The 69,575-nt window shown below is 50.6% G+C and overlaps 3 protein-coding genes across 11 annotated transcripts in view; 1 reads left to right on the top strand and 2 right to left on the bottom strand.

The window, feature by feature from the left end:
* UPP1 (uridine phosphorylase 1) overlaps window positions 1–22,875 on the bottom strand; it is a 25,623-nt gene extending 2,748 nt beyond the window's left edge. The window contains exons 1-6 of one of the 7 annotated variants that reach the window (XM_028108907.2): window positions 22,789–22,875; window positions 17,113–17,185; window positions 7,965–8,029; window positions 4,013–4,130; window positions 754–912; window positions 263–377 (exon numbers count right to left, since the gene is read on the bottom strand). In XM_028108907.2, coding sequence (XP_027964708.1) covers window positions 263–377; window positions 754–912; window positions 4,013–4,130; window positions 7,965–8,008 — 436 coding nt within the window. In that variant the 5' untranslated portion in view covers window positions 8,009–8,029; window positions 17,113–17,185; window positions 22,789–22,875. Of the gene's footprint in view, window positions 1–262; window positions 378–753; window positions 913–4,012; window positions 4,131–7,964; window positions 8,030–15,364; window positions 16,486–17,112; window positions 17,186–17,297; window positions 17,428–19,068; window positions 20,641–21,483; window positions 21,942–22,136; window positions 22,312–22,398; window positions 22,488–22,788 lie in introns of those variants that run through there. The other 6 variants (XM_028108910.2, XM_028108911.2, XM_028108912.2 and 3 more) reach the window with 6 other exon arrangements.
* A 4,754-nt stretch (window positions 22,876–27,629) lies between these two features.
* On the bottom strand, window positions 27,630–45,390 carry CUNH7orf57 (chromosome unknown C7orf57 homolog). 3 transcript variants are annotated; one of them, XM_028108938.2, is made up of 9 exons: window positions 45,275–45,390; window positions 44,718–44,884; window positions 40,665–40,850; window positions 38,815–38,923; window positions 35,727–35,880; window positions 33,238–33,335; window positions 31,368–31,585; window positions 30,115–30,129; window positions 27,630–28,336 (listed from the first exon to the last, which is right to left on the bottom strand). In XM_028108938.2, the coding sequence occupies exons 2-9, from the start codon at window positions 44,770–44,772 to the stop codon at window positions 28,290–28,292; spliced, it is 882 nt and encodes a 293-aa protein (XP_027964739.1). In that variant the 5' UTR covers window positions 44,773–44,884; window positions 45,275–45,390; the 3' UTR covers window positions 27,630–28,289. The 3 variants fall into 3 exon arrangements, with proteins under 3 accessions (XP_027964739.1, XP_027964740.1, XP_027964741.1); XM_028108939.2 differs by lacking the exon at window positions 30,115–30,129 and having other exon boundaries at window positions 27,632–28,336; XM_028108940.2 differs by lacking the exons at window positions 40,665–40,850; window positions 44,718–44,884; window positions 45,275–45,390 and adding an exon at window positions 39,410–40,065 and having other exon boundaries at window positions 27,632–28,336.
* A 5,823-nt stretch (window positions 45,391–51,213) lies between these two features.
* On the top strand, window positions 51,214–68,402 carry SUN3 (Sad1 and UNC84 domain containing 3). Its single transcript, XM_088018675.1, has 10 exons — window positions 51,214–51,335; window positions 53,331–53,392; window positions 55,439–55,542; window positions 56,824–56,864; window positions 58,023–58,188; window positions 59,395–59,479; window positions 60,074–60,189; window positions 62,623–62,790; window positions 67,335–67,427; window positions 68,283–68,402. Exons 1-10 carry the CDS (start codon window positions 51,214–51,216, stop codon window positions 68,400–68,402), a joined length of 1,077 nt encoding a protein of 358 aa, XP_087874801.1.
* Window positions 68,403–69,575: the final 1,173 nt, after the last annotated feature.

Genomic DNA, 69,575 nt, shown 5'->3' with positions numbered 1-69,575 from the left:
CCCCGAGAGGACAAGGCTCTGCAACGCCGGGCCCCGCACCTCTCCGCAACCTACTTCTGGGGGCTGGGTTGGGAGAATCGGCTGGATGAAAAGTAACAAAACGAGCTTCTTTTCATGCCTCCTGCTAATGAGCTTCCTCGGACAAAGCCGGGTAGAAGCTCCGAGTACCCAAGCCTGCCCTGCACGGGGCCTGCCCGCAGGGAGGCTCCAGGTCCTCGTGTGCGGGATGCTGGCCCCGGGCGGAGGCCTTGCGCACACTCACCGATCCCGCCAGACGTGCCGATGCGGATGACGGTGACATTCGAGCAGTGGGCGTGGTAGAGCAGCTTGATGAGCTCGTGCAGCATGATGGAGGTGGAGGGGATGCCTATGCCGTGCTGGAACCAGGGAGAAGCGCCCACATTAGGTCAGGGTGGGGGTGCCTCTGGGCACGTCAAACTGGCAGTCAGACAAGATGGACGTCCAAACATCACTTTGGGAGGTGCCAGAGTTTGCACAAAGCTCACGCACACAGCCGTGACACAGTTCGCCACCCCGAGGCTCAGTGGGGAAGCAACAACCTGCTCCCGTTATCTGGAGCTGAATACCGTCTCTGCACCCCGGAGCGCTCTGAATGGTTGCTCGCTGTGCCCACTCTGACACAGCTGTTGGACACAGGTGTTGAGGGGACCCGGGCCGTGGGTGCAGAGGGCAGGCCGGGGAGGGTGCTGGCAGAGCCCGAGGCCCGAGCCCAGCGCCAGGGCAGGTACTCACGCTGACAGACAGCACGGGGCCCACTTTGAACATGGCGTAGCGGTCGGTCCCCCTGCAGATGTTGGGATACTCTGCACCTGGGTGGTCAAGGCCCAGCTCCTTGGCCATGTATTTGGCGAAGGCCTCCATCCGGGTAGGGCTTCCCCCGACACACACGAACTGCGGCCAGAGAACAGAGCCCCGTCAGGCACAGCGCACCGTCTTCATAGCAGGGGTCCCTCCAAGGGGGGCCCCCAGCAAACATCAGCATCACCTAAATGTTGCGGGAAATGAAGGTCCCTGGCCCCAGCCCAGAGCTACTGCGCCTGGGGAGCCCTGTTATGGGTGCTTCTGTGAGTGATTCAGATTCAGACACTGGCGATTTGGATGCTCACCCAGTTTGAAAGGCACTGACTGGGTCATGGGGTCACTGCTCCATGCACGAGGCCCCTGTGTAATCCGTCCCACACAACCCAGGAAAACCCGACCCTTGCTCTCTCTCTGGGGAGGAAGTTCCAGGTTCTGTCCATCATGTGCACAGCTCGGTCGGCGCCTGGAGGGAGCCTAGGTTTGGGATAAAATGATGTGGACTCCTCGCTGTGCGAGCAGGAGCCCACAGCCCCTCTGTAAGATGGGCTTCTAACACACACCTCCCCAGCCGTCCAAGAGCCAGATGGCCGCAGTGTAGAAAGAGCCAGGGGCCCAGTGGGGGCTGGGGAATTGGGAGCTATCACAGGGGTAGGTGGCTCTCAGAGACGGAAAACCTTTCATCTGCAAAGTGCCACATACAATAACTTATTTTTCATTTTGTTTTACCCAAGAGGGAAATGTACATAAGCCAGTTTTAAGGAGTCTGATGATGAAAGAATGATTCATCTCTAAACATGACAAACAGGGGCGCCTGGGTGGCTCAGTCGTTAAGCGGCTGCCTTCGGCTCAGGTCATGGTCCCAGGGTCCTGGGATCGAGCCCCGCATCGGGCTCCCTGCTCCGCGGGAAACCTGCTTCTCCCTCTCCCACTCCCCCTGCTTGTGTTCCCTCTCTCGCTGTCCCTCTCTGTCAAATAAATAAATAAATAAAATCTTTAAAAATAAATAAATAAATAAAATAAACAGGACAAACAACATTTCCATAGCCTAGAAAAAATTTTAGGTTAAATTCTAATGCATGGAAAGCAAATAAATTAAGACCACAATGCACAGCAAAGGAAACCATCAACTCAATGACAAAGCTACTGAGTGGGAAACGATGTTTGCGTATAACATGTCTGATAGGAGTTACTACCCAAAACATAAAAAGAACTTATACAACTCAACAGAAAAAAAAAAAAAAACAGATAATCTGATTTTTAAAAATGACCTGCATAGACATTTCTCCAAAGAAGACAACCAGATGGCCAACAGACACATGAAAAGATGCTCCCTATCACTGATCATCAGGGAAATGCGGATCAAAACCACAATGAGATGCCACCTCACACCTGTCAGAATGGCTAAAATCAGCAACACAAGAAACGACAGGTGTTGGCGAGGATGCGGAGAAAGGGGAACACCCCATGCACTGTTGGTGGGAATGCAAACTGGTGCGGCCACTCTGGACAACAGTATGGAGGGTCCTGAAAAAATTAAAAATAGGACTACCTTATGACCTAGTATTTCTACTACTGGGCATGTACCCAAGGAAAATGAAAATACTAATCAGGAAGTGATATGCAGTCCTATGTTTATTGCAGCATTATTTACAACAGCCAAGATATGGAAGCAGCCCGTGTGTCCACTAATTGATGGACGGATACAGAAGATGCATGTGTGTGTGTGTGTGTGTGTGTGTGTGTGTGTGTACGCACACGCACACGCAGAGGAATATTACTCAGCCATAAAAAAAGAATGACATTTGCCATCTGCAACGACGTGGATGGAGCGAGAGGGTATAATGCTAACTGAAATAAGTCAGTCAGAGAAAGACAAACACCAGAGGATTTGGCTCACATGTGGAATTTTGGAAACAAAACTAACTAAGAAAAAAGAGACAAAGGGAAAAACAGACTCTTAAATACAGAGAACAAACTGGTGGTTGCCAGGGGCGCCTGGGTGGCTCAGTGAGTTAAGCATCTGCCTTCGGCTCAGGTCATGGTCCCAGGATCCCGGGATCGAGTCCCACATCGGGCTCCCTGCTCAGCGGGGAGTCTGCTTGTCTCTCTCCCTCCCCCGCCCCCTCACCCTGCTCCTGTTCTCTCTCTCTCTCTCTCTCTCTCTCCCCCCCCCAGACTGGTGGTTGCTAGAAGGAAAAGGGTAGATGGAAGAGCCAAAGAAATAAAGGGGATTAAGAGATACCAACTTTCAGTTGCAAAATACATGGGTCATGGAGATACCAAGTACAGCAGAGGGAGTATACTCAGTAGGATGGGAATGACATTGTTTGCTCACAGATGATGATTACATTATCCTGGTGAGCACTGAGCAATGCATGGAAGCGCTGAACCGCTATATTGTGTGCCTGAAATGAATATTAGACCGTATATTAGTTATACCTCAATTAGCAAAATGCTACGAGCTATAAGCACCCAGAGTAAATCCAAGAAGAACACATGGGCATTTGTCTCACGGTTTGAAATGAACGCGACGGCTGCTGGGACAGTCACTGGTTGTTTCGATTTTGAATCTAAACATTAGTGCATCTGTACCCACAGGGATCAGACATTTCAAAAGTCCCGTGCCAGGATAAACCAGCCCTGAGGAACTCAGGACTCTGGGGGGTGGGGGGGGAAGGACTAGAAGCAAAATAAGCCATTACAAAAAAGATAAATACACACACCTTAAATCACAAACAGACACATGTAATTACTCACTTATTATCCCTTGCTCCTCTACAGAATGTTCTGTGTCCCCTTTTTCCTTTTCTCTCAGTGGGGCATTCAGAAATTTATTGTATTGGTTCCCATCACACGCTGAATTTATAAGAGATTATTTAGGGACCAGTATGGCAGAACTTAGAGGAGTTTTCTTTCACTCATTAGTTTACATATTTTAAAAGTAACAATTTGCAAAAATCTGATGAAGATATAACTTTGTTTTTTTAAGATTTTATTTTTAAGTAATGTCCACACCCAACCTGGGGCTCGAACTCACGACCCCAAGATCAAGAGTCTCATGCCAGCCAGGTGCCCCCTTGGTGACAAGACAACTTGGTGACCTGGTCCTCTGTCGCCCAGTCTACCCATATCTTCTACGAGGAGGCTGATCTTAAGACAAAGCCCCAGGATCGAAAGCCCTGTTTTTTACCTTCACATCTCCGAACATCGCAGGGAAATCATGCGTGCTGGTGCTGAGACTGAAATGGTAGAGGACATCTTCTTGCATCGCTGCTACATTTGGGTTGGTGGGTTGTACAAGGTGGTCACTATTACAAAACAGGAAGGTGAAAGGTTTAGGGAGCACCAGCGCCCAGGGGCCACCGTAACAGAGGCGCCCGGTGTCAGCGAGATGCGTGCGGCACGTCGTGGGGTGAGACAGGCCACCCCGGCCCACAAGCGCTCCCGCTTCCCTGTCTCCATTCTGCCCCCTCCTCCTTCCCCGTGGCCCCATCTCACACCCCAGGCCCCTGTTTGGAGGCTGATCAGAAAGAGCTCAGAGGAGCACAAGAAAGTACAAAGATCAAGATGCTAAACAGAAAGAGTGTAGTAGGCTACCCAACTCCATTTCATTCGACACATGACCTTGGCTTTATTTTGAAAACAATACATCACATAGAAAATACGGACGGAAATACAAGAAAAAGAATTGCCTCTAGTTCCCCCTTCCAGAGATCACCTTTCCAGTCTGTACACCTTGCATTTAAGTATTCTTGCCTTGTTGCATTAGCCAGTGCTTCCGTGTGATGTCCAGTGGGAGGGAGATAAGACATCTTTCCATTTTGGTTTTCTCTTCAGTGGTTTTCACTTTCAACCGGAAAGTGTGTGTGGCTCCCATTATTATTTCTACTGGACAGCACACCACTGGCCTAGGGTCAGCAAACTTCTTTCCATTAAAGGCCTGAGAGTGAATATATTTGGTTTTGCAGGTCACAGGAGCCCCGTCACAACTCAACCCAGCGGTTGTCACGTGGAAGGGACCACAGACAACATGCAGGTGAGTGAGGTTGTGTTCTAATAAAACTTTATTTACACTGCACCTCCAGCTTGCCACCCTTACATGCACCTCCTTCGACATCTATGCCTGACTGACTCCCACGGGCAGCGGGGCTCCCCCAAACCCTGGCCTGCCGGGCCGCAGCGGTGCAGAGACACATATGGATCCCTGAGTCAGGGCACTCGGGACCTTCTTGTTCTTCCTTCTGAGTGTGACTTTCTGTCCAGAACCCACTGATCTGTTTCTTCTTCAATCTAACTTGAAAGAAAGAAAGAAAGAAAGAAAAAGAAAGAAAGAAAAAGAAAGAAAGAAAGAAAGAAAGAAAGAAAGAAAGAAAGAAAGAAAGAAAGAAAGAAAGAAAGAAGGAAGGAAGGAAGGAAGGAAGGAAGGAAGGAAGGAAGGAAGGAAGGAAGGAAGGAAGGAAGGAAAGAGACACAGCTCCAAGCCCCCCGTGACTTGGGAGAAAGGAGGGCACAGGACCCCCTGGGGAGATGCGTCCTGTGACTCAGGCCCCCAGGGGAGCAGCCGCTACCTTTGCAGTGGGGCGGGGGGGGGAGGCGCATTTAGAAGATGTGTCTAATATTTCAAAATCTAACTGGAAACACTTATTTCCCAACCAACCAGACGCTCTGGATAGCCATAATGCCAATTTCCTTTTTTTTTTTCTTCCCTTTTTGTATTCCTGCTCTGGGGGCGGCGACACGGGTGATCTCCCCGGAAAGCAAGCGATCCATAAACTGCCAGCAAGTCAGGCGTGAGTCCCCACGCGCCCGCGTGGAGCGCCAGCCTGGCCCCAGTCCCGGGAGACCCTGTCTGCTCCGAGGTGCTGGAAATCTGGCAGGGAAACGGCTCTAAGCTGTCACCAGAACAGCTGTAAGCCAGGGCACCCCGATGAGCACCCCGATGCTAGGACGGGGTGCTGCCGGAGCAAGCACCAGTGCCTTCCGCGAGCTGGAGGGCCGCCAAAGGACAGGCTCTGTCTTGCTCTCGGGCATCAGATCCAGCCCGGAGTCGGTTAGTGGGTTTGGGGTTCTGCTGGCACTCAGCCTCCTCATGCATTCACATACTCCCTTTGGCTGCAGGGAAAACTGACATCACACCCTCTCATGAAACCATCACTGATGTAAGGTGGTGGCTACACTCTTTCAGGATGTTCTGAGCACGGCAGGGACTGAGTAAGGGCTGACTGGCAAGAGTCAGAGCTGACAAAACAGGATGTGATTGAGACAACTTTGCCCCATATTTCAACATATTTCAACTTTTTTTTCCTCTCTCTCTGATTCCAGGTAGAGAAGGAGAAGGAAATGGGGTCAGACTGTGAAGAACAGCAATGGTTTTCGAATATATTAATTGGGCATGTGGCATCATGAAGCAGAACAGGTTCAAATGGACTTTTTGGAAGGTTTTAAAATAACATGTCAAAGGCCTTACTTGGAACGCTGGTTCTCTACTCTAGATACAGTTTCCAGTCACTTTATCTCGCTCTATTTTGTCACTTTATTCATTTAACAAATATTGCTGGAACAATATGCGAAACGAGTGAGAGTTGGCTGGTTCTAGAAGACGCCCAGGAGGCTCGGGATAGGTGCTCGGGGACTAAGGCAGGGAGTCTGGGGTAGGGAGGGAGGGAGATCTGGGTCCCACACCAACCCCGCATGGGGCCCTATGCTGGGCACAAGGAACACAGAGTAGTACCTGGGAGGCACTTGACCTTGCAGTAGAAATGACGTTATCCAGAGCTGGTGCGTAATACTGCATTTGAAGCTCGTGAGCACCACAGAAGTGGGGTCCTAGCCGCCTGCCCACCTTAGAGGCTCACTTTAAATATTAGTATATCCCTCCAAAAAAAAAAAAAAAAAAAGGAGGGGAGCCCGGGTGGTTCAGTTGGTTGAGCATCGACTCTTGGTTTCCACTCGGGTCACGATCTTAGGGTCGTGGGATCGAGCCCCACGTCCGGCTCCGTGCTCAGCGGGGAGTCTGCTGGGGATTCTCTCTTTCTCTCCCTCTGCCCCTCCCCCCGCTCTTTCTCTCTTTAAAATAAATAAATAAAATCTTTAAAAAATTAATATCTTTCACAAGAGGCTGCACCCATGAGCTGGCCTTTGAGCTCCAGACACCACACCCGCCTCTCAGCCCGGGGGGGACAGTGAGAAGCCAGTGGTTGGCAATACCAGCAGTGAGGGAGGGCAGGGTGGCCACCGGGGCGGGGCAGGGCAGCGGCGGACTCCAGCTGAGTCCCGTCCACGGCCCTTGATGCCCTGTGCCCCCTTCTCAGACCCATTTCAACCCCCACCCCCCGCCAGCGCCCGAGGGGCCTGGATAAGGACAGGGCAGTTTGGGTTGCCAGTGACTTAGAACACTTAGAACTTTATCTCCGCAGTCATGTCCACAAGACATCCTGAAGTGTGAAAACAGCCCTCCCAGCCTCCATGGAAGGAGGGAAGGACAGGTGTCCATGTGGGAGTCCAGGGAGGCCCGAGGAGGGCACGGGGAATGCCTGAGACTCCTCCCCCCGAGAGATGACCCAGGAGCCCAGCTCCAGGGCTCCCCGAGGGCGACACACACAACCCCGGGGCTGTCGAGGAGGGAGGCCAGCAGGGCCCGGAGGTCCCCTGCAGCAGGACGGGGCGTCCCTGGTAGCCCCCGCAGAGGCGGGGGGACATGGCGGCGGGGGGGGGGGGCGGCAAGGAAACCAAAATCCTGTTGGATTCAAAGCCCACGTAGGAATCAGGATGAAGGCAGGAATTCTCGCTTTGCCCTCAGTGCACAAATTCGCATATAAGAGGGGCCGGCAGGATCACAAAGTGGAGTTCTGGAAAACCGTAAAGGAAGTATTTAAGACTCAGAACCCCGGCAGAGCTGGGAGGCAGCAGGGCTGTGTTGCAAAAGAGCAGCCTGTCCGGCTGAGACCCCGAGGGGCCAAGGGCGGAGGGCAGAGCTGTTAGCCTGTCAGTCCTTGAGCCTCTGGACCTGTCCCGCCGGGCCCCAGGCTCCATCACAAGAGTCAAACATGTTCCTGTGCGACGGCTCTCGGGAAAATGTATGTCACAAAGTAATCACGATAAACCCCAAAATCCAACCCGCCCGCAGTCAGCTGGAGCCTCACCTGTGATTATCATGTTTCTTTGTTTGGGACCCCGAGGAAGCCATTCTCTCAACAGGGGCAGGACCCTAGGAGAAAACAACACAGAATATTATTTAAGAAAAAACTCAGGCATACACAAAACCTCACGAGTTTGTTTGGCAGAACTCTACTGCAACGGGGCAGTGTCGAACTGAGAGCCGGAATGCGTTAGTCAGGACCCGGGACAGATTTTTTATTTCGTTTGTTAAAGACTTTATCTATATATGTAATAGAGAGAGCTCGAGCAGGGGGAGAGGCAGAGGGAGAGCAGGGGGAGAGGCAGAGGGAGAAGCAGGCTCTCCGGTGAGCAGGGACCCCGATGCGGGGCTCAATCCCAGGACCCTGAGATCATGACCTGAGCTGAAGGCCAATGCTTAACTGAGCCACCCAGGCATCCTGCGGGTGAACTCGGTTGATAAAGCCCATGTCCTGCCATGGGGACAGGAAAGAGGAACCAGGTTAACCCAGTGACCCAGGGGTCACCAAGCCCGGGAGTGGAGTCTGCCCCATGTAGCCAGGACGGGTTCCCAACCTGCCAGCTCACCAGCCAGCGATCAAGAAACTAGAGCCCACTAACATCGCTCCCCAAAGGCCCTTTTTCGGAGAAAGGGATCGATAACCGTTATCACTGACCATTTTTAGCAAAATCTGAAACCCAGAGAAAATGAGACACTGTAACACTTCCACCCCAGCTTACTCCAATGGGCTTTAGTTCCTAATAGCCTCCCAACGGACCCCTTTCCTCCTTATAAATCGCGCCTCTCCTTGGTTTCCCGGACCTGCTGTGTCCTGAATTAGGATTTGCTTTCATTCCCGAATAAAGCCATCTGTTGCTGGTAAAGTAGCTGGCCGTGGCTATTTCTAAGGTTAACATGACTTGGTGATCGGAGATGGGAGCCAGAGAAGACTCGGGGCCGGTGAGCAGACAGGTGCATGATCCGTGAGCCGCAGGGTTGCTGGGCTCACTGCTTTCTCACCAAAGCTGGGCTTGAGGACAAGTGTTCTCCTGGATTTTGAGCCCCATGCTTTGTGCTCAAGCGCTTTACGCTTTACCCGGGATTTACCAAGGCCTTGACCTTTTTTTTCTCTCTTTTTTTTTTAAAGCATTTTTTAAGGATTTTTTTAAAGCATCTTTTAAACATTTTTTAAGCATCTCTGAGAATATTCTATTGGCCTTCAGTCTGATTCAGACTGTGTTTGATGGAACCGCATTGGCCTTCGGTCTGAGTTCTGTTTGGGACGGGACCATCCTTCCAGAAACTGGGTGGCCTTTGATCCCAGCAGGAATCAGAGAAATGGGATCTCAGTCGTCAAGATGCTTTGAGGGTGCCCCCCTTCCCCCCACTACTGGGACTGTGGCCCGTTTTACGTTTAAAAATAATGGTCCCGCGGAATGCCCGTTTATAAATAAATGGACTGACTTAACCGGAAGTAATTTAGATCTAGACTTCCAATGGCCGTTATGGGGAACTTTCCATCTCCCCAGACTTAATTGTCTCAAAGCTGAACTGGACAACCACGGTCCTAAAATTGACAAAACTAAACGCAATTCCTTCTACAACTGGTATTTTGAAGCTTCCAAGCGCTGTCTGGAATCTAAAATTGCCTCTCTCCAAAATACAGTTTGTAAACTAAATGAGGCAAACAAACAATTAAAAAGGAAAAAGGGGGGGGGCGCCTGGGTGGCTCAGTCGATTAAGCAACCGACTCTTGATTTCAGCTCAGGTCATGATCTCAGGGTCGGGATATCGAGCCCCGGGGTCGGGTTCTGCACTCAGCCTGGAGTCTGCTTGTCTCTCTCCCTCTGCTCCTCCCCTCCAACTCTCTCTCACTCAAATAAACAAATAAAATCTTTAAATAATTAAATAAATGGGAAAAAGGGGGGGCTTCTGAGGCCTCTTCCCCGCCCCTCTTTCGCCATCCAGAGAGGCGAGGCCGCCATCTTGCGCTCAGACGCTGCCGCCATCTTGTGCTCAGACGCTCTGCCCCATCTTCACCCCGGCCTGGTCATCCTTCTCTCATGGTCATCCTTCTCTCAGACCCTCTTTTCTTCTGATGCTCCCTCTGCTCCCTCGTCTCCTGAACCTATTAAAACCCTTGCTCCTTCAAAGTTGAGTCTTCTGGGGATCTAAATAGACCCCAGGTTTCCTAAGTTCCCCGGACTAAGGCTGAACTTTGAGCCAGAGGTAAAGGGGGTCCCCTAAGTGGCTGAGGACCCCCACAGGTTTGCTGGAGAATTTAACAGAGTTACTCACACTTAGCAACCTGGTTTCTGGGATTTGTAATAGTTGGGCCACAGGCTTGTGGCTGAGGGCTAGTCCAAGCATTGGATAAAACCAGCCCAATGGGAACATCCTGAGCAGGATTTAGAGACACAGACCCCCCGAATTTTGGCAAGATGCTAGACCACTCGCTGGAAATCTCCACCGAGCACTTGGAATGGCTTTTCCGAAGCCGGTTGACTGGGCCAAAATTCAGGCTTGTGCACAAAAGCCTGATGAATCTGTTCGTCATTATTATGATTGACTGCAAACTGACTTTAAAGAAAGTTCTGGTCTTCCTTTTAACTCTGTGTTTATTATTGGGCTGATCTGGGATCTTTTCCTTTTCGTTAAAAGGCCCAGGATGAAATGGGAAACTTGGTCTGCCCCCAGATTCAATTGCCCTGGCAAAACAGTTTGCTCGCACCCTAGCTGAGTCACCTGCAGGAAAGACCACTAAAATTTCCAATGTTCAACGCCATCAGACAAAGCCCCCCCCACCCCAGCAAAAAGCCTAGTTTCTGCTGATACTGCCGGAACCAGGACATTGGATAAAGGACTTTTACGGGTTTAAGCTCTCCCGGTGCTTTCAGCCCACTAGCTAAGCTCTTCTACCTCCTCCTCATTCCCAGTGCTGGGGCTCTTCCAGTCCTCCTAATCAACCCAGGGAAACCACTCCCCAGATTCGGAATGGATCTCTGTCCTTAGCGACACAGGACCTATACTCTCAGTGCCCGGCCCCACGGCTGCAGAGCAGCCCCTCGGAGCACCAAACCGGTTCAAGTGGTGGGGGTCTCCAACCAACCTCAACAGGTTCCCGCCTCTGAACCCATTCCCTTCGAGAGGTACTCACTGTTTTCTCCTCAATCCCTCTGCCCCTACTCCTTTACGGGGTTGAGATTCCCTAGAGAAGTATCGTGCCAGAATTTCTTTCTCCCCGAAGGGGAAGATAATTCCAGAATCTGATAGCAGCGATCAAAATAGCCAACCAGCGGAATTAAATGACCCTCTGATGTCTTTTGTTTGCTCTGTCTCTGGCGGGACCGTAGCTGAGTCTGGGGACACCGATCATGTAGTCCTGTTGGATCAGGTACCACCCTCTTTCTGGACAAAATCCTCAACTGCTATTGATAAAATGCACAGTGCACCTCCCAACAAGACTCAGGTAGATCCCTCAAAACCTCTCCCTAGAATTAATCAATGCCCTATAAATAAAGAAGCCCTTCAGGGCATCCAGCCCAGGATGGAGAATTTCGAGGCTCAGGGCCTCACGATCCCCTGTACTAGTCACAGCCCTACTTTACCTGGAAAGGAAACCCAACGGCCAGGACCTCTGAGCAGTAAGTAACGTCGTTACCCCTCAGGACCCTGTTGCTCCTCGCTCCCACGTGTTACTGGCACCCGTTCCCACTGAAAGTGAGGTTTCTGCGTAATTGACCTATGGGGTGCATGGTTAGTACTCCACTCGATAAGGACCGCCAGTGTCTTTCTGCCTTCACTCGGGAAGAACAGCAGGATAGCTGGGCAGTCATGCCCCAGGGTGACACAGAGGGTCCTTCAAAGGCTGATTCGGATGACACACAGTTTCCTGCAGCCTCGACTTGGTTACAACGTGTAGATGACTTGCTCTTCTGCTTCCTGCTTGGACCTCTTCACAGGAAGGCAGCCTCCCCCTGTCAAAACTTTTGGCCTGAAAGGGACCTACAGTCTCCAAAGAAACGTTGCAGCTTGCACCACGTCAGGTTCAATATTTATGGCACCTGATCTCTGAAGGAGGACTTGATGTGGATCCAGGTAGACTCAAAGGCATCCTGAATTTCCCAAAACGGAAAACCACGCACCAATTAGGAGGCTCCCTGGAGCTGGCTGGCTATTGCTGACATTGGATTCCAAACTCGTCCCTCATGGCCCAGTCTGCATGAGCTTTACTTTTAGTAAAGTCAGGACAAACCTGACCCTATTATTTAGAAGGAGGTGGATGACATGGCCTTTGAGACTTTAAAGGAAAGTCTAACAAAAGCCTCTGCCCTCAGACATCTTAATTATCAACTATCCCTCCTTGTACGTGAGAAGGAAGGGGATACCCTTGGAGCACTCACCCCAAAAACACGGGGCCCACCATTGCCCCATGGGGCATCAAAGCCGACAATTAGGCGCTGTGGCTGGGGGCCTCGGGGCCATTCTTGCCACTACCCTCTGAGTTGAGGCCCACACAGAAGGCCTCCTGAATTCTCCTGACGCTCAAGACTTTTCATCCAGGGGCGCCTGGGTGGCTCAGGCGGTTAAGCGCCACCTTCAGCTCAGGTCATGACTCCAAGGTCCTGGGATCGCGTCCCCATATCAGGCTCCCTGCTCAGTGGCGGGTCTGTTTCCCCTTTTCCCTCTCCTCCCCACTTGTGCTCTCTGTCACTATCTCCATCTCTCTCTCTCAAATAAATACAATTTAAAAAAGAAAAAGACTTTTCTGCCAGGCACCTCACCTCCTGTGACACCCTCACGGTAACTGCCCCTCACAATAATAACTCTTTCTGGTTCCAATAGCCTTAACCCTACCATCTTTCTGCCCTTCCAGGACAAAACCCTCCAGGACAGCTTCGTGTTGACAGATCACCTGTTGACCCCCGGTGACAATTTACAGGGACCTGCTCTAACCAGTGCAGATTTTTCACGGTTTCCTGATGGTTTCTTACTTAAAGGATAAAATATCATACTGGGTGGGGCGCCTGGGTGGCTCAGTCGGTTAAGCGACTGCCTTTGGCTCGGGTCATGATCCTGGGGTCCCGGGATCGAGTCCCGCATCGGGCTCCCTGCTCAGCGGGGAGTCTGCTTCTCCCTCTGACCCTCTTCCCTCTCGTGCTCCTATCTCTCATTCTCCCTCTCTCTCAAATACATAAATAAAAATCTTTAAAAAAAAAATATCATACTGGGTGTACTATTGCAAATCCCTGGGAGTCACTGAGTCAGTACCGTTACCCCTGGCTACTTGCGCCCAGCAGGCTGATTTAAACGCCCTCACCTGAGCTCGTGTTTCAGCCAAGGGCAAAACCCCAAACATTTATGCTGACAGTCAATATGCCTTCGGGGAAGGAAGCTCCAGATTTGGGAACGGAGGCAACAGGTTTTCTTACCTTCCCTGGGGATAAGATTAAAACTGGCTCCTAGGTCCAACATTAACGAGGTGCCATGCTTTTGCTGGTGGCTTGAGCTATTACTAAGGGTTTTGGGCATTCCAGCATCAACTCCCTGGAGGCCAAAGGAAACCACGTCGCTGCTATTTCCACCCAAACGCTGCTCTGAAGGAGCCCAAGAGCCAGACCTCTGTCATATTCCAAAGAGATGCTCTTCCAAATGACGATTAGAAAAAATGGACCAGAGATGCCCAACAATCGGCCCCAGAAAAGTTAACTCAGTATTGGAAATCTGATAACTGTTGGTTTGATAAGAGAGGGAAACTGGGTTTACACCAAATAACAAGCTGGCCCTATCAGAAATTTTTAAATTCCCAGTACTTACAACCGTACGCGCATTAAACCGTGGGTCACCGGGAAAATCACAGCGTTCACGAACCAACGTTGGTGGGGACCCTGCTTGTCCCACTTCTCCAAAATACAATCCTGGGAAATGTACCCATCCTGCCCAATGGACCCTTTGAGGTTTGGCCAATGGGCTTCATGCAGATCCCTCTGTGTCACGGATACAAATAGGTTTTAGTCCCGGTTTGTAAGTTTTCTTATCGGACTGAAGCCCTGCCTTGTAGACAGGCCAACACCTCTTCTCGGACTACGATCCTATGAGGAAAGATGACCCCTACCTCTTGAGCTGTGGTTCTGGGGGCGCTGTATTCTGGGTTCTGACGGGGGAGCCCATTTTACCAGGCAGGTGCTTCAACAAGCCTGTGCTGTTTGGCTGGTTTTATGACACTTTCGTTGTGCACACCAGCCTCAACCCTCAGGGTTGGAGAGGCACTAAGGGCGCTACGAAGACACAGCTGGCAACATTCGTAGGGACCCCCCCAAACACGTTGGCCAAAGGCATTGTCATTACCCGTTCTGAATCTCAACTCTGCTTCCTTGGGAACTCCTGGCCTCTCTCTGTGAGATGGTCCCGGCATGCCCAATGCTCATGGTCAACTGAAGACCCAGCGGGACAGGGGCAGACTGGAGCTTCCGAGGACATGACCTTGCCTGTAGATACAGCTCTACTCACCCAGCCCGAGGGCAAGAAGTTTTCCTCACCCCCCCCCCACCCGTTCTCCTTAAAATGCACGCCTCTCCTCTGTGCCCCGGGCTGGCCCATGATTTTGCAACAGCTTACTCGCCTAGGGTTGTAATTCTCTTTCATTCCTGAATAAACCCACCTGTTGCTGGTAAAGTGACTGGTAGGTTTTTTGTTTTTTTTTAAGATTTACTTATTGGGGCGCCTGGGGGGCTCAGTCGTTGAGCGTCTGCCTTCGGCTCAGGTCACGATCCCGGGGTCCTGGGATCGAGCCCCGCGTCGGGCTCCCTGCTCCGCGGGAAGCCTGCTTCTCCCTCTCCCGCTCCCCCTGCTTGTGTTCCTGCTCTCGCTGTCTCTCTTTCTCTGTCAAACAAATAAATAAAATCTTAAAAAACAATAAGATTTATTTATTCATTGATTTATTTGAGTAGAGAGGGGCACAAGGAGGAGACAAGCTGACTCCCCGCTGAGCATGGAGTCCCACACGGGGCTCGATCCCACAGCCCTGAGCTGAAACCAAGAGTCAGATGCTCAACCCACTAAGCCACCCAGGCGCCCCCCTCCCTGGCAGTTTAGCTTTTAAGGTTAACAGATACATACAGTTGACCCTGAACTGGGGGGGGCGGGGGAGGGCCGGCACCGGGGACGGGATGTTTCCCTGCGTAGTGGAAAACCGGCCTGGTGCTTTTGACGTTTGATTCCTCAAAAACCTAACTACTACTACGAGCCTGTTGTTGACTAAAAGCCTTCCGGGAAACAGAACTGGTCAGTGAGCACATTATTTTGTATGTTATAGGTATTAAGTACTGTACGATGAAGCTGGAGAAAAGAAAATGTTATTTAAAGCATCGTAAACAAGAGAAAATACATTTACAGCACTTTGTGTATTTATCAAAAGAAACCCACATGTAAGTGGATCTGCCCAGTTCAGACCCTTGCTGTTCGAGGGTGAACAGGCTTGGTCTTCGTCCCATTTCCGGCGTGGAGCTCCTAAAACCTTTGGCATTTCCTAAAAGTTGTGAGCAAGGGGATGTCTCTTGTTATGTTAATGACGTGATGTTTGGAAAACGCCTAAGGATGGGGGCTGGTTGCCAGGGAAACCAATCTCAGGGCGAGAGGTTGGCACTTTCAGCCCCACCCCCCACCTCTGGGGTAGGGCTGCAGGTTGAATCAATCACTAATGACCAGTGATTTCATCAGTCCTGCCCGTGTAACAAACCCCCCCATAAGATCCCAAAAGGACGGGGTCCGGAGGGCTCCCGCGTTGGCGAGCAGGTGGAGATGTGGGGACCGTGGGCCATGTGTGTGTGGGGCGGGGGCATGGGTGCCCCGGGGCCCCTCCCCAGGCCGCGCCCCGGGCAGCTCTTCTGTCTCTTCCTGCGTTAACCCTTTTATAACAAACCGGTGATCTAGGGAGTAAACCGTCTCCCTGAGTCCTGTGAGCGGCTCCAGCGGCTCCATCAAACCCAGGGAGGGGCCGTGGCGCCCTCTGGTCTGTGGCTGGTGGGTCAGAACCCAGGTGACAGCGTGCACGTGGGGCTGGCGTCGGGGAGGGCGGTGCTGGGGGACCGACCCTCGACCCTCGACCTGTGGGTCTGTGTCTCCGGGTAGATGGTGTCCCGAGTGAGTTGCATTCGGGCAGCGGTAGGAACCCACACATGCGTCAGAACTGTCGTCAGATTTTGTGATCAGAATCTTGGGTCCTAATTCCAGGCAGGCAAGCACAACTACCATCGGACAAATCCACACAGACAGCCAGGCTTCCGCCCAAGTCTGGCGTCCAGGAAATGCAACCATCAGCAGCACCCTGCGGGGACTGGCCGCTGGGGTCCACCCCTCCTGCCCTCCCCCTCAGGCTCTTACTTCTCCATGGAGATCCCGAGAGGAGGCTTGGGGTCTCACAGCTGCGTCCCCAGGGCCCCAGCGGTCCCCAGTGAGACCTGTATTGCTCACAGCAACCCCCTTCCCCCCAAACCATCAGGATCCTCCAGGATGCTCATTTCTCCTCTGTGGGTGGGGAGCCGGTGGGCTGGCAGAGAGCTCAAAAGAGGAAGAGTTAGATATGTCTTCCCGGGGGGCGGGGGGGGGGGCGGCGGGGCAGCAGACAGAATCCAAAAATGGAAACCAAGCCGCAGAGAGCATCCTGTCTGGCCTCCCCACCGAGCAAGTGCTACTGTCCTCACCTGCTTGCTTTTCTTGCCTCTGAACCAGAGAAACCATCTCCCTGCCCAGTCCCTGCCGTGCACTGCCCCACTGAGTCGGCCCGGCCCCCTTTCCTTGGCACCCTTAGCGCTCGCAGGCACCCCATCCAGACTGTGAGCCTCCCCAAAGCTGACCCCAAGACTGCCCCCGCCCTGCACTCAGTAAAAGATTGAGCCAACTTGGTGCGGAGAAAACCACAGACTTTTGCAATGCTCTGATTGGAAATGTTCCTGCTAGGCACGGAGGAGGCTTGCAGGCAGAGTGGCTCTGTGCGCGGGTTTGCATGGCCAGTCCTGGCTTAAGGTTCAGAGACACAGTTCACTCTCCAAAGGATACGTTCTACCATCGCCCCACCTGCCCGCAGAAAGGTTGAAGCCAGGAGTGGGTAAAGCAGGAGGAGAAGGGGCGGGAACCAGGAGCCCGTCCATCCTAGTGGGCAGCCACCTACTCACCTAGACTCTTCCAGTGGCCACAGGTGAAGGGGCAGTGCTGGGGAGCAGGTGTTTGCTCTTGGAAAAGAAGCCCCTGTGATAAGAAAGAAAGAGGTAATGACTATTTAGGGACACGGTGCTCGTATTTCAAAAGGGGTTTCCCAGTTGGCAAAAAAAGGAACAAAGCTACATTGTATTTCTCCAACCTTCAAAGGAATCAGGAACTCAGGCTGGTCAGCGGTGCAGTCCCCTTCGAGACGAGGCCAGATTAGCTTAGAAAAGGCGGACAAGCCGCTGCTTGCAGGGTCCACTACCCCCCAGCATCCACCCCGGTCCACTTACCTCAGGCTCACAATGTAAATCCAGACCAAAGGCCTGGAGACCCTTCCTCAGCCAGAGGAGGGAGCCCCTGTGGGAGGGCCGGGTGCTGAGTGAGGAAGGGGTGATGGGGATTTCCAAACAACCCTCTGGTGCAATTTAACCAAGAGAGGTCACTGGTGGAATTTAGGGCAGATTTCTGACAAGCGCTGCTTCAATTGTTTGGCTGATTTTAAATTATCGCACACCCCAGACATTTCCCCTTCCACAGACGAGGCAAATAATGCGTTTCCTGACGGTCCGTGCTTGATGGTATAAAACGGGTCTTGCAGTCTGGGCATCTCAGAACGAACCCTGGTGCCCATTCCACTTCCTGTCTCCCGCGTAGATGCCAACTTGCAAAATGCGGTCCCCGATTTAGCCCTCGGCTTCACTGTCCATCCATGAAAGGCTTGGGCTGACCTTCTCCCTCCTCCACCCCCACCCCCCCCCCAAGAACAAGGCTGCTAGGTGCGTGGTGGTGCTTGCGCGGTGCTTTTAGCTCACCGGGGAAAAGCTTCATCTATTTACTAGCATCCCTAGAGAAGGCATTAGCTCTCTGTAAGATGCCAGAAAGTGCTAAGCATGACCTGCATCAGTCACTGACCTTGGGGAAAGGTCAAAGGCCAAGTAAGTGCTCAGGCAGTGTGTCCATTAAATTTGAGCAGCACCTGGAAGTGACTGGGGGCCTCTGAAAGGTTGAGGTAGGGAATGACAGATTTGAGCTCCTGAAATCCCTTGTGTGCCTACAGGTAGAGCTTCCTACAAGAACTCGATTGTTAAGTATTATGTCCTTGGGAGCAACTGTAATCTCTTCTCTGAGAAAAATCCAAATAGACACTGTTACTATCCTATCTGTTTTCCTAAGAAATCATTTATCTTTCCAAAGTCCTTTGTTTCCCCAAGTGCCCTTTCTGCGTTCCCCCAGAAGCCATTTTTCTCCCAGAAGTGTCCCTCTGTGCCCCCCATGCCGTATTAAGATGGTAAATAAGCCCCCAAATTCTCACCACCTCCCGGAGCCACATTTTTGTTAACTCCCTTTGTAGACATAAATAAAAATCCGTCTTCTCTCTTGCTATTCTCTTTTGTCACTTTAATTTGCAGTCCCCCAAGACTTGCACCTAAGAGGATAAACATTTTTCTCCCCAACACATGATTCCAGCACAGTTAGAGGGACGCAGAGCCTGAGCAGAGATGTGCTAGGAACAGAAAAGTGGGGTAGGTTCTGGATCCCAGAGATGAAATCCTAAGGACTGACTGGAAGGTGGTATTAGGATGAGGCTGGCAGGGATGCCCGTGTCTAGCTAAATGACAGGGAAGAGTGTCATCCACTAGGCATGGGGCTAAGGAGGGCCGTTTCATTGGAGACGCTATGAGTCAGCACAAGGTGGTTACGGGCATCGCCCCATGGGGGAAATCAGGCTTGAGGTGTCTTCACGAAGCGGGTTTGAAAAGTGAGAGATAAGGCTCACTTGGGGAAAACAGGGCGGGTGGGAACTCGGGGTCTAAGGCAGATGCCCCCAACCAACAGTTGAGGGGAGCCCAGGACATGAGAGGGACATCAAGGGAGCAAGGGGGTGACCAGGGCCACGTCCTGTCACTGTAGAAGGAAACACTTACTCAAAGCTGTCTTTCAAAAGCCTGATCTTTGAGCACGGTCAGCACTGGCAGACGGTTGTGACACTTGGTGTCCCTTTGTCCTGAGGGATGGAGCTTCTGCGGAGAACAGGCAGCTCTCCTACAGCCCAGCCAACAGCTTGGCAGGTGAGGGTGAGGTGGGACCGGCACCCAAGGAGGACATCAGCCCGGAGGCTATTTTAAGCAGCATTCCTTCTGACATTGTACAGCGACCCTCAAACTTCACACGGAGGAAAGGGTAAGTCCGCTTCCCCAAGATGAGTCTCCTCTTACCTCCCCAGGACCCCATGTGCTTCTCTAAACAATGGGAGGGTGTCCCTAGATTCCTGCCCCGGAGGTTCAGCCTCCCAGAGAAATGTGGGCTTGGTTCTGGCTCTCAGGCTCTTAGGGAGGAGCCCTTGCTGTGAGCACCTGGGGCTCCCCATTCACCTGTTGCCCGATCCAACTTGTAAAAAACCCCATAGTTGATTGCGGTTTTCTGGGGGTTGTTTTTAGTTTTAACCCATTAAACTAAAAATCAGATAGGTGGGCTATTCAGTGTAAACAGTTTGGTGTATAAATGTTTATAAAACCTTTTTTTTTCAAAGGTTTTATTTATTTGAGAGAGAGAGAGTGTGTGTGCAGGGGGAGGGGCAGAGAGAGAAGCCGACGCCCCGTTCAGCGGGGAGCCACACATGGTTCAATGCCAGGATTTGGGCTCAATCCCAGGACGCTGGGATCATGACCTAGGCCCGAGGCAGACGCTTAACCAACTGAGCCACCCAAGTGCCCCTATAAAACTTTTTTGAATGAACATAGTTCAAAAGAAAATATGTGAGAGAGAGAGAGAGAGAGAGAGAGTGTGTGTGTGTGTGTATGGGAGAAAGAGAGGGAGGAAAATGATCAACGTTTATCTTTAGGGAGTAGGAAAAGCTGCAAGTTTCACTTGGTTTTTATATTGGTGGCTTTCTTTTTATTAAGTTTTATTTATTTAAGCAATCTCTACACCCAACGTGGGGCTTGAACCCCTGGGCCCGAGATCGAGAAGCACACTTTCCACAGACAGAGCCAGCCAGGTGCCCCGAGTTTTGATTTCTTAACAATGCATTTGTATTAATTTAATGATCAGCAAAGATAACCAACTCCTCTTGGACAAAAGCCCATGTAAAAAGCTTATTTATTATGTATAACTAAAATGTTACTTGGTGTCCACCAGGGTGGAAAGCCCTGGAGCTAAGAATGTGATTTGTGGGATCATGAAACTTACGTGAAAAGAGCCAGAAGTCTGGCCTCCAAAAGGGGGAGGAAAAGGGCAGACTGGCTGAGCCTCGGGGAGTCTGGGGCAGGCTGGAGGCGTGACTCAGAGAAAGGTGGGACCCAGGACTGCAGCCGGGAAGGGCGGGGCAGCGTGTGAAAACCTTTTTAAGGGTTTAAGGTTTAGACTTCCACTCAGTTCTCCGAAATCACTAATCCTTCAAAAGCCAAGCTCAGAGCCAATGAAAGGAACCCGAAATCTCTAGATTTAGGAGGGTCACGTAGTCAGAGGGGCAGGGCAGGGCTGGGCAGGGCGGAGGACAGACAAGGCATAAGGAAGCGCAGGGGGGAGGGCGGTGGGGGAGCGCCTGGGGAGGGGAGGACACCGCGCAACCTGAAGACTGCCTCAGTGGCCTTAAAAGTAGCCCTGCTCTCCGGAGGTTTGCGTTTCTAGGTCACTCCCCGTTGAAGGGAGCAGCCTGGTGCACGGCTGAGCTCTGGAATGGGTGACCGGTTCCAAATTGGCCAGGAAGACTGCCACCAGCGACCTTGAGTCATCTGGCAGGTCACCCGGCCAAGCCTTGACCTGGAAGGGGGACAGACCTGTGGACAGCCTCTGAGGCTGCACGACGTCCCCCCTGTGGGCGCTTCCAGGTCACTGGACAGTTTACGAGAGACACAAATTGTAAAAGGACCCACTCCCCGTGCCAATTCTATCTCTGCCCTATAACTTTTGACTGTGGTTTCTCTTCACACCCGCTGGACAAACGGATGTCAGTATTCATACTGTAACACTCGTTCAGTGTTGGTTCAATGCATGCTTTCATCCACGGGGGCTCTCAAGGTTTGAGAAAGAAAAGAAGAAAGAGGGAAAGAAGGAGAGAGAGAGAGAGAGAGAGAGAGAGAGAGAGAGAGAGAGAGAGAAAGAAAGAAAGAAAGAAAGAAAGAAAGAAAGAAAGAAAGAAAAGAAAAAATGGATTCACCTGCCCCACGACAGCAAACCGAGACTTAATATCCGTTAAATCAAAACCAAATGGGAGACCACCCTTAAAAAAATCCAAGCAGAAGATAAGTTTAGTCACAGGAAGTTTTTTTTTTTTGCAAGACTAACTTGACCCCAGCCACTTCTTCCTTACGCCTCTGGAAAATGAGAGTGAAACTTACAGTTTCGCCGAGATGGGTCTGAGGTAACCGGGGACCAATTCCCTACCATTTAAGAAGATTCTAAATTTGAAGCCAAGCCCTGTGAAGAACAGTGGGTGCCTTCCTGCTGCTTTATAACCATATATCCCTGTAAAGCCTCCCATGTTCTGGTTTGAGCGCCCCCTGTTTGCAAATTTCTGAGAGGCTAATGGGTTAGAACTGTCGGAAGTTCAGAAGGAACAGAAGGAAAGCCCCTGATTCACCAGAGTAGCAATTAATAAAAGTTTATCATGCGAGACGAGGCTAACCCATCAGCCTCTCAGAAACTTGACTTTTAACCAGTCCGTCTGCAATCACCTGCTCACGATAGTGAGATGCCCTTCCCCCAAAAGAAGATGACCTTGCCGGAACAATCCTTTCCTTTGACAGTCACTTCTGTCTGCTCCCGGCGGGTCCCTAACCCCTCACCATCAGGCTCCCTCACCCCCCACCCCTCCTTCTGCCTGTAAAAGTCTTCCCCTTGTACAGGTCCCCGCAGCTCCTTTCTGCTTGCTGGACGGGATGCTGCCGCATTGCTGAGTGACCAAATAAAGCCAATGGGATCCTCAAGCTTACTCGGTGGAATTTTGTTTTTTACGAGTAAAAATCATCCTCCGAAAAGTAACTTTACTTACCTCTCCCCCAAAGAAAAGGGGGGGTTGTTCTAGGTGTTCTCTGGTTTGGGCTGCGGAGAAGACAGTCCCCACTCTGCCCACCACCACCGGAGGTCACAGCGGCTGCGCTCGCCCGCGGCCGGGGGTCCCGGAGCGAGGCGGCTGTGACCGGGTCGGGAAGCGCATCCTTCTCCCCCCGCCCGCACCCTCTGAGCGCTCTCCCTGTGCACCCCGCTCTCAAATGCACCCCCACCCCCTCTCCCAGAGCATTCTCCCCACGCACCCTCTGAGCGCTCCCTGAGCATCCTCCGGGATGGCGCATCCTCCCCGCACGCTGCTCCTCCTCCCGCGCGCCCTGCTCCCGGCGCACCTTCCCCGGACGCCCTCGCCGTGTACTCCCCTCCCTACACCTTCCCCCACCCTCCCCGCACCCTGCTTGCCCTCCTTGCGCGCGCCCCGTTCATCCTCCTCGCGCATCCTGCTCGGCCTCCTCGAATACCCTGTTCGCAGTGCCCCCTCCCCGTGAGCCCTCCCCTCTCCGTGTATCCCCCTCCCCGCGCACCCTGCTCCCCGCACATCCTTCCCAGCCAACGGCTGAGTCACCTCCCCAGCAGGTGACACGAAAGCATGGTTCCCGAAAGCGGAACCCCGAAGCCCGGCGTGGATCACTCACCGGCGCAAAGGCACCGGCAGCGTCGATTTCGGACCTAGGTCTGCGTGCTGAGCCCGGGTCACCGCGCCGCCGCCGCCCCCTCCCCGCCCCGTTCCGGGAAGGCTGCCCCCAACTCCGCCCAAAGTTCTTTCGTCCTAGGGCCAGTGGGGTGGTGCGTCACCAGGGACATCCCTGTTACTTATTAAACCGCTCTGCCCCGCAGGAAACCTCTTGTCAACCTTAACAAGTAAATAGCAGAGGTTATGCAGCCGCAGAAGGGCTTATTCTGGAAAGAGCAGACAAACTGCCATGGTGGCAAGCCAATTCTGCGCATCGTGGACAAACCCCGCGAAACAGAGGAGAGTACCGACTTCCAGAAGAAGGGGGGAGTTGGGAAGAGCTCTGAACGAACGTTCATTGGAGGAATACTGAGCTGGAGGTGGTCTCTCATTGGCCGCAGGTGATGGTGGAGGTGGCCTTCCATTGGCTGCAGGCTGTTGCCAGGTCGAGAGGAAATCTTTTTTCCGGCTGGCCTCGGCGGGATGCAGCCGGTGGTTTTGAGTGACTGCGGTGGAGGAGCCCAGGTCTGTCCAGAGTAGCCCTACCCCCAGCTCCAGAGCCACTGGAGAGAAATAACAGGAGGAACCAGGTCCGGGAGGGGTGGGGGTGGGGGTGTCAGGAAAAGGGGGCTGGGCCATGTCTGCTGCAGTCCCTCGATCTCTCCAGCCCCTTACCTGGGGCGTTTTTTCTGGGACCCTCTGGGTACCGGGAGCTCGCTAGTAACTGGGGAAAGCCAGGAGATTCTGGCTCAGGGAGGAAAATGACTCATTCAGTCAGTCACTAGCTGAGACTGCAGGGCCTGGCCCAGCCAACACTGCAGGCTGACCCGCGCTGCCCGGCAGGTGCCCTGGACAGGCCTCCAGCACCCGCGAGCTCAGTGCTTGAGCATCTCTGGAGCAGTGCCCACCCGGGGCCTGATGATCTCGGGCAGATTAAGGACTTTTTCTTCCATTTCCAAGAGGCTGCCCATGAACTGGCAAATTGAATACCGGAGACATATTTGTCAAGGTAACACCTCATGAATGGCACAGACTGGAAGGGAGACTGGCCATTTCTACACCACATCTGAAAGCCCCGCCCACCAGCCGGCCCCCTCCAGGCGCCCCTGCTCACAACGGAAATGCCAAGGACACACAGACCTCACCACGGCCAGGCCAGTCGCAAGGGCCTGGGACTTCTGCAGACAAGGGCTCTGAGTGGCCTCACACACAAGCAAGTCACGCCACAGGGGCCGCTGAAGAATAATGACACCCATTCCTATCCGGCTCACCAGGACCAACACTAATTTCACACTATTCAAATTGTCCCAGAAGGAGCTGAGAGTACTGTAGAGCTGTTAACTGAGGCTTCCTCACTGCTTGGGCCCACACCCCAAGTCCGAGCGCCAGCCACCCTTCCCCTTCCATCTCAGCTGCTCTCCTGCGTTCTAGAGCACTCAAGACAGTGGGTAGAGACTTCAAAGAACGGACAACGGTGGTTTTCAGACAGCCAGCCGGCGGTGAAACAAGCAGCTCAAATGACTAAGATAAAGTTGGAAGGAGTAATGCAGAAGGGTGTCTTGTGCCTTTTACCCAGTTTCCCCCATGGGAACATTTTGCAGAACTGGAGTCGCGGAGGGATGCCTGGGTGGCTCAGTCGGTTAACCTCTGCCTTCCGCTCAGGTCATGATCTCAGGGTCCTGGGATGGAGCCCTGCCTTGGGCTCCCCGCTCGGCGGGGAGTCAGCTTGTCCCTCTCCCTCTGCTGCTTCCCCCACTCGTGGTCGCTCCCTCTCTCCTCTCTCCCAAATAAATAAAATCTTAAAAAAAAAAAAAAAGAACTAGAGTTGGGATTTACACCCAAGGTATGACATTAACGCAACCCACCAGTTCTCTTCAGATTACTTGTTTTCCTTATACTCGTTTTCGTGTTGTGTTTAGTTCAGTACAACTTTGTCACATGTGTGATATTGCCACAGTCAAGATATTGAGCCCTCCGTTACCAAAAGAACGCCCATGGAGCCCTATCCCCACCCCTACCCCTCATCCCCTAAACCCTAGCATCCTCTCCTTGGTCCTCAAATTCTAAAGTGTGTCATTTTTTTTTAAAGCTATTTTTTTTTGAAGTTATATACATAGAAACAAATAGTCTCTGACCTTTCCGAACTGGCTTTTTCTACTCAGCAGAATTCCCTGGAGATTCGTCTACATTGTACGTATATATGTATCCAGTAGTTGGTTCTGTGAAAATGAATGAAAGGAAATTTCATTCAGGATGGAGTCGGGAGGCCAGCAGGGGGAGCTCTCACACTCTACCACTTGCTACCCACCCAATGGGAAGAGAGGCACCTTGCGCCTGGATACTACTTTAGTTACTTACTACTTCGCTGCGCCTGTAGGAGGAAGGAGGGTCCCCCCTCCACCCCCTGCAAGAGACCAGCCAATGAGAGGCAGGCATAACACAGCCAATGAGAAGCTGTCCCTGCTCAGCCAATGAGAGACAGTCCTAGCCCAGCCAATGAGAGGCAGGCAGAATGCAGCCAATGAGAAACTGTCCCAGCTCAGCCAATGAGAAGCCTGTATATTTTGCGCTCCCAGTTTATTCCAGTAGACTTCTCGTTATGCCAATGCTCCCAAATTCCGCCTTCCTCTCGAAGAGTGGACCTCTCCTTTGTTTTAGGGATTCACCTCTCGTTTTGCCTGAACCTGGGTTGTCTCCGATTGCATTTCTCTACTCTTCCTGAATAAACCCATTTTGCTAAATAACCGGCAGTTTTATTCTTAAAGGCAGCAGGTCCTTTTGTTGCCAAGCGTTGTGCCAAGATGTGGGCGCTCCGGTTTGTTTAACCATTCGCCCGCCGAAAGACAGCCAGGCTCTATCTGCTTATGGGCTATTAGGAATGAAGCTGCTCTCAAATTTCATGTACAGGTTTTTGTGTGAACATACGTTTTCATTTCTCTGGGATAAATACCAAGAGTGCACTTGCTAGGTAGTAGGGTAGTTACACATTTAGTCTTACAAGAAACTGCCAAATTGTCTCCTGCGGGGGCTTTAAGACTTTGCATTCTGGCCAGCGATGGATGTGAAATCCAGTGTCTCCACACCCTCACCAGTACTTGATGTTATATTCTTTTAATTTTAGCCGTCTGATCATTGTGCGCTGATCTCTCGTGGCCGTTTTAATTTGCACTTCCCTGGTGGCTAAGGGTGTTGAGCACCTTTGGATGTGCTTAAGACATCTGTAAACCCTCTTTGGGGTGGAGTTTGTTCGTGTCTTTTCCTCATTTTTTTTTTTAAGGTTTTATTTATTTATTTGACAGAGACACAGCGAGAGAGAGAGAGAACACAAGCAGCGGGAGTGGGAGAGGGAGAAGCAGGCTTCCCGCAGAGCAGGGAGCCGGATGCGGGGCTCCATCCCACGACCCTGGGATCATGACCTGAGCCGAAGGCAGACGCCTTAACGACTGAGCCACCCAGGCGCCCTCTTTTCCTCATTTTTTAATTGGACCGTTTGGGGTTTTGTTGTTGTTTGGTGATTCTTGTTGGGGTTTGAGAGTACTTTGCCTATCCTAGATGCAAGTTCTTTGTTGGGTAGCTCGTTTGCCAATATTGCAAACATTTTCTCCCAGTCTGTAGCTTTTTTTGTTTTTGTTTTTGTCTGCTTCGTATGAGCTTTCACTGGGAAACATTCTTTCCGATTCTGATGAGATCAATTGATCAATTTTCTCTTTTATAGGTCATGCTTTTCTTGTCAAACCTAAAAATTATTTGCCCTGCCCTAGATCCCGAGGATTTTCCCTATGTTTTTCTTTAAAGTTTTATTGTGTTACGTTCTCCATCTAAGTTCATGATCCCTTTTTAGGTGTGATGGTTTGGTGAAGGGGGTTTCCGGATTTTTGTGCTTTTTGCCTATAAGATGTCTAATGGTTCCAGGAAGACCGTCCTTTCTCCACTGAATTTCCTTTGCCCCCTTGAGATAAGTTAGTTGAGCATATTTGTGTGGGTCCATTTCAGGATTTTGTCTTCTGTTCTAGGCTTAACCACTAACAGCCTACTGTTGACTGGAATCCTTACCAATAACATAAACAATCGATGAACACATATTTTGTATGTTCTATGGATCATATACTGTGTTCTTACAATAGAGTAAGCTCGAGAAGAGAAAATTATACTAAGAAAATCATAAGGAAGAGAGAACACATTTAGAGTGTTGTTCTATGAACTATCCACCTATCGGGGACCCGCACAGTTCAAGTCCAGGTTGTTCAAGGGTCGACTATGTAGTCTTTTCACTCAGTACAACCAGACCTCCGTCCTGTCTCACACTCACCCATTTGCCTGTGGCTCACACAGTACAGATGCTCAGCCAAGTATCTCGTTTAAAGAACCACAGTTCTTGAAAACTTCAAATTTTGGTGAGTAAGTGCATAGTAAGTTTATTCCGGGAGAGATGTTAAAATACCCAAGAACGTGGGGTGCCTGGGTGGCTCAGTCTGTTCAGTGTTGACTCTTGGTTTCCGCTCAGGTCATGATCTCAGGGTCGTGAGATTGAGCCCCACGTCGGGCTCTGCACTCAGCAGGGAGTCTGCTTGAGATGCTCTCTCTCCCTCTGTCCCTCCCCCTGCTCGTTCACTCACGCTCTCTCTCTTTCTCAAATACATTAATTAAAAAAAAAAATACTTGAGACCTTATTTGGCTTTCTGAAAATCTTCCAGCAAAAATTATTTTATTCATGAATTAAATGTACAAAATATAAAGCTACATTGTTATGCTAACTACTTATGTATAAACAGTAGCAAAATTTATAAAATAAGAAAATTCAATCTGATTACTTAAAAATTTTTGTTAAGACTACTAAATTAAAGGTTAAAATTAAACATAGTTTTACCTAAACGATACAAAATAGTAAGTGTGTAGTATTATAAATTTCAGTTTATGCAAAAAATATCAGCAAACATTTTAAACCGGCAAATGCTACCATGCTTTTACATTAAATGCTTAGAACCTTAAGGCATCATAAATCAACCTTTTTCTTAATATAAAGTATGTCACAATAATCTGGAGTTAAATTTTTTTGAAACAGAAAAAATTATTTCTACAAAGATTACAGGACCAAATAAAGGAAGACTTTGAGTTTCTTCAAGGTTGAGTCTAAATAGTTGATTTCAATCGAAATGTCACTGACGGAGACTCACAGAGGAGCAGGTGAGGTCAGATGATGGTGGGCTGGGGAGGAAGTGCTTCCAAGACACTGGGACGTCCCAGGCCAGGGGGGCACAGTGCTTCACATCCCAGGGAGACGCAGGGAGCAACGCCCAACATCTGTACCATCTATGCAACCATGATCTCAAATCGGCTCGAAGATACGCTATCTCATAAGAATCTATGTTCATAAAATAAAGCAGGAGCCCCATAAATATAGTTGTGTAGTCAGATCCTATTCAGCCATCAGAAAGCGATCCTAGGTGCGTAGTAGGCGGGGGTTTAGCTGAGCTCTCCTGGTGTAGATGCCGATGAAGATGGGGTTCCCCCTGTGAAGCCAAGGGAAGAGATGGGTTGATGGGGAAAGAAACATAAAGACGACATTTTTTACGAATTAAGAATTTTAACCTACTAATTTTAAGGGACGGAAAGCGCGTATTTCTGTCCTTATTTTTCAGGACTACTGCAGAAGTCTACCTAACAGTGAAATGCACGGCCCTACCTGCCTACCCAGTTCATACCTGGGAAACCTCCATCTCCACCTTGTGCACAGCTAGACAGGGGAGGGACCCTGACCGAATCCTGGGCTGAGCCTGCACGTGCTGGAAAGGCCCGGCGGACCCAGACATCGGTGTGCTGAGTGGAGCTGCCCCAGACATCGGTGTGCTGAGCGGAGCGGACCCAGACATCGGTGTGCTGAGCGGAGCTGCCCCAGACATCGGTGTGCTGAGCGGAGCGGACCCAGACATCGGTGTGCTGAGCGGAGCTGCCCCAGACATCGGTGTGCTGAGCGGAGCTGCCCCAGACATCGGTGTGCTGAGCGGAGCTGCCCCAGACATCGGTGTGCTGAGCGGAGCTGACAGGGAGGGGGCGGGCAGGAGGGAGAGACGGGGTCTCAGGGCCCCTGCACTTCCCCAGCCCCGGAGGGCACTGCATGGCTCCTGCCTGGGCACTGTCATCAATGTTGGCTCTAGCAAACTACAAGTCTGGGCCGGTGGCTACAGGCTAGCTTTCTGGCATATGCCAAAAACATAGAGACCAGCAGCAAAAATTGCAAAAGGGGAAAAAACAAACAAACAAACAAACAAAAAGCAATCCTGTGTCTCATGCCAGTCTCACTCATTTACTTATTTTCAAGACTTCTTTATTTTGGGGAGGGGAGGGGCAGAGGGAGAGAGAGAGAATCTCAAGCAGACTCCGCGCTGAGCATGGAGCTCAACGCAAGGCTCGATCCTGGGACCCTGGGATCACGACCTGAGCCGAAACCCAGAATCAGACGCTCAACCGACAGAGCTACCCAGGCGCCCCAAGTTTCACTAATTTAAACACATGAATTACATAACATACGCTACGATTCTTTTCCTGATAGAAAGTTTATAAACTTACACTAATGTCAAATGATAACTCCTTGATTAGATCATACATTTCGTTGGTGGTAAAGTAAATTCTCCCTGCTTCAGGCAGTGCAGAAAAATCATGCTAAGCATCCTGCAATGTTGTGGGCGGGGAGCCTCTGCGCCCACGGAGTGTGAGGTGCTGGGCTGGAGTCCGCCCGCGGTGCGGTCAGTCCTGCTCGATCACTGAAACCCGCGTCGGTCACAGTGCGCAACAGGATGCCCACCTCTGAACTAAAGCAAGGTATGTCTTATAACAGAATAAAGGAACCTTATGCTGAAGTATGCATGCTCCTTTTCTTTCTACCTCCAAATTGTGCTTCTAAGACTCTAATTTTTTTAAAAAAGGTTTTATTTATTTATTTGAGAGATAGTGAGAGAGAGCATGAGCAGGGGGAGCAACAGAGGGAGAGGGAGAAGGAGACGCCCTGCTGAGTTGGGGCCGACATGGGGCTCGATCCCAGGACCCTGGGATCATGGCCTGAGCCAAGACCAAAAGTCAGACGCTTAACCGACTGAGCCACCCTGGTGCCCCAAGACTCTAATTTTTAAAAAATTAGGTCCAGCTTGCAGTTAGAATACATGCAGTTTGGGGAAGGACGTCTTGGGCTGCCCAGCGGCTTCAGCTTCCTATTTGACTATGTCCATCGATATTTGTGTGTGTGAGACACTTTTCACATTTGGATGCAGTCAGTTTCTCTATAAATACTCACTTGGAGGAGGAGCATCTATAATAAAGAACAAATACATGAGCTGTTCAATTTAATAAAACAGAGTTGGTACTACAAGACTTAGTACTTTTGATAATTACATGAACTGACTAAAAAACTGTATCCCTTAAAACAAGAATACACAGAACACAATTAACACGGAAATGTCCACAAGTGCACTTCTTAGCGACATTGAGTGCTACCTCGTCACATATCCGTCGTGACAATGGAGACAGGACATGGACATGTCACTGACAGAGTGCAGGGCCAGTGTGGGGCCGGCGCTGAGCAGGTGCCCGGGCACCATCCCCCTCGCTGGGGTCGTTTGGGGGCTGGACGGGGAAGGCGGGCAGAGACCTCGCTGACAAACGTCAACATGCAGCGTTTCGGACGCCTGCAGAGACATAACCTCCTCCTCCCATCTTAACCAAAGAAATGAAGCCTCAGGAGAAGAAACAAGCTGCCTACAGACAAATGGCCAATAATCACTGAGCCACAGAAAGTCAACACCATAGTCGACGGGCTTTACGACGGACGTGGCCAAAAATAAGACTAAGTCCGCCTGTCACTGGGACTAGGAAAAATCAGAACGAATATAGGGTCTGTAACATCTAATGACAGGCACACTTATTTCCAAACTACTCAGAGTTTAAGAACAAAATGTAAGGAACATGGGTAATGGAATAATTTCAAGTTTGAAGTGCAAGTTCTGTTTACAGAACTGAGGGCTTTTTATGAAGCTGCCCCAGAGGGGACCAGCCGCCTACACAGAAGTTCACATATCGCAGGGGCCAGGATCCTGTAGGTCCAATGAAGTATCAAAGGTGTTGACAGTTAGAAGAAAATGGAGGGGCGCCTGGGTGGCTCAGTCGGTCGAGCGACTGCCTTCGGCTCAGGTCATGATCCTGGAGTCCCGGGATCGAGTCCCGCATCGGGCTCCCTGCTCGGCGGGGAGTCTGCTTCTCCCTCTGACCCTGCCCCTCTCATGTGCCCTCTCTCTCTCTCTCTCACATTCTCTCTCTCTCAAATAAATAAAATCTTTTTTTTAAAAAAAGAAGAAAATGGAAAGCCATGGAGATCATGACTTCTGCTATTCATGGGACTAAAGAGGAGAGCAAAACATATATGATCCTCCTGTGTCACTGTAAGCACTATACTTCCATAGGATTGTCCATGGTTTTTAGATTACTCAGTATGAGATCCAAAAGGAGACAAGAAATCTCAAGGAACAGAAGCCTCAGCAAACCGGGACTCACCTTGAACGTCCTCAGCGTCCCCGGGCACCTCCAGGTCTGGGTCCGACCCTGCCTCCTGGCTCCCTTCGGGCTCTTGCATGGACGGAGATGGGGGGGCTGCCCCGGAGGTCTGCAGAGCCCTCTTCTCTGAGTCAGCTCGCCGCTGGAGCCACTCATCCTTGTACCCATTGCTGATAAGTTTGGAGAAGTTTGTGGGTGAACTGGCTTTTTGACCAGGCCTCAAAAAGAGAGAAATGAATGTCAAACCTCAGTAGAAAGGTTAATGATAGGGCGCCTGGGTGGCTCAGCTGGTTGAGCAACTGCCTTCGGCTCAGGTCACGATCCTGGAGTCCTGGGATCGAGTCCTGCATCGGGCTCCCTGCTCAGCGGGGAGTCGGCTTCTCCCTCTGACCCTCCCCCCTCTCATGTGCTCTCTCTCTCTCATTCTCTCTCTCAAATAAACAAATAAAATCTTTGAAAAAAAAAAAAAAGGAAAGGTTAATGATAGTCCGGACCAGGTCTTAGTGGGCGTGCTGATAATAACTGAGATGCGTTATTGTCCCTTAAATCATAATGGAGCTATTTCTCTCTCTCTCTCTCTCTTGATCTCAATGTCCCTCGCTCCATTTTTTAAATTTATTTAAAAAAACTTTTTTAAAGATTTTATTTACTTATTTAAGAGCAAGAGAGCACAAGCAGGGGGAGCACAGAGGCAGAGGGAGAAGCAGACTCCCCGCTGAGCGGGGAGCCCGACGCGGGGCTCGATCCCAGGACCCCGGGATCGTGACCTGAGCCGAAGGGAGACGCTTAACTGACTGAGCCACCCAGGCGCCCCTTTCTCCATTTTTAAAAGTTTATTTTATTTATTTACTTATTGAAGTCATCTCTATACCCAACCTGGGGCTTGAACTCACAACCCCGAGATCAAGAGTCGCACACTCCTCCGATGGAGCAGCCAAGTATCACCCTTTGTCCCTCTTTCTGAGCAAAAGGAAACACACTTCCAATCACCCCTTGGCACTGGGTGGGAGCCTGCTTAGTTGTTTCTAAAACCTTTGTTCGTGACAGCCAATTAGAGGATAATGCTGCATTTCTTAGGGACGCCGTCTTCACAAAACAGCGCCCTTCCCCATGTGGCAATTGGTTGCTCGGGCTCTACCATTTCTTTACCAAATTGTCACTTTCTTGATTAGCTCTTCCTTGACATTAAAGATTATCTGCTGTGGAGGCATCTGGCTGGCTCAGTTGGTGGAGCACACAACTCTTGATCTCAGGGTCATGAGTTCGACCCCAGGCTGGGTGTAGAGACGACTTCAATAAATACACTTTTAAAAAAAGATTATCTGGGGCGCCTGGGTGGCTCAGTCGGTTAAGCGTCTGCCTTCGGCTCAGGTCATGATGCCGGGGTCCTGGGGTCGAGAACCACATCAGGCTCCCAGATCAACGGGGAGCCTGCTTCTCCCTCTGCCGCTCCCCCTGCTTGTGCTCTCTCTCTCTAATAAATAAAATCTTAAAATAAATACAAATAATAAATACATAAATACATAAAAGGCGAGCCTTGGTGAGGACGGGGTCCCCGGGGGGGGTGTCTCGGGCAGGACACAGGCTCATGGGACAGAGCAGCTGGTTGGAGAAGTTCGGTGCCCACATGGCACAGACATGGAAGGGGGACAGCTGTGCCCCATGGGGACATGACGGACACCGGGGGACAAGGCCAGGCCACGGGGGTGTGACATCAAAGTCACGGCACCGAAACGTGTTCGCGGGAAGTGGGCATCATCCGGCCGCCAGCAGCCCAGCGCCTTGCTGTCATTACTGTCCCCCAGATGGAGGACCAAAAAGCCCAAACCCAAGCCCGCCCCAGATGTGTGGGCACTGCCCGTGCACTTACATGGGAGGGAAGGAGAGTTTGCCTCCTGCAGGGTCTTTGGGGCCGAGCAGGGTCCCCACTTTGCTCGGGTACTTGGAGTTAATGGCTGGGAGCCTCACCTGTGCGAAGAAGCACACAGAACCGTGGTGGAGGGACGGACGCCCAGAAGCTGAAGGAGGACAGTCCCAGAGAGGAGACACGACACACGGGACAGGAGGACCCTGGGGCGGGGTCATGACTCTTTGGGCCAAAACCACGGGAAAACACAACTCAGCAAGCACCCCATGCGACAGTCACCCCCCAGACATGACCCGCGATTCCACGGCGGCAGTTTGGCCTGGCTGCAAAGGGGCTCAGACTTTTGGGGGCGACGGAATAGCTCTGTGCCTTCATGGCTTGTGGTGGCTACGTGCTTGTCGAAACCCGCAGAACAGCGCTCAGTAAGAATGTGGATTTCCGGCGTCTAAATTACAGCATAACAAAATCGGGGAAAATGCTACAGAAAAACAGAAGAAAAACAACAAAGAGCAGAAAACCGAGCAAGCACACAGAGCCCACGGAGGTACCGCTGGCATTTACTGGGGGGAGAAGGTGGCCTTTCAGAAAGCGGAGACCCGCTCCAGCCCAATCACCCTGGAGGTGAGTGAGACCCCACAATGCTGGTCATCCACGGGGAACAGTGCCCTAAATATGGTCTCACGTCTGCCACGTGCCAAGTGAGGGGCCAGAGCTGGGGAAGCTCCGTGTCCCTGCTCCGCTCCCTGAGGCCCAGTCATGGCGGGGCCTGGGGGACATGGGATGGGACAGCCAGGCACTCAGGAGAGGCTGGGGCCGGATGCCCATCAAATCCTAGCTTAATATTGTGCACGCTTCCAGCCACGTTCAAGTTCACACTCTAGTTGTGCCGAAGGTCCCGTGGGACATAGGGAGAAAATAACACAAGAACTCCCCCCAGGTTCTGTGCAGTTTGTGCTTCCCATGAGCTGTGTGCAGAAGCAGGTGAAGATAAGTCCGGGCTATCTGAACGCCCGCTAAAGGGGTGCCCACAGCCCCGGCTGGTACCCCACACCTCGTTCCTGGAACTCAATCGTCCGCCATGTTGGTGTCTTTAACCACAGCTCATTGGCACCCTGCCTCCTTAAGCGTGGCGGCCCACACAGGCTTGCTTCCTGCCCTGGGTTCAGCCCCGCACAGCTTTGGTCCGTGGCTCAGAAAGCCCACGCGATTTGGGGCTGGTACAGCATTTAGCATTTCAAAGTTTCCCTAGATGCGCACTGCGGCTGTGGTTACTCCCAAAGATCCCCTTTTTCAGTCGATGGTGTAGGTGCTTACGTATCACCAAGACACAGACCTGGTCCTAAAAATAGTCCGTTTCATTGATTGTGCAGAGGAACTGAAGGCGGGACCACGGCTGGAGGTTGGGGCTGTTCTGAGGAAGACCACGCAGCCTGTGGCAGGACACCTGACATTCTATGTGGTGTTCAACTGCTGGAGTCCCCAAAATCAGCATTTCTCCTCAAAGCAGGACACTGAGAAGCCAAGCCTGGGAGTCAGGCACAGATGGTTCAGGCCAGGAGACCCATTGTTTCTCTCCCTGGGTCCCAAGAGCTAAGACCTTGGTGCTGGAGCCTCAGTGGGCAATGCTCAGACCTGGACAGTGGGGCTCCAGCCTGGGGATCGGAAGGCCTTGGAATTGAGACATCCCAACCACAAGGCCACCAACTAGAGATGGCCCTCCAGTTCATAGTTGCTCTCTTAAAGTATAAATAGGGGCGCCTGGGTGGCTCAGTCGTTAAGCGTCTGCCTTCGGCTCAGGTCATGATCCCAGGGTCCTGGGAGCGAGCCCCGCGTCGGGCTCCCTGCTCCGCGGGAAGCCTGCTTCTCCCTCTGCCGCTCCCCCTGCTTGTGTTCCCTCTCTCGCTGTGTCTCTCTCAAATAAATAAATAAAAATCTTTAAAAAAAAAGTATAAATAAATAAAATCTTTAAAAAATAAAAAAGAACTGTTAATAAAAAAAAAAGTATTCCAGGGAAATCTTCACTTAAAGACTTAAACACAATAGACACATTTAGAGACTGGGTAACGAGTAAATATAAAATGTCCTTCCTACACCTGCTGAATGAGAAAGGCCACACCACGGCTGCCCTGGATAAACAGTGACTAGCTAAAACTCACTTAGTACAAGGTAATCTTATAAAATCAATACTCTTAAAAAGAAAAAAAAGTAATATTGTCATGGCCTCTTGCCTCTTAGTTGATTCAAATTTAAAATACGGAGCCAGGGCGCCTGGGTGGCTCTGTGGGTTGAGCGGCCGACTCTTGGTGTGGGTTCAGGTCCCGACCTCAGGCTCGTGGGATGGAGCTGTGGGGCTCCCTGCGCAGTGGGAGTCGGCCCGAGACTCTCTCTGCCCCTCCCTCCCACGCATGCGCTCTGTGTCTAAAGACACCCAGCCTCAGCTTATCCGGGGAGGGGCACGCAGGGGGACGCAGCGGCAGGCGCCCGCCCCTCACCTTTTTCCTCTTTTCACGTTCCTCCGCCTCCCTTTGCCAAACCGTTTTCACATCGAAGTCAAAGGGCCCTCTTCTGGACTCATAGTTACCGGCGGTCTGATCGGGGCTAACCTCTTCATGAACCATGTAATCCGGCATGGAGACGGCGGGCGTCCTGCAGAGACAGGTGCACGAGCTCCGGCTGGATGCCCCCTCCTCCCTCTCCCTCCTCCCCTCCCTCTTTCATCCGCCCTCCCCTCCCTCCTCCCTCCTCCCTCCTTCCTCCTCCTCTCCCTCCTCCCCACTCCTCTCCCTCCTCCCCGTCCTCCTCCATCCTTCCTCCTCCTCTCCCTCCTCCTCTCCCTCCCTCTTTCATCCTCCCTCCCCTCCCTCTCCCTCCTCCCCTCCCTCCTCCATCCTTCCTCCTCCTCTCCCTCCTCCCCTCCCTCCTCCCCACTCCTCTCCCTCCTCCCCTCCCTCTTTCATCCTCCCTCCCCTCCCTCCTCCATCCTTCCTCCTCCTCTCCCTCTCCCTCCTCCCCCTCCCTCCTCCCCTCCCTCCTCCTTCCTCCTCCCCTCCCTCCTCCTTCCTCCTCCTCTCCCTCCTCCCCTCCCTCCTCCCCACTACTCTCCCTCCTCCCCTCCCTCCTCCATCCTTCCTCCTCCTCTCCCTCCTCCCCTCCCTCCTCCCCACTCCTCTCCCTCCTCCCCTCCCTCTTTCATCCTCCCTCCCCTCCCTCTCCCTCCTCCCCCTCCCTCCTCCCCTCCCTCCTCCCTCCTCCTCTCCCTCCTCCCCACTCCTCTCCCTCCTCCCCACTCCTCTCCCTCCTCCCCTCCCTCCTCCCCACTCCTCTCCCTCCTCCCCTCCCTCCTCCCCACTCCTCTCCCTCCTCCCCACTCCTCTCCCTCCTCCCCTCCCTCCTCCCCACTCCTCTCCCTCCTCCCCTCCCTCCTCCCTCCTGCTTCCCTCCTCCCTCCTTCCCTCCTCCCTCCTCCTTCTCCCTGCTTTCGCACAGTAAACACCATCTCTTTCCTCCTCCCACACCAGCTCTTGCAGACCATCCGCCCTCATTCCACTGAATGAACAGCTAACGCTTCCCGGGGCCTGCTTCCCAGAATTGGGAGGCCAAGTCAGAAACCACAGGGTGTCATTCTCAGTAAAATGAGAGTATATTAAATTACGAATTATTGAAGCAGATAAATTATAAACAAATTATTTGTTATATCATCTCCTACGTTGTCCTCTTAAAATACCTAGACGTCCCTCAACATTTACCATCTCACACTGTCATTTCATAACAATAATACCCTTTTCCTGTTTTGTGTTTGATGGTCATTTTTTTAAAGACTTTATTTACTTATATTTAGACAGAGAGGGAGATGGGGTGGGTGGAGCATGCAAGCAGGGGGAGGGGCAGAGGGAGAGAATCCCAAGCAGACTCCGCACTGAGTGCAGAGCCCAACATGGGGCTCGATCCCATGACCCTGAGATCATGACCTGAGCCAAAACCAAGAGTCGAATGCTCAAGCGACTGAGCCACCCAGGTGTCCCTAATGGTCATTTTTAATGTAGTACTTAAACTTCCAGCCTGGTTTCCTGTCTCCACTGGAAAGCACTCAGGCCAGGAGCAGGGGTGGGGGTGTGGGGGATGTGCACCTGCCTGCATTCTCCTATGTCACCAGCCCTCCAACACTGCCCAGGGGCTAAGGGCTAAGGGCTGGGACTGTATCCTGGCAGCAGTGAGGGGCATGGACGGGGCAGGGACAGGGGAAGGTGCTGGCCAGCAGCTGGGGGCAGGGGAGGAAGGGCCAACCCTCCTGGATGCCTGGGCTGCTTGAGCAGGGGAATGGAGGGATGCAGATGGAATCAGCAGAGCACTAGGAAACACAGAGAGAAAAGGTGGCTCCCACTGACCCTGACACCTAGGGAGGCAGGAAGCAGGCTGGAGGCCCCTGAGGAAGCCAGTGGAGAGGCCAGGGAGCAGAAGTCAGAGGCTGGGAACGCAGGCTCGGGCTGTGACCCCAATGCCCGGGAAGAGAAGCCTGCAGTGCGGGTCCACCTGCTTCACCACAGGGACGGTGGAGCCAGCCCTCCGATGTTTAGGGCTCTCTGCGGGCAGGGAGAAGCCCCAGAGCCCGGAAGGGACTCTCACCGCGGAAGGGACAATTTCCACTGTGGCTCTTGGGTTCCCAACCTTTCTCTCTATACCTCCCATCCCCGTGCCCTTGGAGTGCCACCAGGGGGCCTGGAAGATTGACAAGGACACACAGGATGGGAGGGACAGCCAGGGACACAGTGGGAGGGGCAGTCCACAGGGCCAGGAGGAAGGCAGGGGGATGTGCCTACCAGCCCCCCCCCCCGCCCCGTGGCACTGGGTCTCTGGAAGCTCCCCCTGGGGCATGCAAGCCCTCTCCTGCCCCCTTCTCTCTCCTCTCTGCTCTGCTCAAATCAGAGGTCAGCTATGTTGGCCGAGTGGGAGCTTTAAATTACAGGGGGGGAGCCAGGAACCCCCGTAATTTACATTCTGGGGGACAGAGGCTCCCCACAGCTCTGTAATGACCACAGGAACTTGGGGTTCCCTGCATTTCTGGCTTCGCAGGGCACCTGTGTCCTTCGGGGCAAAGAACGCTTTGCCAGCCGCTGGTTCTAGGAGGTCTACGCGGCCACCGGCCCTGGAAACACAGGACAAAGCCTGAAGCCGTGTCCCAAGCAGCCCCAGAGGCCCAGCCCTGGGACCCCTGTGCTGTGACCCCTTTTCCTGCGCCCCCTGACCTACTGCTGGCTGTGGTACCACTCTCAGCATCCCCATTCAAGGTCTGTTGATTTAAAATGCAGAGTGAGGGGCGCCTGGGGGGCTCAGTTGGTGACGCGCCGGCGTCTGGCTCAGCTCAGGATCTCAGGGTCCTGGGATCCAGTCCCGCATGGGGCTCCCTGCTCAGCGGGGAACCTGCTTCTCCCTCTCCCTCTGTGCTCTCTCTCTCTTGCTCTCTCTCAAATAAATAAGTAAAATCTTTAAAGATTTTTAAAGATACATTTAAAGAAAAACGTAAATGCAGAGTGCGCTACTTTCTCCCTGTAAAGACGAGCCAGGCAGCCTCGAGATACTCACGGTCTCTGGCCGGCTGTGGGAGGCTTGCTGTGGTGGACGTACCAGTCCGGCAAGCAGTAGGCCACGGGGGAGCCTTTCCTGGTCCCAGGGACGAAGTGCTTCAGCAGATCTCAAAGCCAAAAAGACACCGAGGTGAGCGCGCAGTGCGAGTAGCAAGCAGCTGAAAGCAGCTTACCAAGAAGCGGGGACTGGGACTTCTCTCGGGGTCGCCTCTGGGCTCCCCACCCCCCGGTGCACAGGTGGAGATGCACAGGTCCTGCCTGGTGTTCAGGAGGGGCATCCTTCGTGCCCCTCTGTGCCCAGATCTTGCCCTGCTCCCGAGATTCCATTCCAGGGGGACACCTGTGGGGACAAAACCCCTCAGGTCCTGGGGGAGGCTGCTTGCTGGTGACCCCCTCAACGACCCCCACATGTCCGCCACCATGCAGCCGTCCCTCACCTCCCACAGCGTTCTGGGGACAGGCCGCTCCTCCAGGTTCCAGGGGATGTGGGTGAGGGAGGATGGTAATCAGGGCTCCCCCTTGGAGCCCCCCGAGAGGGACAGAGCACGAGGCTCCTTCTCCCCTGAGACCCACCCAGCTCCCGGGCCACTTGCCTGCTCTGTGGCTTCCGGTGCCCCCTCCACGGGCTTGGTCATGGCTGGGGGCCAGCAGGCGGGGAGGCGGGACCGTCTGGCCCTGCCTGCTCATGCGCTAGCAGGCACTGAGTTCTTACCATCCGTAGGAAATGTTTACCATTGTATTTCGTTTTTGATTTTGCAATATTTCAGACTAAGAGCAAAGTTGCAAGAATAGAAGGAAAGCCCCAGCCTCCCCAGAGGCTCACATCTGCTTCATTTCTTCCGCCCTCCCCCCTTCATTAGTACATCACTGTTACTGCTGTTTGGGGAGCAGTTTGGGAGCCTCTCGCAGACCTGAGGCCCCTTTGCCCCCCTGGACTTGGGTGGAAGGTTCCAGAAGACGGGTGTTACGTAAGGACGGCGCCCGGATGCACACCGGGAAGTCAGTGCTGATGCCATCCTCTGAGCTAAGTTGCAGATCCCATCTAGAATCTGCCCGCTACCCCAGGAGCTTTCTCTTAACCGAGGCTGGGGCGCGGGGAGGGGAGAGGAGGAGCGCTGTGCTCCTGTCCGGGGCCGGACTTGGAGTGAACGGGGTGGTGTGGTCTGGGCGCTTGAACATCCAAGCCTGGGTGTTGCCGTGCTGTTTCCCACTGCCCGTGACCACCTCCTGGGGAAGTATGGCGGCCAGGAAACAGGACAGGAAAGGCGGCGGCTCCCAGCGGCCCTCACCACAGGTTCTGAGCCCCGCCGCCCATCAGTGCTCTGTATGAGCACAGCCAGGCAGCACGTTCTCGGTTAAACCGTGGACCAAGGTGGATGCTCATCAGCATCGCCGCTGAAACTCATCTGTGGCCTCAGTGTTGAAACCACACGAACACGCAGGACGAGGGCCATGAGCATAAAGCACAGGGCCCCGCACTCCACCAGCTCGCGAACTGGTTGCCCCAGCGAGGCCACGGAAACGCAGGCAGGGACACTCTGGGGGGGGAAGGTGGACAGCTTCCGGAGACCCTCTGCACCTGGACCACGGGATGGGGGTGGGGACCCTGAAACGGGGTCACTCGTAAGCCAGTTCTGCAATTTCTGTCTTTTCGGTCTTTGCCATAAGATGTAGACAACCTGCGGGCCACACGCACCCCAGGCTGTGTTGTGACCCTCGATGTCCACTGGCCTTGGCCAGAACTCAGAAATGTTACAGGTATTTTCATGTGGAAGCCATGAGAACCCAAACCACCCAATCCCCCTGACCCATGCATCAGAGCCCCTGGGGCGTGCATGGGGTGCCTACCGGGCTGGCCGCCTTGCTTCGCAAGCTTCACGTACTCGGAGTCTGTTTCTTTTATCCAGTACCTCCGCGACCCAGGCATGTGCCCGTTGGGAGGCTCCCTCAGATCACTGAGGCCCGGGATCTGGGAGGCCGGTGGGACATCCACGGGCTTGTCGGACTGCTTCACGGGAAGGTGGTAATACCAGTCTAGAGAGGAGGAGGAAAGGGCCAACTTATTACAGAGTTCAGGTTGGCTTGCTGCACTACCTACCACATAGCCATACCAGAGAGAGCATCTCAGCCTCCACAGGAAATCAGCACAAGAGAGTCAGTCCACCGCAGGACGTCTGTACGGGAGACGTCCCCACAGGACCTTAGCACAAGAGAACCTAACACAAGACATCTGTACGGGAGACGTCCCCACAGGACTTCAGCTCGGGAGATGCCTCCACCCCCTCTGGAACACCTGCGATGAGCTTGTAGCCATCAGTCTCCTAAGCCCCCCAGCATGCCGTCCGCTGGTGCTGCCAGAAGGAAGAGTTCCTTCCATGAGGCCCTGCCGTTCCTCTGCCCTAGGCTGTACCTGCTCCAAACCACTGGCACCAGGGCCTCCTCCAGGTGTCCCATGTGTCTGTGTCCTGTGCTCTCTCTCCTCCAGGGAACTGGGAGTAACCTGCATTTCTGGATATATCGGGGAATACACATTCCCGAAAAATCCCAAACCGCTCACAACATTGCAGGCTAGTGTGGGGGGCGTGTGACCGGGGCTGGCCCAGATCGGCTGACCTCAGCACGTGAACGACGCTGAGACACACGGTCCACCACAGAAGCAGCCCACCAGCCATCTGGCAGGAGCAGAAAGAGGCAGGGGAAGCCTCATCTGGGGACCTCCCTGCATGAAGCCCCCACACCTCCATCGGCCCACCCCTCTGCACCCACAGCCTCTGCTTGAAGCCACAGTGGGACCGAGTGAGAGGTCCCAAGTGTAAGGAGATGGGAGGAGGCCAGGACCTCGGCCGGACAGCCAGGTGTGATGGGAAACCACCGTGGGCCACAGGTGTTTGACGTGGCTGAGTCTGGCTCCCCGGGGGCGGGGGGGGGGGGGGGAATGCTGAGGGCGGACGAGGGCGGGCTACTCCTGTGGGCGGGGCCCATGAGCAGGAGGGGCAACACAGGAAGGATGAAGGAGGGGAGAATAAGGCGGTGGGCTGTCTGCTCTTCCTCCCCCTCCTTGCTCTGCGCCCCATGGACAGAGGGGTCATGGGTAATGCGGTGAACGTGGCATCGGCAGAGCCATGGGGCCCCCAAGTGGGCACAGGAGCTGAGGGCATCCGGGACAGCCGGGCAGGCCACTCTGGGACCACCTGCCCTTGCTGGGAGGGAGAGGTGGACGCAGAACCCCAGACCTGCAGTTATCGGTGTCCACTATGATCCCACAGAAGGAACAGATCGGGGACACTCGGACTTCTCTGAAGTCATTTTTAGGTGAGACTAACATTTACATCAGTAGACTCTGATTAAAGCATATCACCCTCCATCATGTGGGTGGGCTTCATCTAATTAGTTGAAGGCCTTAAGAGAAAAAAACTGAGGTCTCTGGGGCATGGCGGGGTCTGCCTCCAGATGGCCTTCGGACTCAAGATGCAACATCAGCTCTTCTCTGGGTCTCCAGCCACACAACTGTGTGAGCCAGTTCCTTAGAATAAACCTTCGATGGATAGATTAGATAGATAGATTGACAGAGGATGGATGATAGAGAGATGCACTGTTGGTTCTGTTGCTCTGGAGAACTCTGATATGGTAGGAGCATAGGAAAACTGCTGAATAAATTAATTTATGTAGAGGGCGCCTGGGTGGCTCAGTTGGTTAATCATCCAACTCTTGGTTTCAGCTCAGGGTCCTGGGAGCCCCATGTCTGGCTCTGCATTCAGCTCAGAGTCTGCTTGAGATTCTCTCTCTCTGCCCCACCCCTTGCTCACTCTCTCTCTCAAATAAATAAATAAAATCTTTTAAAAAATTAATTTATGTAACACGAAAGGATCTCATGAACAATTGTCCTCTAAAGGTAAGAGCTTACACATCCAATTTCTACTTCCAACTAAAACTGAGTTCACTGCATGAAAATGGATGATATTTAACTAACAAAATATCTGAATATCTAAATGACAGCAATTAGCTCAATCAACATTATACTTTTGAGAATGAAAAAAAAAGCATTAAGAATGGGGGCAGAAGCTCATAGGTAATTTAAACATTAGGAGGAAGAGCTAAGCAGCTTCCTACTCTCAACACAGTTCAAATATTTTCCCTTACAGAGGGAAGGCATGCACTTCTTGCTTTATTTTTCCTCTGTTTTGATTACTAATTAATCCACAGAGAACAGTGTATCTTTCAGTTCTCATTACTAGAAGCTTCCGGCAGGCACTGAACTCTATTCCAGGCATTCATAACTGTGTGCAAAAAAGCTCACATGCAGGCACATGTGCACACGCACACCGGGTGAAAGGAATGAGAACTGTCTAGCAGCTTCTATGGCTTAGAAACTATTGTTACTTGTCTAGCAATTACTATCAGCACTACTGTGATCAATTACTATCATGTAGATTTCTTTTTGTTTGTTTCATTTTTACCAGCAGCACTGGGTATCATGCAGATTTTTTTGAAGATTTATTTATTTATTTGACAGAGAGAGAGCAAGCACATCGGGGGTGGGGGAGGGGGCAGAGGGAGAGAGAGAATGTCAAGCAGACTCCCCGCTGAGCACGGAAGCAGGTGTAGGACTCGATGCCAGGACCCTGAGATCATGACCCGAGCAGAAACCAGCAGCTGGAGGCTTAACCGACTGAGCCACCCAGGCACCCTGCCCCCCCCACGTAGACTTCTTGATGTCGCTTCCCTACCTCCTCACCTGCAGGATATCAGAAGCCTTACGTTATCAATAAGGAGACAGGCTGAGAGGGACTCTGGGGCTCTCGGATCTCTAGTCACAAGGCAGTGTTTTATGCCCACTTAGCCCAGGGCTCCCGAAGGCTGATGGCCACGCTCCTGCCTTTGGGATGCTGCAGCTTTGCAGAGCCTGAGCAGAGGAGCCCCTGTGAGATGTGTGACCTCGGGCAGCTTCCTAAAACTCTCTGTGCTTTAGTTTCCACGTCTATAAACTGGGGTGAATGATACCACATCAGGTTGTTTTGAGGTTAAATGTTAGTGTACAGAAGTGCCTGGCCCTTGTCAGTGTCCACTGGTGTCGTGTACAGAGGGGAGGCCACTAAGGCTGGGAGAAGTCACATACAGGCTGAGAGCCCACAGTGGAGAAGGGGACCCGGCAGCCCCTCCACACCCCGGCCCACCACACACCCAGTTCCCAGCACAGCCACAGTCTCACCAATGGCAGTGGGGAGCTCTGGACAAGCTCATTTAGGAATGAGAAGGCCAGGCTCCATTACACTTCTGAGCGGATGTGAGCGCTGCAGGTGCCCACCAGCTTCCACCCCTGGGGCTCCCACCTGAGCCCCCTGCTCCAGCCTTTCTTCCCACATTCACAAGCAGGAGAGGAATCAAGACAAGAGGCACACACAGACCAGAGCATCCAGCTCTCCTTCCCTCCTTTCTGCCCAGCTGCCCCGCAGGACCCTCCACCCAATTCTTCTTCTCTGTGTCCAGCCACTTAAAGCCTGAGACATGGTTAACTTGGTGGGGGCATAAATTACCGGCAGAAGATAGATCGTGACATACTCTGGGATGCAGTGAGAAAGCAAGTGCTTACATTCAGGGAAACAGCTGAGGCTTATCTAGGGTCAAACTATTACAGGACAACTTCAGAGATCCTATATCCTCCAACAGCGGAGGCGACAATAAGGAAGCCTGGTTTTCTTTTTGTTGAATATAAAGACTAGCTGGTTTTTTGTTTTGTTTTGCTTTTTCCTTTTCTTTTCCTATTTCCCTTTAAGCTGCTTTGACCCTGGGGCCCAGGAGCTGCTTTGTTTGAGGGCACATTAGTTTCACCCCTGTCCCAGGCGCGCAGAATCAGGATGCTGGGCTCAGGGCAAACGCGGGCTCCATTCGCGAATCACTCACCGCAGGGAGCATAGCGGCTCGCCGCGCCGTGCAGCTCCTTGCTTGTATTCCTCATGCCGGCGGGGCCACGCTGGACCGGGTGGGTGTTCTCGGGTGAGGCGGGAACGCCGCCGGAGCTGAGCTGCCAAGGCCACTTCTGACGGCCTCCTCTCTCAGTCCACCTCCACCTGCCAGGTATGCAGGCGTCTCATCATTCAGGAAGGCGTGCACGACCATGTGGGTATGCAGCAGGGGCATATGCATGCTGGTATACAGCAGGGGCACAGCCATGCCGGGTGTACAGCAGGGGCACATGCACGCGAGTATAAAGAAGGGGCACGTTCACGCGGATACACAACAGGGGACAGCAGATGATCGTGGGTATACAGCAGGGCGCATGCACACTGGTATACAGCAGGAGCACATCTACGCCAAGAATACAGCAGGGGCACGTCCATGCGGGGTCACCGCTGGGCAGCAGGTCATCGCGCGGCGGCGGGACTCGCGCGGGGGGCCGGCGGCTCTCCAGGTCCGGGGTGACAGATGACCCCCGCCTCCCCTCCCCCCGCCCCGCTCACCGGCCTGCCGAGGGTCTCCGTGAGCGCGGCCCGCACCTCCCAAGACGACTCTACCCGCCGCCGCTGGGGGCCGAGCCCACCTCGCACTCCCAGCGGATGCGGAACCGCAACAGCCTGCGTCGTCCGGGTAACGGCTCGGTGGCCAACCGGCGGGCGCGGCGGGAGCATCCGTAGCCAATCGGGAAAGCCTGCGGGGACGCGGCCGACCAATCAAAGCCAGGGGCGGAGCGCGGGCACCAGTCAGCAGCCGGGGGGTGGCGGGGGCGGAGCCGGGACCAGGCGGGAGCGGGGGGCGGGGAGCTGCGGTCGGGGGCGGGGCCGCGCTGCTGGCGGGGCGGGGCCGGCCTCCTGGTCGCCGAGGAGCTCCACCCCGGGAAGTTTCCCCAAAGGAAAACAAACTGGACAGATTTGCTTGTCAATCTCCCGTTTATTTCATGCATTTTTTTTTAAAAGATTTTATTTATTTATTTGAGAGAGAGAATGAGAGAGAGAGAGAGAGCGAGCACGTGAGAGGAGGGAGGGTTAGAGGGAGAAGCAGACTCCCTGCTGAGCAGGGAGCCCGATGCGAGACTCGATCCCGGGACTCCACGAGCATGACCTGGGCCGAAGGCGGTCGCTTAACCAACTGAGCCACCCAGGCGCCCTCATGCACTTTTTTTTTTTTAAAAGAGGACGAATAGGGGCACCTGACTGAATTGGAAGAGCACGAGACTCTTCTTGATGTGGGGTGGCGAGTTTGAGCCCCACACTGGGTGTCGAGATTACGAAAAAAAAAAAACAACTTTAAAATTAAATCGACTTTAAAACTAAATAAAAAAAAAGAGGAGGTAAAACAGCCAAGAACCTAGGAGAAGGAAGGGAAAAATGAAGGAGGGGCAATCGGAGGGAGAGATGAACCATGAGAGACTATGGACTCTCAGAAACAAACAGGGTTTTAGAGAGGCAGGGGGAGGGGGGATGGGTTAGCCCGGTGATGGGTATTAAGGAGGGCACGTACTGCATGGAGCACTGGGTGTTATAATAAAACAATGGATCCTGGGTCACCACATCAAAAACTAATGATGTATTGTATGGTGACTAACATAACATAATAAAATTAAAAAAAAAAAAAGCCAAGAGCCATTTCTGCCAATTGTGTATCAATAGTGAAATGGTCATGTAAACGTCCTTCCTCATACCATATGTTTTCAGGAGTATTTCTGTGTTTGTTTGTTTGTTTTAAATGTTTTATTTATTTATTCAGGAGAGTCGGGGAGAGAGAGAGAGGCAGAGGCAGAGGGAGAAGCAGACTCCCCGCTGAGCGGGGAGCCCAATGCGGGGCTCGATCCCAGGACCCCGGGATCATGACCTGAGCCGAAGGCAGACGCTTAACCATCTGAGCCACCCAGGCGCCCCTATTTCTGTGTTTGTAAATGGAGAGACAGTTTGGCCATGTTTCTGGGAAAGTGCGTTCAGATTTCTACCAAACACTTGACTTCAGTGCGGACTTCCGGCCTGGCTGGCTTGGGCATCTGCACAGGTGCCGGGGCTGGGACCGGGTGGAGAGACCATAGCTCTTGCGACCGGAAGAAACCCTGACTCTGTTGTTTACCCGGCTCTCAGATAAGAGCCTGATGAGTTTTCCAGGTTGCAATGTCATGGGTTTGTCCCACTGTGGGTAGAGGCGCTTAGGCTCTCACCAAGAATAACGGGCTTCCTTTTGTGTAAGTCACAGCCTCGTCTGCCTAGGGGATTGTAGGGTCCAGAGAAGGTTGTTTCTGAGAATAGTGGATCGTAGTGCACCTGAGACCAATGCAACACTATGGTAACACACTGGCATTAGAATTTTTTTAAAAATTTACAATGAATGAATGAATGAACAGACTGGAATAGCATAGTTGATCCTAGTAACTGCAGTGGTCCTAGCGAGTATCTTTTTCTGTTTATGAACTGGGTTAATAGAAAAGGACAGAACTCACCCAAGTTGAGGACCTTCTTTGGAATGGAAGTCATAACTCGAAAATTGAATTTCTCTTGCTCATAATTCCAACCATGAAGAGCGATCACTCCCTTAGGAGAAAGTTCCTGCTTCCGGAGTGTGCTTGAAAGCAGTGTTTGCAGATGTCAGGTCAAATAAGAATCTAGGTAGGGCGCAGTGCAGATGAAAAGGTGAGGCAGGGTAATCAGCTGAGAACGAGCAGATCTCATTTCCTACCCTTTATCACGGTGGGCTTTCTGTGCCATAACAGTTCTCAGTGTTTAGAAGGATCCAAACGTCCTCACACACAATTCCACTTGATGCACATTTTATGCGGTTTTATTTGTAGATGTTTAGAAAAAAGTGTAGATTTTTTAATTTATTCATTGAGAGAGACAGAGCAAGCGGGTGCATGAGCAGGGGGGAGGGGCAGAAGGAGAAGCAGGCTCCCCAGTCAGTAGGGAGCCCCACGTGGGGTTCGATCCCAAGACCCTGAGATCATGACCTGAGCTGAAGGCAGAGCTTAACCGACTGAGCCACCCAGGCTCCCTTCCTACGTATATCTTATATGCCTATCTATATATAGATATCCTCATTTATTACATATATCTTATCATACCATATATAAGATTTTATATATTACGTATCATGTATATAGACATCTTATTATAGATATATCTTATATAGATAGCTCCTGCTCAGGAGTATTTTGAGAAAAGGAAAAAAATGCAGTTGAGTACAAATTCTGATTTCTCAAAGCCCTTGAACCTCTCCCGCCTGTCTCCTCTCTCTTGGTTTACCCCTGTTATTGACTGAGCGGATTTATTTCAACTCCCAGGACACGTGTTCATTTCCGCTTTTGCCCATCCTTGTTACATATCCAACCTGAAGCAGCTAAAAGGTCTGGACAATTCCCTTCCCTAGACCTCCTCTCGCAGGACTCCATCGGCCCCCTCTCCATCAGGGGGCATACTTTTTACACCAGAGCCTCACCAACAGGAGGGATTACTAAACTGAGTGGGTTTTTTTAAATTTAATAATAATAATCTAATATGAGGGGCGCCTGGGTGGTGTAGTTGGTTAAGTGTCCGACTCTTGGTTTTAGTTCAGGTCATGATCTCAGGGTCCTGGGATCGAGCCCCACATTGGGCTCCCTGCTCAGCGGGGAGTCCGTTTGTCCTTCTGCCTCCCCAGCCCAAACGTGCTCCTGCTCTCTCTCTCTGAAATAAATAAAATATTTAAAAAAGAGGATTAAAAAAATAAAAATAAGTACACAACCCTTAGAGAAATAAATGAAGGACTGATATTGACTTTAAAAAAAAACAAATTTTCAAACAAAAGAAGGAAGAGATGAAACAAAACCTGAGAGACCAAAAAAGCAGATCCCAGGAGAACAAGGGTCTTAGCCGGGAGAAGAAAGGGTATATCTTCTTAAGTGTCTATTTTATCGGCAGCTGCAGAATAACATAAGCTCACAGTTATTTATTACATGCTGTTTTCTATGTCAAAATGCTCATCAGGGGTGTTGGGGTGGCTCAGTCAGTTAAGTGTCCGACTCTTGATTTCAGCTCAGGTCATGATCTCAGGGTTGTGAGATCGAGCCCAGCATCCAGCTCTGTGCTTAGTGTGGAGTCTGCTTGAGATTCTCTCTTCCTCTGCCCCTCCCCCTGAGCACGCTGTGTAAATAAATAAATAAATAAATAAATAAACAAAATCTTTTTTAAAAAATGCTCGTTGGGGTGCCTGGTTGGCTCAGTCGGTTAAGCATCTGCCTTTGGCTCAGGTCATGTTCTCGGGGTCCTGGGATCAAGTCCCACATCGGGCTCCCTGCTCAGTGGGGAGCCTGCTTCTCCCTCTCCCCCTGCTGCTCACCCTACTTGTGCTCTCTCTCTCTATGACAAATAAATAAATAAAATCTTTTAAAAAATAATAAAAAATTTAAAAACGGCTCATCAGTATGGGGCAGGTTGGACAGATTTCGGCCCTCGGAAAACAACATGCAGCCATGAAAGACTGGGGAAGGTCACCTCCAAGTGAGTCGGGAGGACTTCTAAGCTAGATGTTTTAAGGGAAAAAAGCAAGTTGCAGAACATGGTGTACGGTCAGCCACCAAGTCCACAATGTGAAGAGATGAGTATATTTGTAGATACACACAGACACATTTATGTATTTGTTCATAACCACATTTTACATAAGTATGTCATTGTATGCGCATTCCATAGCCTTGAAAAGAAACAAGAAGGTGGGAGGCAGGACAGCCCGCAGCGGGGGTCAGAGTGTGGCACTGAGAAAGCGCATTCCTCTGCTCCATTCTGTCCCCGTTGAGTTTGGGACGATGAGGCAGTAAAGGAGACGCGCTGGGATTTCTTGAGATAGATCCGGACCTCACAGGGTCAAAGAGCAGATCCGCGAATTGTAAAGTAGCACTTATGAATTCACCCTGACACCAGCATAGATAAAAGGAGGGGAGAAACTCACAAAAACACCAACTATAACGTGGCAGTGAGCTATGGGGAAAGTAGATCCAAAGACTTCACAATGTCGCTCGGTGGGCATCACGAGAAACCAGAGACTCTGGCAGCGAAGCAGCGTTTGAAGAACTGAAGGGGGGGAAATACTCCAGAACTGAGGAAATGCATGAGCGCCCAAATGGACCTTTAAAGTAGCCGAGTCAGAACAATGAGCACTAATATCACACTTCGGTGAATCGAACTGAAACTGAGGAACACCAAAGAGGGAGAGAGGAAATATTCAAAATTGTGAGAGGATAAAGACCAAACTGTCACATACACACACAGGCGCGCACACACGTGTGCACGCACGCACACACGCAGACATGTGCACACAGATACACACGCACGTGTACTTGCACACACGCAGGCACGTGCACACAGATACACACGCACGTGTACTTGCACACACGCAGACGTGTGCACACAGATACGCACGTGTACTTGCACACACGCTATGCACACAGAGACACACACGTGCACACACTGTGTACACACACAAACGCACAGACATGGGCAGGCCCACACACAGGAATGCACGAGGCAGAATCCTCGTCATCCCCATCAGCAGCCACCTGCTTCACGCACCAGTGAGTCATGCTCCAAAGCTGTCACCCACGGACCCGTATACCCAATAAACTCTCTCCTCGGAGGGGCCCTGGCGAAGGGTGTGCACGAGACACGCACAAGAATGGGCGTTGGCCATTCTTTGTGTTGCTGCAGAACTAAAAGCAGCCTCAGCGTGCATCCGTACAAGAGCAGGTAAATGACTGTGACGTGTATGTGATAAAATATATCATCGAATACTGCGCAGCCGTGAGAGCGAGCGAGCTGGAGTGAAAACATCCCAAGACAACGGGGGAAAACGGAGGAAAGGCGTTTCGGTCGAAAGCAAATACACAATATTGTGTTCTGTATGGACACATATATCGGTGCTAAAATATTTAAAAATACGTGGGAATTCCATATAACAACTTCCAGATCATAGTTCCCTGTGGGAAAGAAGGGACAAGAGTAACATTGGGGAGCGATATGTTGGGGTCTCCCATGGTCTCCGTGGTATTTCACTTGTGAAGGGGACGCAGCAAACCCCTGGTTTGTGACAGCGGAGAGCTGGGTACAGGGGGAGCCTTGGCAGGACCTGCGGGCCATGCAGAAGGTGTTACAATGAAGCATGAACACGCGCGTTCAGGACGAGGTGCGGGCCCGAGAGGCGGCCGCAGGTGCCCCACCTGCCATGGGGTGGGGTTTCCATTGTGATGCGTCACAGAAGGTGATGCAACAGAGGGGTCTGCAGCGGTTCCAGATTCGCTCACTCACAGTTTCCCCCTCGAAGGAGAAACACCCGGGAAGTAAGACAAGAAAGCAACCCCAGATCCTCTCTGTAGGGCGTCGTGCTTTCCCTAAAATAGCAAAGAGCACACGGATGCTCTTCTTCCTCCTCCCAGCTCTTTGCTACCTCGTGGGGGGAAATGAGTGGAAGGCCGAAGCCGAGAAGGGCCGCCAGGTTTTTTAGAGGTCATTCTGAGGAAGCCAGCAACAGCGCCAGTTTTAGCAGCCTGCTCTCGGAGCACGGGAACCCTGACGCCAACGGGTACGTAACTCTGAAGAACAATCGCTATCAGATCGGATACATACGTGCCGCGGGCCAGACGTGCTCTGTTTACTTGGAAAATAGCCCCCAAAAAGCCTTTCTCCTTTTGAGAGAAAGTCATTTCCTAACACTTTCCTGGCAGGTGTCTCTTGATCACCACGCCGGGGGTACTTTGACTCATTCAAGACCACGGGGCACAAGGATTGTGAACCAGAAGCCACCTTTAAAGAAGAATGAACCTCAGCAGCAGCAAGATTACTATTCTACTTGACGGATTTGCGGATTATTCCCCTCTTTACCTAGCTTGTCCGTTCTCTGTGATTTATGGTGCTTAGCCCCGCGGTTGAGGACACCCCGACACAGAGTGCGTTGAGCGCATCCTTGGGTGACAAATGACTGCACGGTTAGTGGGCACGCATTTGGAGCCAATAACTGTGTCCTGTTGTCAGAGCAGGTGTGGATTGGCCAGAAGGAGGCCGCAGAGAATCCCTGCCCACCGAGGGCGGGGTGGGGGGAGGGGGGGAGGAAGGAGGGCAAAGACCCCAGCCCCCCTCCCCTGTCCCCTCTGCTCCGCCTGCTGGGAAAACAAAAATGAAAAGTCACAGAATAGCCACATGAGTGGTACCAGAAGAGCCCTTGCACGGAAACAAACCTGCCCATACAAACGAGGGAGGGTTACAAAGTTTTGTTATCATTTGTCATGATACAAGAAGAGGAATTGGACTGTCCCAATCTAAAGGAGCAAAACATGCTCCCCGCAGAAGACAGGGTCCCACAGTTCATGCAAAGGCATCCAAGGGGCTTTAAAGTGCAGAGGCTGACAGCCAGGGTTTTATCAAAAAACAGAAGTAACCTTTGCCGAACATTTGCATGTGGTCCTTTTTATTTCATGCAGCCCATCGGGAGGGCTCACCCGGGCTGTAAATGCACCTTTGAATAACTCTCTTTAGGCAGTGGACCCCACACGTGACCAAGAAATAATATTTACGGAGGATGTGCTTTCAAGATACACCTCCCTCTGAGGGCAAAGAATCGGGAAAAGCTTCTGGGTCAGGACAGAGGTGACCTTTGGGATGGAAAGCGCAGGGTCTGATGGGGTTTTGGGGGGGGGCTTTTGCCCGTTGTTGCTGAGGTGACACGGGTGTGTTCACCCTGTAAAAGTCCATTGAGTCAGGCGGTTAGGATTTGTGTCTTCTTCTGTGTAGAGGGTAGACTGCAAGCAAAAGTGAAGGGAAGTGTTATGATTATTTAAAGAACTTCATCAGATAGTTGTTAATCATTTCTTTTTTTAAAGTAGGCTCCTCACCTAGGGTGGAGCCCAACGCGGGGCTCTATCTCACGACCCTGAGATCAAGACCTAAGCCGACGGGGCTCCCAGGTGGCTCAGTCCATTAAGCGTCTGCCTTCGGCTCAGGTCATGATCCCAGGGTCCTGGGATCGAGTCCCGCATCGGGCTCCCTGCTCAGCGGGGAGTCTGCTTCTCCTTCTCCCTCTGCCTCTCCCCCTGCTCATGCTCTCTCTCCCTCTCTCTCTCTCTGTCAAATAAATAAAATCTTTAAAAAAAAAAAAAAGACCTGAGCCAAAACCAAGAGTCGGACGGACCTTAACCGACCGAGTCACCCAGTACCTAATTTCCATGAAATCAGACTCTAAGCTCGTCTCCTTCTGCCTTCAGACCACAAGGATAACCCTTTCTGTTACATCCTTTGTAAGCATCTATTACACACACATGAAAACACTGGGGCGTACACGAGACGTAAACCCCAGCACAACCGTAACGCGTGTGACCTGAGGGGTGGGACGTCTGAGTGTGTAAATACTCCACCCCAGAAACTGTTTTCTCTGGAGTCAAATTCGGTTAGGAAGTGAGTTAGTTCTCAGACTCAGCCTAGAAGGAGCACGTTTGTGGACTTGGTTGTCGTGGTTAGTCTCATGTTCAAAGTACCGGTTGCTGGTGGTGGACCCTTACGCTCTTCTTGTTTTTCTTCTCTTTAGGTTAACCCAGTCGTGGAAGATTGTCATAAGCACGGTGTCTATATTGACCCTTCTTCTTATAGGTAAGGTCCTTAAGGCCATGTCTCAGGATGTTTCTGTGTAGGGAGGGGGATCTCTGTGGAAATGCCAGAGAAAGTTCTGGAAAGAAATAAATGTCCCAGATAGACGGCACAAAAGCCTCTCGCTGATCCCCAGGGGGCTGAAGAAATGGCTGAACGTGCCGTTTGCAGGTTTCTGACTGCCAATATCCCACGTCGCGCCCCCTAGCACGTGGAAAATTGCTCTTTAATATATAGATGACTTGAAGCACAGAGTGCCCAGTAAAATCAAGGTTCCAATCTGGGTGGCTCAGTCCGTTAAGCATCTGACTCTTGGTTTCAGCCCAGGTCATGATCTCAGGGTTGTGGGATTGAGCCCTGCATTGGGCTCTATGCTCAGAGGGGAGTGGGCTTGAGATTCTCCCTCTTCCTCTGCCTTCCCCCACCCCCCGCCCGCATGGGCGCATGAGTTCTCTCTCTCTCTCTCTCTCTCTCTCTCTCTCTCTCTCAGTAAATAAATAAAACGTTTTTTTTTTTAAATAAAGTTTTTACCTATCTGTCCAGTGTTTGGACTTCTTCAGGGATGGTTTCAGTCCATTTTTTTTTCCCTTAAATGGGCCATACTCACTTGTTTCTTTGTGTGCCTTGTAATTTTGTGCTGGAAACGGGGCATTTCAATATTTTAATATGGTAACTCTGGAAGTCAGATTTTTTTCCCCTTTCCCAGAGATTGCTGTTAGTCCTCATTGAGGGCTGTAGTCATTTTTTACTGACGGTCACTGTTTGCCATCTCAGTGGTCAGCTGGTGACCTGACAGAGACTTCCTGGAGTCATCGAGGGGGAGACAGAGAGGGAAGAATGGGGACTCTCCGAGTCTTGATCCTGTGACACTACGCTGGGCACTCTTTCAGGGCTAAAGCTGGGCCACCCACGACTCTGCTTTAACCTTCACCTCTGGCTCACACAGAGCCCACAGAGCCACCTGACATGCAAGCCCGGGATCCTCTCTATGATCTCTTCTGAACATGCATCCAGTTCCGGATATGCGTGTTACCTTCTCTTTTCCCTTCCAAGCCCTATTCCCACAAGGGACTTCCTCCTCTGATTTCTCCCTCCCATGCTTTGGGTCTGTCTGCCCCTTGCCCCATGCCCTATTCTTTGCCCAGGTGGGGAAGGCCAATTTATGTCCTTAAGTTTTTTTTTTTTTCAAAGATACAATTTATTTATTTGAGAGCAAGAGAGAGAGAGAGAGAGAGAGAGAGAGAGAGAGCATGAGCCGGGGTGGAGGGGCAGAGGGAGAGGGAGAAGCAGACTCCCCACTGACAGGGAGCCCAACCTGGGGCTCGATCCCAGGACCCAGAGATCATGACCTGAGCCGAAGGGAGACGCTCCATCACTGAGCCACCCGGGCTCCCATCTTTCGCCAGATATCACAGCCTCCCAGAAAACCCTTCTAGCCCAAGGGGGTGGGAACACCAGGAGGTTCAAAACTCCCAGTCACTGTAGATTAAGAACAAGTCTGCATTAGCCCCCTGAAACCAGCAAGCTGCATGAGCAATGTGCACTCCCATCCCCTCCCCCGTGCTCCCAGTCCCTGCCACCATGCTGGGGACCGAGGGATGGCAGGCAGGGGAGCAGGAATCCCATACTCTTAACGATAATCTGCTTTTCTTCAGTCCTCTGGTTGCTGTAAGTTTGGGATTAGATGTCAGAGTCCAACAAAAGCAGATCCTGTTCGTCTTTGCCCGCATATGAACATTTCAATGGAGACCTGATTTTGTTAAGCACCCAATATTGCCATTTTCCATATTGTCACCCAAGATTCTGATATTCTATTTAAGAGTGTATGTATCCTTCATGCTTAGAGAAATTCTTATCAATGCATGTAACATATCAGGGCACCCGGCCGGCTCCGTCGGAGGAGCGCGCGGCTCTTGATCTCAGTGTCATGAGTTCAAGCCCCACGTTGGGTGGAGAGATGACTTAAAAATCTTTAGAGAACATACATGTAGACGATCATAAATGCTTGCAGACAGACTCTTCCATCAGAGTTGGTCTTTTCTTTAACAGGACTTGGCAATCACATGTGGCTTAACGAAACGGAGTTTCCTCAGAAATCCAGACAATTTTACGCTCTAATTGCAGAATACGGTTCGAGGCTTTATAATTACCAGGTGATGTCTTGTTAAGTCATTTTGTATGTCACTCGTTTAAAATTTAACATGCTCCAACTTGCAGTGTGTTACCTTTGTTTTGCATGTGAATATCTAATGGAATTAGCGTAGGGACCAGGGTCCTATTAAGCGGTTTTATGACGAAGCGAAGCTACAATTTGACCTACAAATCCTCTCCAGCCTCTGATCCCGGCAGGCTCCTACCATAGACTGAATGTTTGTGAACCTTTTGTCTTCTCTGTTTCTTCCTTTTGCAATGAGGATGTCTATACTCCACCTGTCTCATCCCTGTATTTAGCACATCACGTGTTTGGTTTCATAGCCTCACAGCTGGGGGGGAATTAGCTTCAGGATGAATCTTATCTGGGATCTTAACCCATATCGGACTTGGGTGCTACTTAGACGAGGCTATGGACTTTAGAGTTTTCAGGTGATGCTGGAATGAGCTAGGACTTTGGAGGCTTACCCCTATTACGATGGCTAATTCTAGGGGTCACCTTCACTAGGCTAGGTGCCCAGACGTTTGGTCAAACACTAGTTCTAGATGTTGCTGTGAAGGCATTTTTTGATGTGATTAACATTAAACTGGTAGGCTTTGAGTAAAGCAAATTAGCCAACGTAGTCTGGGTGGGCCTCACCCAATCAGTTGAAGGTCTTAAGAGAGAAAGAGTGGAGACCCCCAAAGACGAAGAAATTCTGCCTCCAAGCAGCCTTTAGACTTGAGCTACAGTAGCTATGGGCAATAGAAGCTGTTTTTATTCAATTAACAACTGATTTTAAACAGCATTCCCTTCTCTTTAGATATCTTTTTAAAGATTTCATTTATTTATTTGAGGCAGAGAGAGAGAGAAAGAGCTCACACAGAGGGAGAGAGAGAGGGATCGGCAGGTGGAGGGAGAAGCAGGCTCCCTGCTGAGCAGAGAGCCCGATGTGGGGTTCCATCCCGGGACCTTGTGATCATGACCCGAGCTGGAGGCAGACACTGAACCCACTGAGCCGCCCAGACGCCCCAGCACTTTCACTCCCTTGAGAAACAGCCCCTCTTAGACTCCGGTTGTCACTTTCGGATTTGGATGTTGCTTCATCCCCACAAAATGTAACCATTTGCAGGAAGGCAGACAGACATGCAGGTGTCTTAGAGGACACTCGGCGTCCCCCCGTGTCACGTATGTATGTCTATCCAGGTGCAAGTGTGATTTCTTTCCCCTTTACGAATAAGAACACTAACTCTGCTTGACTAGGCAGGATGCCGAATGATTGGGGTCCTTTGGTTTCTTCCAGGCCAGACTTCGGACGCCAAAAGAACAACTGGAGCTTTTAAAGTGAGTGAGGTTTTCTGATTCGGGGGACTTTGCTGGTGTGACTCCAGCAGTGGAATGTTTTTCTAAAACCATAAAACTAAAATCACTCCCACTTCTGGGGCTCATTCTTTAAGGTAATAGACACTGAGCCGTGCTTTCCAGATGAGTTATGATTTAAGAAAATGAAAACGGCTTGGAGAAGAAAAACAAGCCAACGGTTAAATACGTTTGAGGATATCCGTGTAATGGGGAATTATGAAGCCTTCGCAATAACTGTAATAATGAATAATGTAAATATTTAATGATTATAATACCTAATAATGTATCTAGTACCCGGGAAGTGCAGCAGGACACAAGATCACAAACAGCATCTGTATTTTGTTCCTGGTTTTTCTCATGGAATAAAAACTGTTAAAAGCACACAGAAATGCAGCAGTGTTTATCTCTTGAAGAGTTTTGTATTTGCCAAAACTTGAACCTGTATTGTTTTACAAACTGGGCGGGGGGGGGGGAGAAGAAAGTCATAGGTGAGTGGTGCTTACATTTTTCAACCGAAAGAAACACCTGCTGGCTTGACACGTACTCGTTGTGTCCGCCAGTAATTTTCAAACTGTCCAAGCGGCAGAAGCCATTCTGCGAAAACAACGTCTTGCACCCTCCTGCTGTCAGCAGGGACAGGTGGCTGTCCCCAGCTGTAATCTCCAGCCACGCAGCCTCCAGCCACCCTCCTTGCCTGAGCCTCATCCATAGGACCTCAAGGGCTCAGGATGAAACCCCTGCTCCATACCCCACTGGAAATACAGGGTGTTCCCCATTTGAACAAGGGAACAAGGTGGCCCATGGGGATTTAGGCTTCACGCTGTGAAGTCATGCAGGCTCCGGTCAGGGTAGCAGAGCCCCCAGGGAGGGCCCAGGGACGCATAAGGTTGGAGAAGCCCTACTTGCCTGCGTAGAGCACGCCCCAAGCATTGGGACACCCTCTGGAAGCTTCTTGCCCTGAATGTCCTTGCTGTTCGTAGGGAGTGACGGGCGGCGCTTTAGACCAAGGGGCGTCCCCGACTGCCTCTCTCAAGACCTGGCCTCTCCTGCAGCAGCCTCTTCCCGGGGCTGCTTCTGAAGCCCAGCCCGTGGCAGGAAGCCCAGTCTCTCTCCCTTCACTCAGGGGGTCTCCCTTTACAGGAAGGAAAGCCAGACTCTGGAGAACAACTTCCGTGAAATTCTATTTTTAATTGAACAAATAGATGTTCTGAAGGCACTGCTTAGAGATACGCGGGACGGTCTGCACAATTACAGCTGGAACATGGACAGAGATGAGGACGAGGAGCCCTTGGAGGCTGCTGACGAGGTAAGGGCGCTTGGGAGGGTCGCCTTGCATGGCTTCTGGGAGCAGAAAACTCAAGCACTGGATGCTTTGTCCTCCTCCGGAAGGTTCTCCCTGACAGGAGCTTACCTCAAGAAAGCTTGCCCTGGGAACCCGCTTGCCTGCGATCCCTGTGTCACAGAGAAGCCTTGCCATCTGACGGACTTCCCGCCCGAGTCAGTACCCGACGCCGTTTTATTTTCCCGTAAGACACGCAGAAGATCATTCAGAAATGCAGCCTCTGAACACTTACAGAGCAGAATATTTTTATTCACGGAGCCGAAGCTAGCGCCCTTGACCTCATCAGCACCCGATCAGGGCACATGCTGCTGGAGGCCAATGAGCTTGGCTGCTTTTCCCCGTCTCCCACACTAGCTTCTCTTCTTCCCTTAATGCCTATTTCCTGAAGCACACAGAAACCTCACCCTGACACCTCCTGCCTTCCGGGCCCTGTACTGTCAGGGCCCCGGGACAAGGGTCCGAGTCAGAACTGGAACGGTGGGTCCTCTAGGACACTTGCTTTCTTAGAATCAGAACGTCCTTAAGAAGCCAGTATTAACTCAAAGGATGGATGTTTTCTTCTTTTTTTTTAATTTTATTTATTTATTTGAGAGAGAGAGAGAGAGAGAGTCAGCCGGGGGAGCGGGAGGAGAAGCAGACCCCTTGCTTATTTTCAGGACCCTGGGATCATGACCTGAGCTGAAGGCAGGTGCTTAACCGACTGAGCCACCCAGGCGCCCCAAGGATGGATACTTTCTCAGAAGCAGTCATGAACTCCATGTAAAAGGCCTGATGCCCAGATACCTACAGAATGATCAAGTCTTTATTACTAAACAGAGACGCGAATGAAGCGGGGGGACCCAGCAGGTGGCATGCACAACCTCGTGTGACCACCTCACTGCAGAGCGTGATGGGGGGTCGTTAGGGCTTCCGAAGGGGCCTTGGCTCCAACCTTGCTGGGACTGGGGGGCATCTGGACATGCCCCAGTGACCTGGAGAATGGCGACCCCTCGGGGCTGTGCAGGGCATTAGAAATCCGGGCGCAGCACCTGGCTCTGTGTAGTTCCTCAATGTTCACCGTTTGTATTTTGCAGATTATGGTGCTTAGCTGCAAGTCTACAAAGTGAATTGTCAAAACCCAAGAAGTTAGCCGAGATTGTTAACAGAGAACTCTTTCTAATATTTTTACAGGAAATGTCAAACTTGGTAAATTATGTCCTTAAAAAGTTGAGAGAGGACCAAGTCCAAATGGCCGACTATGCCCTTAAATCAGCAGGTGAGTAAAAACCGAAAAGTTAATGCTCCCAAGTGGTCCGTATTCTTTATATTTGATTTTCTATTTTTTTTTTATTTTTTAAAGATTTTTAAATTTCTTTATTTTTAAGTCATCTCTACACCCAGTGTGGGGCTCGAACTCACAACCCGGAGATCAAGAGTTGCATGTTCTACTGACTGAGCCCCTGACATTGTTGGTTTTTATGCCTTTTTTGTTTTTAAGTACGTTGGGCTGATTTAAAAGTCTCATTACATGAGTTGTTAAAATATGGGCGTCCACACGTCTGTTGAGGTAATAAACACAGTCCACATCATATTTCCCCCTCTGAATCAAGTGTTCTGGAATTCATTCAGTACCAGTTTCGGAAATGCTATGAAACCACACGGAGCAAGAAAACCACACGTTTTCTCAAAGTGACAAAGTCTCAGCAGTAATGAGAGCGGGAAGCTGTTCTCCCCCTACCGATGCCCGAGTGTGAACGTCACCTTACTGGCAATTTGCCTGGGAACGCTATTCTAACAACCTTGTGAAAATATAAATGATGTGTCTTGAGATGTGTAATTGTTTATTTAAAATATTATTTTCTCTTTGCAGGGGCTTCTGTCATTGAAGCTGGGACCTCGGAAAGTTACAAAAATAATAAAGCAAAACTTCACTGGCATGGGATCGGTTTCTTAACTTACGAAATGCCTCCAGATATTATTCTCCAGGTAGAAGCTAGACTAAGAGGAATCTATTTATATTTGAGGATTTTGTTCATATTATTTATCATGAAAATATTAACACCCACAATGGAGGCCACTCTGAATTTGTCACAGAACCTGAAACCATCACCTTGCATTTTATTTTATTTTATTTTATTATTTTGGGGGGAAGGAAGGGGAGGGACAGAGGGAGAGAGAGAGAATCTCAAGCAGACTCCACGCTGAGCGCAGAGCCTGACGCGGGGCTTGATCTCACGGCCCTGAGATCATGACCTGAGCCGAGATCAGAGTAGGACGCTTAACTGACTGAGCCACTCGGGTGCCCCCCTACTTGCATTTTAATAGTCATCAAACTATATAAATTATTTCTTATTTTATGGGCAGTAAACTCATAAATTATTAAAATTAGTTAAATGATTAATTATTAATTGTTTTTATCATTTTAAAATCCGTAAGCTAGATTATTTACTTCTTAAATAGGACGTTTGCATTCCATATCTTTTCCTTAAGTCGATCTTGCAGCCCCCCTCTTTAGTTGAAAACTTCAGTCTTTCAACAAACATTAACTCCAGGTGCTCGCCCCTAAGTGCCAGCACTGTACCACCCGCTCTCCAGACTGACACATTCCTACAGAGTCCAAGTGTAACAGGAGACATTTCCAAATACGATCTCCACTAACATATGAGTTCAATCCAGAAGGCTATAGGTAGACATCAACAGATGGTAGGGCTGATCTTAACTACAACCGACAAACCTGAAGTCCATTTCCAAGGTAGGAATACCTTCAGAAGCAATAATACAGATTTCACTGCAGACTCTAGATCTAGAAAATGGTACATTTTTCTTCCTTACCATCACCACTGCTTTGACCATCACCACCATCACCACCACCACCATCATCGCCACCATCACCATCATCATCATCACCTTCATCACCACCACCATCATCACCATCACCACCATCACCCCTACCATCATCACCACCATCACCACCACCACCATCATCATCACCACTATCATCACCACCATCACCTCCAGCATCACCATCACCACCATCACCTCCATCACCACCACCATTATCACCTCCACCACCATCAGCATCACCACCACCATCATCACCACCACCTCCACCACCACCATCACCACCATCATCCTCACCACCAACTCCACCACCACCATCAGCACCATCACCACTACCACCACCACCATCACCACCACCACATCACCATCACCACCATCATCTCCACTACTACCATCATCATCACCACCATCACCTCCACCACCATCACCTCCACCACCACCATCACCACCATCATCATCACCACCATCACCTCCACCACCACCATCATCACCACCACCATCAGCACCATCACCACTACCACCACCACCATCACCACCACCACATCACCGTCACCACCATCACCTCCACCACCATCACCACCATCATCATCACCACCATCACCTCCACCACCACCATCATCACCACCACCATCATCGCCATCACCATCACAACCATCACCTCCACCACCACCACCACCATCATCACCACCACCTCCACCACCACCATCACCACCATCATCCTCACCACCATCACCTCCACCACCACCATCATCACCACCACCATCATCGCCATCACCATCATCACCACCATCACCTCCACCACCACCATCACCACCATCATCATCACCACCATCACCTCCACCACCACCATCATCACCACCACCATCATCGCCATCACCATCATCACCACCATCACCTCCACCAAAACCATCACCAACATCATCATCACCACCATCACCTCCACCACCACCATCATCACCACCACCATCATCATCACCACCATCACCATCATCACCACCATCACCTCCACCACCACCACCACCACCATCACCACCACCACATCACCATCACCACCATCACCTCCACTACCACCACCACCATCACCACCATCATCATCACCACCATCACCTCCACCACCACCATCATCACCACCGCCATCATCGCCATCGCCATCATCGCCATCACCATCATCACCACCATCACCTCCACCACCATCATCACCACTACCATCTCTACCATCACTTCCATCATTGTCTTTGCCACCAGCACGCTATCACCACTCATGCCAACTGGCTGCCTTCTAGCAACATACAGTCTAGTTAGAGCAATAAAAGAAAATGCATAATAAATAAATTAGATAATCATATAAGAGATAATCCTATAATGAAAGGCTTTGAATGATCGAAGTCTGATGTGCTCTGGAAGAACAACCAAACCCCTGGGTACCTTGGCAGTTTTCCTGTGTGGTATGTACCCCACACAATGCCTTCGTATTACAGGCATAAGCGAGATCTGTGGTCAATAGTGATTTGCTGACCAATATTGCAGTGGTGGATCTATACAACCCGATAAGAGATTAACTCGGTGTTTTCTTTCCAGCCGGATGTCCACCCTGGGAAGTGCTGGGCCTTCCCAGGTTCCCAGGGTCATGCCCTGATCAAGCTTGCCAGGAAGATCACACCAACTGCCATTACCATGGAGCACATCTCGGAGAAGGTGTCTCCCTCAGGAAACATCTCCAGCGCACCCAAGGAATTTTCTGTCTATGTGAGAGGCAGTCGGAATCTGTGTTCAGAGTGGGTTATACTAAGAGGGGGTTGGCAAGGAATCAGACGCTGGAATGGCACCTGAACTGGGCAGCTAACCATTTTTATCACTGTGAGAAAGTCACTTCTTTCCGTTACCTCTGCTTTGCCATCTACAAAGAGAGAGGGTTGAACCAGATGATTTCTATTACTTATTTTTTTTATTTTTATCAAAGCTATATGTGCACAGTTAAAAAATCAGCATTCTTGTATACTTATAACTAAACAGTTTTTTCTTGTGCCAGGGCTTCTTGTCCCAGGTTTCTACTTTCTAGAAGCTTCCACTTGGCCACCGTTTTAGCTGCTCATTTCGGTACACTTGCCTTCATATTTGCTTTTACCGTTACTTCTTCTTTTTTAAGTAATCTCTATGCCTAATGCGGGGCTCGAACTCACCACCCCAAATTCAAGAGTCCTGTGCTCTACCAACCAAGCCAGTTAAGTGCCCCTACTCTTACTTTTTGATTTTTCAGTTTTGCTTATAATCTACTGACTTCCTCTGATAAAAAATGAAGATCAGTCCTCGTCCACGGCTGTCCCATCCTCCCCCAATTTTTAGGTCTTACTTTTCTTTAATAAACAAGTTTATTGAGAGGTCATTCACATACCAGCAATTCGCTTACTTAAAGTGTTCACGTTGGTGGTTCTTAGTATGTATATTCACAGAGTTGTGTATCCCTCACCACGATCAACTTTAGGACATTTTTTTTGCCCCCCAAAGAAGACTTGCTCTCCTTAGCTGTCAGCTCTCATCGCTGAGCCCGCTCCCCCACCCCCGGCACCACTGACCTACTTTGTCTCTGCAGAGTTGCCTACTCCGGACGTTTCATGTAAGTGGAATCATATAATATGTGGTCTTCAGTGAAAGGGTCCTTCCACCTAGCATCATGTGTTTGAGGCTCCTCTGTGCTCTATAACGTGTGACTGCACTTCATTTTTTAAACTGCTGAGTAATAGGGGCGCCTGGGTGGCTCAGTGGGTTGAGCGTCCGCTCTTGGTTTCGGCTCGGGTCGTGATCTCAGGGTCCTGGGATCGAGCCCTGCGTTGGGCTCTGCATTCAGTGTGGAGTCTGCTTAAGAGTCTCTCTGCCTCTCCCTCCCTCCCTCTCATTCTCTCAAATAAATAAAAAAGAATTTTTAATTAAAAAATATAAAAATAAATAAATTGCTGAATAATACATATTTCATTGTGTGGATAGACTGTGTTTTATATATCCACTCATCAGCTGATGGGCATTTGAGCTGTTTCCTCTTTTTTGACTATTATGAATAGCGGTGCGGGAAATATACGTGTCCAAGTCTTTGTGTGGACATCGGTGTTCATTTCTCTTGGGTCTATATCTGGACGTAGAATTACTAGGTCACGTGGTACATCTGCGTGTCATGTTGGAGACACTGCTAGACGGCGTATCTTCCTTTCAATCAATATGCAATGTTTTCACTGTGACTGTGTGAATGGGGGTGTTCTCACTGAGCCCTATAGTATACTGGAATACTATTTTCTTTGTGTAAGACTTTGATGTTCCTGTTCGTTAAAATGTTTGATGTTCCTATTCATCAAAACGAATGCCTCGTTTCAATTGAATTTGCTGACTTTTCTACATTCCTATCACAAAACCATTCCCCACCTCTTTTTTCCAAAGGGTAAAAATCCTGCCATTATGTTCCTTCATGTCAGATCATTTCCAAGTTTCTTCTTTATTTTATTTTTTTTTTTAAATGTCCCTCTGGCCCACTCTGCCCTTCTGCTCCGATGTGATCAGAACTTCATGTCTGCATCCTGGGGATTCGACTTAATCATCTAATCTAGTATTTAAAAAATCTTTTCTCTCTAATTTTCCTTCATTTTTTGTTCCACCCTCTGAAAGATTTTATCAACTTTTATCCTAACCCATATGTGGAATTTTTCATTTCTGCTGTCATGATTATTCTGAGACTTTTTTTTTTCCCTGCAAATAACTCCCTTTCTTTAGAGTCTAAATTTCTTCCTTCATGGATGCAGTATCTTCTTTTCAGCTCTGGAAGATATTAATAGACATTAATTATAGTTGTGTTGTGTTTTCTCCTGCTCCTTCCCGTGTCCTAATTCCCAAATACCACTTTTCCTATTTGTGGAAAAGTGTTTTTCTCTCATGTCTGGTGATGCTTGTCTGTTGCATTTAAGAGCCAAAGGGTAAAAAGCCAGCCAAAAGCTGTGCATGCAAGGTGGTGGATGCCAAGTGGGTGCTCTGCTTGGGCCGATTCTTCTGGAACCCCCAGAGTATGATACGGGGCAGGTTGACCCTGGAGGAATCTTGCAACCTTGTGCCCAGATTTCAGCTTGGTCAACCACCCACAGGGACAATAGGTACATGCGCTCCCCCTGCAAACCCTGCCCTCACCCCAGCCCGTGGCCTTGTGTCTGTCCTTCTTGGAATTTGCAATGGCAACATCAGCATGCTGCTGGTGCCCCGTAAGCCGGGATAGTCCATTCTTGCTCCAGGCCACTACACCAGTCACCAATTGGCTTTTGCCAGACTTTTCATCTCACTGTCTGTTCCCGGGTGTTCCCTGTTGCTCTATGCCTTTCTTCAACTCCTTGGTGGCCCTATCTGGAGGGGGCGCTTGGAGTTAAAACATGGGTGCTCAGCCTGCTTTGCGCACTCTTTGAATGCCTGTAAATGGCATGATTCTGGGTCACAAGACAGAAAAGAAACCACTATCCTTTGATGGGGGCCTGCCACCACCCACAGTAGCTGTCTGCTGACACCTGCGGCTGACAGAGGTTGGAGCTGAGCCGCTCGAACCGCATCTCAGAGAGACGCACTCGGTTGCTCATTACAGGGGATTTATGGGTAACCCCTCAGGCAATAAAAACCACTTCTCATCATTTTTCTCTTATATTAGCCAATTTATGAACCAATGAGATTAAAGCTAGAGGAACTGCAGCGGGCACCCCCTACCACACAGTTGAAACCCCCCGTACATTTGACCCCCAAAACTTAACTACCAACAGCTTACTGTTGACCCATAAAACAGTATGGTAAAAAGTCTTACTGGTAACAGTCGATGAACACGTATTTTATATGTTATATATTAATAAAATAAAATATATATATATTATATATACTGTATTCTTACAATAAAGTAAGCTGGAGAAGAGAAAAGGCTACTCAGAAAATCATTAGGAAGAGAAAATAGACTTACAGTTCTTGCTGTATTTGTCCAAAAAATCCACATCTGTGTGCACTCACACGGTTGAACCCGTGTTGTTTAAGGGTCAGCTGTGTATGAGCTTTGAGTTGTATGAATATACAATTGTGGCTGCGTTATGTAGTCATGCTGTAGACAATTCTTTTAATAAATTGTGATGGACCTCCTGGCCTGCTCAGTTGGTGGAGCATGTGACTCTTGATCTTGCGGTTATGAGTTCAAGGCCCAGGTTGGACGTAGAGTTTACTTAAAAATAACTTCTGATAAAGTTTACATATTAATATTTTCATTATCAAACAATTGTACCAATGAACTCTTTGATTATTGTGTTGCCATGATTTAAGGACACCAATGATAAAGTTTAGATTCACAAAATAAATTCATTTCCACCGGTCTGTCTCCTCTCAAAAACTTCCATTTTGAAGGTAGAGGATGAAGGGAAAAGCTCAAGGGAAAGAGTGTACAAATATCGCTAAGGTCTTTCAGTCAACAAAAGCTTACTTTTTGGATGGAGTTATTTGTGTTCTTGAAGTCTGGTAGTTGGATTAAATTTATCTCGTTTCGGAAAACCGTGGGTCAACGTGGGGACTCATTTTGTGGGGGTGTATTTTAAAGATTTTATTTATTTATTTTTATTTGAGACAGAGAGTGGAGCGGGGAGCGGTGGAGGATGAGGGTCAAGCAGACTCCGCGCTGAGTGCAGAGCATGACCCGAGCCCAAATCAAGAGTGGGGTGTCTAGGACTGAGCCACCCAGGCGCCCCTCACATTGTGCTTATTTTATTCAAAGTATGCCACCTGCAAATTCAGCTACTGAGCCAGGGTCAATGCTGGGATTTGTTCTAGTTCCCTGTCTCTATCTATCTATCTATCTATCTATCATCTATCTATCATCTATCTATCTATCAATCATCTATCTATCTATCTATCTATCTATCTATCTATCTATCTATCATCTATCATCTATCTATCTATCATCTATCTATCTATCTATCTATCTATCTATCTATCTATCTATCATCTATCTATCTATCTATCTATCTATCATCTATCTATCATCTATCAATCAACTGATCAATCTATCTACCTATCATTATCCAATCAGACCTATGGTCAGCCTCCTCTTGCCTCACAAGCCCCCAAGTTAAACACCTCTTGGGTGTATAGGGCAGCACCGGGTCCTGCCACAGCACCGTGCTCCTGGTGGACCACCAAAGATGTCTCGTGAATTATTGCTACCTGGACAGACAACTGCCTCCGTTTCTTTAGCCGAGCATCCACTCAAGAAGTCCCTTGTCTCTTGCTTTCCTTCATAGGGCATCTTGAAACAATGTGAGGGAGAAGAAATATTCCTAGGTCAGTTCGTATATAACAAAATGGGAAGCACCGTTCAAACATTCGAGCTGCAGGTAATGAGCGCCCTGGAAAACGTGGGGTGTGAGAAACTCCAACCCCGGGCGGGTCTGTGGGTGTTGTTGATGCACAGTGTTGTGTGAGGATAATTATGACAGAAGTATGAGCTAAGGAAGGCTTGGCTCAGCTTCCATATTTAGCTCCAAGTGCTACATGGATTTTAATGCCAAAAACCAGGCAAATACCAGAGCGGGTTCTAATCCTGATTCTTCCTCATTTGCTACTATTTTTGTTTAACTTTTACTATATTCATTTTCTCAGTCCTTCCGTTATCTATTGGGTTCTCTCAATACTATTAGTGGTCACTAGGTCATCTCCCATGGAGATGGCTGCAGGCAGACAGGAGCTCAGGAAGAAAAAATAAATATCGGACAATGTGAGTCAAATCTGTCTTCCTGACATTGAGGAGTGTTAGGAAGAGGAAATGGGGGAAAAATACCAACTGTTGACATAAAAAACCCGTGAAAGCCATTAAGGTATATGAAATATATTTTCATTATTTGTCATTAGGCGCAGGAAGATTTAGAAATACATGACACTTCTTGGCCAATGCCGAGATAATCTGAGCTGAAAACGATATGCGTGTTAGAAATGAATGAACCTGTAAAGTTTCTCATATGTGATGGTTTATCCGTGTCTCTCTCCGGCTCCCACCCGGGGGCACCATCTTCTTATGAGCCCTGCACTTAGCCGGACCTATTTTCCCCTCCATGAGACTGGGTGTCTAATAAAATACTGGTTAGGAAGGAAAGAGTTCTAATTTCCCATTATATCAGCACCCCTTGGTGCTTGGACTCTTGGAGATGGATTTCTGTATAAGGCATTCATTTGTATCTTTTCTTTATTTTCAGCATGGCGTTTCTGAATCCTTATTATGTGTGAAACTGAAAATCCTCAGCAACTGGGGACACCCGAAGTACACGTGTTTATATAGATTCCGGGTCCACGGTACCCCAGGAGAGTACCCCTAGAGAGGAAGCCGTGCAGACGGCCGTGACCACAGGTCCAGGACATGGGACTATTCTTCTTCCTTTAGATCCACCTCACTCAGAGGAATCCAAACGGGCGTGGGAGGGAAAACTCAAAAGTGGTTCATACCTGCCGATAAAATGTGAATGTGTTTTACTAGTAAAAGATATGAAAATAAATGCAATGGTCTGGTGGTAGTTTTGCTCTTGAGGATGAATCCTGTGGAAGCACCGAAAAGAATGTATGTATTTGGAATGAAGCTGATATTACTCTAGAGTCTCTCATACTAGTATCTTTGCCTCTTTGCCTTCTTTACTCATGTGACCATAACCACACCAGGCATGGATGTCCCCTGTTACTGCTCTGACGTATACATATATATAACAGTGATGTAGAGGTGATTGCTGGCGTCGGTCAATGCAACCAGGTAAGCCAGAGAAATTGGAGGTAAAAATTAGAGGGGAAGTCTGACCATGACTACCTGCAGATGGCTTGGTGAATTCCTTGAACCGCGGTAAAAGTCAATGAAGGGATACGTTATAAACAAGGAGAGGGCGCCTGGGTGGCTCAGTTGGTTAAGCGACTGCCTTCGGCTCAGCTCATGATCCTGGAGTCCCGGGATCGAGTCCCGCATCGGGCTCCCTGCTCAGCGGGGGGTCCGCTTCTCCCTCTGACCCTCCCCCTCTCATGTGCTTTCTCTCATTCTCTCTCTCTCAAATGAAAAAATAAAATCTTTCAAAAAAAAAAACCCAAAACAAAACAAGGAGAAACTGCAGGGAGGTAGTGGATACAAAATTATCATACAGAAATCGACTTCATTCATAAATACAAACAACAACCAGTGAGGGGATACAATTTACAAAAGTTACAACAACAATTAAAAAACAATAAGGGGCGCCTGGGTGGCTCAGTCAGTTAAGCATCTGACTCTTGATCTCAGCTCAGGTCATGACCTCAGGGTCGTGGGATGGAGCCCCGAGTCAAGGCTCCGGGCTCAGTAGGGAATCTGCTTGAGAGTCTCCCTCTCTCTGCCCCTCCCCCTCAAGTAAATAAATATTTCAAGAAAAGAAAAGAATTAAGCTACCTGTACAGTAGCCCCCCTTTTCCTTGGGGGATACATGTTTGCCCGAATCCGTGGATAGTACCGAACCCTGTATATACTGTGTTTTTCCCTA

This window comes from Eumetopias jubatus, unplaced genomic scaffold, assembly GCF_037043125.1.
Source record: "Eumetopias jubatus isolate StellerSeaLion01/CBP00866 unplaced genomic scaffold, mEumJub1_p1.0 scaffold_14, whole genome shotgun sequence".
NCBI classification, from domain to species: Eukaryota; Metazoa; Chordata; class Mammalia; order Carnivora; family Otariidae; genus Eumetopias; species Eumetopias jubatus.
The sequence above is the reverse complement of the archived record's forward strand: the minus strand, read 5'-3'. Positions and strand labels throughout refer to the sequence as shown.

Excerpts from the sequence above, each read along its gene's own strand:
- CUNH7orf57 (XM_028108938.2), bottom strand. The coding sequence starts at position 44,772 with ATGAGGAATACAAGCAAGGAGCTGCACGGCGCGGCGAGCCGCTATGCT. Across the intron at positions 38,924-40,664 it reads GAAGCAAGGCGGCCAGCCCG|ATCTGCTGAAGCACTTCGTC; the intron begins GTAGGCACCCCA and ends TTTGGCTTTGAG. Across the intron at positions 35,881-38,814 it reads CCCACAGCCGGCCAGAGACC|GACGCCCGCCGTCTCCATGC; the intron begins GTGAGTATCTCG and ends CTGTCTCTGCAG.
- SUN3 (XM_088018675.1), top strand. The coding sequence starts at position 51,214 with ATGAGTGGAAGGCCGAAGCCGAGAAGGGCCGCCAGGTTTTTTAGAGGT. Across the intron at positions 56,865-58,022 it reads GAACAACTGGAGCTTTTAAA|GAAGGAAAGCCAGACTCTGG; the intron begins GTGAGTGAGGTT and ends CTCCCTTTACAG. Across the intron at positions 58,189-59,394 it reads CCTTGGAGGCTGCTGACGAG|GAAATGTCAAACTTGGTAAA; the intron begins GTAAGGGCGCTT and ends ATATTTTTACAG.